At 43.4% G+C, this 57,874-nt stretch overlaps 1 protein-coding gene and 1 non-coding gene across 2 annotated transcripts; one reads left to right on the top strand and one right to left on the bottom strand.

The window, feature by feature from the left end:
• Positions 1 to 6,416: 6,416 nt before the first annotated feature.
• On the bottom strand, positions 6,417 to 34,966 carry LOC123731445 (ADP-ribose glycohydrolase MACROD2-like). Its single transcript, XM_045710187.1, has 3 exons — positions 34,785 to 34,966; positions 25,675 to 25,773; positions 6,417 to 6,448 (listed from the first exon to the last, which is right to left on the bottom strand). The coding sequence occupies exons 1-3, from the start codon at positions 34,915 to 34,917 to the stop codon at positions 6,417 to 6,419; spliced, it is 264 nt and encodes an 87-aa protein (XP_045566143.1). The 5' UTR covers positions 34,918 to 34,966.
• On the top strand, positions 25,257 to 25,332 carry trnat-ugu (transfer RNA threonine (anticodon UGU)). The gene has a single exon. It is a non-coding gene; the product is annotated as a tRNA-Thr (tRNA).
• Positions 34,967 to 57,874: the final 22,908 nt, after the last annotated feature.

The raw sequence follows: 57,874 nt of genomic DNA on the forward strand, positions 1-57,874 counted from the left end.
ACTAGAGCTCAATCACCTTCTAGGTCACTACCAGGCTAGAGCTCAATCACCTTCTAGGTCACTACCAGGCTAGAGCTCAATCACCTTCTAGGTCACTACCAGGCTAGAGCTCAATCACCTTCTAGGTCACTACCAGGCTAGAGCTCAATCACCTTCTAGGTCACTACCAGGCTAAAGCTCAATCACCTTCTAGGTCACTACCAGGCTAGAGCTCAATCACCTTCTAGGTCACTACCAGGCTAGAGCTCAATCACCTTCTAGGTCACTACCAGGCTAGAGCTCAATCACCTTCTAGTCACTACCAGGCTAGAGCTCAATCACCTTCCAGTCTCTACCAGGCTAGAGCTCAATCACCTTCTAGTCACTACCAGGCTAGAGCTCAATCACCTTCCAGGTCACTACCAGGCTAGAGCTCAATCACCTTCTAGGTCACTACCAGGCTAGAGCTCAATCACCTTCTAGGTCACTACCAGGCTAGAGCTCAATCACCTTCTAGGTCACTACCAGGCTAGAGCTCAATCACCTTCTAGGTCACTACCAGGCTAGAGCTCAATCACCTTCTAGGTCACTACCAGGCTAGAGCTCAATCACCTTCTAGGTCACTACCAGGCTAGAGCTCAATCACCTTCTAGGTCACTACCAGGCTAGAGCTCAATCACCTTCTAGGTCACTACCAGGCTAGAGCTCAATCACCTTCTAGGTCACTACCAGGCTAGAGCTCAATCACCTTCTAGGTCACTACCAGGCTAGAGCTCAATCACCTTCTAGGTCACTACCAGGCTAGAGCTCAATCACCTTCTAGGTCACTACCAGGCTAGAGCTCAATCACCTTCTAGGTCACTACCAGGCTAGAGCTCAATCACCTTCTAGGTCACTACCAGGCTAGAGCTCAATCACATTCTAGGTCACTACCAGGTTAGAGCTCAATCACCTTCTAGGTCACTACCAGGCTAGAGCTCAATCACCTTCTAGGTCACTACCAGGCTAGAGCTCAATCACCTTCTAGGTCACTACCAGGCTAGAGCTCAATCACCTTCTAGGTCACTACCAGGCTAGAGCTCAATCACATTCTAGGTCACTACCAGGCTAGAGCTCAATCACCTTCTAGGTCACTACCAGGCTAGAGCTCAATCACCTTCTAGGTCACTACCAGGCTAGAGCTCAATCACCTTCTAGGTCACTACCAGGCTAGAGCTCAATCACATTCTAGGTCACTACCAGGCTAGAGCTCAATCACCTTCCAGTCACTACCAGGCTAGAGCTCAATACCTTCTAGGTCACTACCAGGCTAGAGCTCCATCACCTTCTAGTCACTACCAGGCTAGAGCTCAATCACCTTCTAGGTCACTACCAGGCTAGAGCTCAATCACCTTCTAGGTCACTACCAGGCTAGAGCTCAATCACCTTCTAGGTCACTACCAGGCTAGAGCTCAATCACCTTCTAGTCACTACCAGGCTAGAGCTCAATCACCTTCTAGGTCACTACCAGGCTAGAGCTCAATCACCTTCTAGTCACTACCAGGCTAGAGCTCAATCACCTTCTAGGTCACTACCAGGCTAGAGCTCAATCACCTTCTAGGTCACTACCAGGCTAGAGCTCAATCACCTTCTAGTCACTACCAGGCTAGAGCTCAATCACCTTCTAGGTCACTACCAGGCTAGAGCTCAATCACCTTCTAGGTCACTACCAGGCTAGAGCTCAATCACCTTCCAGTCTCTACCAGGCTAGAGCTCAATCACCTTCTAGTCACTACCAGGCTAGAGCTCAATCACCTTCTAGGTCACTACCAGGCTAGAGCTCAATCACCTTCTAGGTCACTACCAGGCTAGAGCTCAATCACCTTCTAGGTCACTACCAGGCTAGAGCTCAATCACCTTCTAGGTCACTACCAGGCTAGAGCTCAATCACCTTCTAGGTCACTACCAGGCTAGAGCTCAATCACCTTCTAGTCACTACCAGGCTAGAGCTCAATCACCTTCTAGGTCACTACCAGGCTAGAGCTCAATCACCTTCTAGTCACTACCAGGCTAGAGCTCAATCACCTTCTAGGTCACTACCAGGCTAGAGCTCAATCACCTTCTAGGTCACTACCAGGCTAGAGCTCAATCACCTTCTAGGTCACTACCAGGCTAGAGCTCAATCACCTTCTAGTCACTACCAGGCTAGAGCTCAATCACCTTCTAGGTCACTACCAGGCTAGAGCTCAATCACCTTCTAGGTCACTACCAGGCTAGAGCTCAATCACCTTCCAGTCTCTACCAGGCTAGAGCTCAATCACCTTCTAGTCACTACCAGGCTAGAGCTCAATCACCTTCTAGTCACTACCAGGCTAGAGCTCAATCACCTTCTAGGTCACTACCAGGCTAGAGCTCAATCACCTTCCAGTCTCTACCAGGCTAGAGCTCAATCACCTTCTAGTCACTACCAGGCTAGAGCTCAATCACCTTCTAGGTCACTACCAGGCTAGAGCTCAATCACCTCATGCCAATATAGAAAAGAGTCTGAGTCATACAGCACTGTATTCTAGGCATTAGAGTTTGTTGACACAGCAATGACATAGTGAACGCTACTCCTTATCCACATTAGGCAACATGTCACACTTTCAAAACGTTATTACGTAATGATGTGTGGAAGCAAAGCGTCATTCAAAAAAAGCCTCCAGCTGGTCAAAAACTGGTTCAATCAACGTCGTTTCCACGTCATTTCAACCCCCCCCCCCCCCCCCCCCAAAAAAAAAGAATTGATTTGCAAAAAGCCAATAACATGAGGGAATTTAGTATTTTTTCAACCCAACTTTTAACCTAAGTCTAATGATAGAGTGAATTGTTCTGAGATTTCACATTGAAATCACATTAGTTGATAACTCAACCAAATGTAAATCAAAAGGTAGACGTTGAACTGATGTCTGTGCCCAGCGGGTCTGGTCTTTTTACAGACGAGCACTCAGAAAGACGAGGATATAAACTGTCCTGTTTTCACTCTGCATCTCTTCTCTGCCAAGTACAGAACTCAGAGCGGACATCTGACATCTTCAGAACTCAGAGCGGACATCTGACATCTACAGAACTCAGAGCGGACATCTGACATCTACAGAACTCAGAGCGGACATCTGACATCTACAGAACTCAGAGCGGACATCTGACATCTACAGAACTCAGAGCGGACATCTGACATCTACAGAACTCAGAGCGGACATCTGACATCTACAGAACTCAGAACGGACATCTGACATCTACAGAACTCAGAGCGGACATCTGACATCTACAGAACTCAGAGCGGACATCTGACATCTACAGAACTCAGAGCGGACATCTGACATCTACAGAACTCAGAGCGGACATCTGACATCTACAGAACTCAGAACGGACATCTGACATCTACAGAACGGACATCTGACATCTACAGAACGGACATCTGACATCTACAGAACTCAGAGCGGACATCTGACATCTACAGAACTCAGAGCGGACATCTGACATCTACAGAACTCAGAACAGACATCTGACATCTACAGAACGGACATCTGACATCTACAGAACGGACATCTGACATCTACAGAACGGACATCTGACATCTACAGAACTCAGAGCGGACATCTGACATCTACAGAACTCAGAGCGGACATCTGACATCTACAGAACTCAGAGCGGACATCTGACATCTACAGAACTCAGAGCGGACATCTGACATCTACAGAACTCAGAGCGGACATTCTTCATGAATTTAGAAGTGCTCTGGTAACGTCCCAAATGGCACTCTATTCCATATTTAGTGCACTATTTTACATATAGTCTCTGGTCTAAAGTAGTGCACTACTTCACATATAGTCTCTGGTCTAAAGTAGTGCACTAAATAGGGTATATGGTTTAATTTGGGATATAGCCTCTATTTCCTCCATTAAGACATGGTGACTCAGGAAAACATGTAATGTGCTTTGAATATTAAACACCATTAGCTAACGCTACACAGTACACACACACACGCGTGAGCACGCAAGCACGTACATACACACACACACACACACACACACACACACACACACACAAACAGAGTGCCCTGTCAGAAAGTAGACTTGCATTACCAAAACATAAAGCTATCAAACAATTAACGCATACTTAGAGCTTCCCCAGCTAGCACATAACGTTCTGAAAACCATATGCTTCTTAGAGCTTCCCCAGCTAGCACATAACGTTCTGAAAACCATATGCTTCTTAGAGCTTCCCCAGCTAGCACATAACGTTCTGAAAACCATATGCTTCTTAGAGCTTCCCCAGCTAGCACATAACGTTCTGAAAACCATATGCTTCTTAGAGCTTCCCCAGCTAGCACATAACGTTCTGAAAACCATATGCTTCTTAGAGCTTCCCCAGCTAGCACATAACGTTCTGAAAACCATATGCTTCTTAGAGCTTCCCCAGCTAGCACATAACGTTCTGAAAACCATATGCTTCTTAGAGCTTCCCCAGCTAGCACATAACGTTCTGAAAACCATATGCTTCTTAGAGCTTCCCCAGCTAGCACATAACGTTCTGAAAACCATATGCTTCTTAGAGCTTCCCCAGCTAGCACATAACGTTCTGAAAACCATATGCTTCTTAGAGCTTCCCCAGCTAGCACATAACGTTCTGAAAACCATATGCTTCTTAGAGCTTCCCCAGCTAGCACATAACGTTCTGAAAACCATATGCTTCTTAGAGCTTCCCCAGCTAGCACATAACGTTCTGTAAACCATATGCTTCTTAGAGCTTCCCCAGCTAGCACATAACGTTCTGAAAACCATATGCTTCTTAGAGCTTCCCCAGCTAGCACATAATGTTCTGTTTGAATCTCACTGATGCTGTGTAAAAAATAATAAAAAATAAATGTGTTTGCATGATTAATGCCTAAAGAAATGTATTTCCATGTGTCCCATCTGTGCTTGCCGTTCAAAAAAGTTAACCCAAAATAAACTAGCAGTGTTATTAAAAGTATATTGAAACATTCAGTGAAAGTTTTAAGGAAGTTATAAAAAATAAAAAATAAATAAAAATAACCTAGAATTTCCCTTCTCATCACGTTAATAAAATGTTCTCATAACCTCCTTGAAACCTAAAAATGTACGTTTCCAAGAACAGGCAAAATTTCCACTTTCGTTCTCTAAACGTTTAAAAAAAAAAAAAAAACAGTCAGTTTTACTGGTCAGGAAACGTATGGCTTCGTTCCCAGAACCAATGGCAAACCAAAAACGTACACTCCCACAACTTCTGACGAACCAAATATACTAGCTGGGATGTAGTGTATAAATCCATCCAGAAGAACATTTTGTTTTCTAGTGGAACCCTTAGTGTAAGAATAAATATTAATTACAGCAGCAGCAGAGAGAAATTTACATTTCAATACCTATTACCACTGTTGGTATATTACCACTGTTGTCAGTTACTACGACAATTAATAAAGGTGACAAGACATTTTATTTCAATGAAACAATAACTGGTCATCCAGAAAGTGATTTGTAATCAAATTTTGCATGCTAACACACACACACACACACACACACACACACACACACACACACACACACACACACACACACACGGGCTACAGAATAAATTGCTATGTAGGAATTTAATTTCATGCTGTCTGATACGACTCACAAAACACCATCACAGGATTTCACAAACAGAAACAGCCTCACTAATAAAAATAATCGTTTTAATAATAAAAAAAGAATAATAACAAAGAATAAAAAGTTCCTTTGAACAATATTGTTCAATGAAAAATATTGTTTTACAGCTGCCTATTCCTATTCAATACAGGTTACCCTACAGGTTTCTTCGAAACATGGTCTTTTCAATCAATCAATCAAACTCTTTGTTGTCCCAATTGGAAATATGTAGAGTAGTCAGGGCAAAAACGACAACGATCACACAACAAAGTGTAGGGTACTGTTCTGCAGACAGACAGACAGACAGACAGACAGACAGACAGACAGACAGACAGACAGACAGACAGACAGACAGACAGACAGACAGACAGACAGACAGACAGACAGACAGACAGACAGACAGACAGACAGACAGATTCAGACTGTGGAGGGTTGGTTGTGTTATGCCTCACTAACACTCTTCAAGTCTCTGATGCCTGCTATGGGGATGTGAGTGGCTGCTGCAGTATACCACTGCATACCAATTACCATAACCTCTCTGGCTCTCCTGGTCTCAGCTGAGACCCTCTAGAATGGTTTATTACCCATAAGCCCTACACTCTAGCAAACAATACAACTATCTAATAGAGAAGCATGAAAGGACAAGAACATGGCATGATGAGAGGATGGAGGGATGAGAGGACTAGAGGATGGCATGATGACAGGATGAGAGGACTAGAGGATGGAGTGATGAGAGGGATGAGAGGACTAGAGGATGGAGGGATGAGAGGACTAGAGGATGGAGTGATGAGAGGATGATAGGACTAGAGGATGGAGTGATGAGAGGATGAGAGGATGAGAGGACTAGAGGATGGAGGGATGAGAGGATGAGAGGACTAGAGGATGGAGTGATGAGAGGATGGAGGGATGAGAGGATGGAGTGATGAGAGGACTAGAGGATGGAGGGATGAGAGGATGAGAGGACTAGAGGATGGAGGGATGAGAGGACTAGAGGATGGAGGGATGAGAGGATGGAGGGATGAGAGGACTAGAGGATGGAGGGATGAGAGGATGAGAGGATGGAGGGATGAGAGGTCATCATTATTACCCTCCACACAAAGACACACGCCAACCTATCCGAATGGCCTCAATCTGTTGAGAATTTTTAGTGGAGTAGCAATGACATTTATATATTCAGATTGTATTATCCTTGTGAAAGACAGACAGTGAGAGGAGCGAAATTATTTAGTATTCAATTGTGTTTTTGATCTAAAGGCATAAAGAAAATAACATGGATTAGCTGTAAATCCTGACTGAGCCTCATTCCATCTTTCAGTCCCAAATGGCACCCTATTCCCTATATAAAGTGCACTATTTTTGCCCAGGGCCCATAGGAAATAGGGTACCAGTCAGGACTCACACTCTATGCAGCTCCTTCTAAATGCATCGGATTAGCAATCAGTGAAATTACCCAAAAGATTTATCAATCTCGGCGGCAGGTAGCCTAGTGGTTAGAGCGTTGGGCCAGTAACCGAAAGGTTGCTGGATCAAATCCCTGAACTGACAAGGTAAAAATCTGTCGTTCTGCCCCTGAACAAGGCAGTTAACCCACTGTTCCTAGGTAGGCTGTCATTAAAAATAAGAAATTGTTCTTAACTGACTAGAAGCCTGTGTCTCAGACATAAGGAAGTGGATGGCTGCAAACTTTCTACTCTTGAACTCGGACAAAACAGAGATGCTTGTTCTAGGTCCCAAGAAACAAAGAGATCTTCTGTTGAATCTGACAATTAATCTGGATGGTTGTACAGTCGTCTCAAATAAAACTGTGAAGGACCTCGGCATTACTCTGGACCCTGATCTCTCTTTTGAAGAACATATCAAGACTGTTTCAAGGACAGCTTTTTTCCATCTACGTAACATTGCAAAAATCTGAAACTTTCTGTCCAAAAATGACGCAGAAAAATGAATCCATGCCTTTGTTACTTCTAGGTTGGACTACTGCAATGCTCTACTTTCCGGCTACCCGGATAAAGCACTAAATAAACTTCAGTTAGTGCTAAATACGGCTGCTAGAATCCTGACTAGAACCCACAAATTTGATCATATTACTCCAGTGCTAGCCTCCCTACACTGGCTTCCTGTTAAGGCAAGGGCTGATTTCAAGGTTTTACTGCTAACCTACAAAGCATTACATGGGCTTGCTCCTACCTATCTTTCCGATTTGGTCGTGCCGTACATACCTACACGTACGCTACGGTCACAAGATGCGGGCCTCCTAATTGTTCCTAGAATTTCTAAGCAAACAGCTGGAGGCAGGGCTTTCTCCTATAGAGCTCCATTTTTATGGAATAGTCTGCCTACCCATGTGAGAGACGTAGACTCAGTCTCAACCTTTAAGTCTTTACTGAAGACATATCTCTTCAGTAGGTCCTATGATTAAGTGTAGTCTGGCCCAGGGGTGTGAAGGTGAACGGAAAGGCTGGAGCAACGAACCGCCCTTGCTGTCTCTGCCTGGCCGGTTCCCCTCTCTCCACTGGGATTCTCTGCCTCTAACCCTATTACGGGGGCTGAGTCACTGGCTTACTGGTGCTCTTCCATGCCGTCCCTAGGAGGGGTGCGTCACTTGAGTGGGTTGAGTCACTGACGCGGTCTTTCAGTCTGGGCTGGCGCCCCCCCTTGGGCTGTGCCGTGGCGGAGATCTTTGTGGGCTATACTCGGCCTTGTCCCGGGATGGTATGTTGGTGGTTGGAGATATCCCTCCAGTGGTGTGGAGGCTGTGCTTTGGCAAAGTGGGTGGGGTTATATCCTACCTGTTTGGCCCTGTCCGGGGGTTTCATCGGATGGGGCCACAGTGTCTCCTGACCCCTCCTGTCTCAGCCCCAGTATTTATGCTGCAGTAGTTTATGTGTCGGGGGGCTAGGGTCAGTCTGTCACATCTGGAGTATTTCTCTTGTCTTTTCCGGTGTCCTGTGTGAATTTAAATATGCTCTCTCTAATTCTCTCTTTTTCTTTCTTTCTTTCTCTCTCTCGGAGGACCTGAGCCCTAGGACCATGCCTCAGGACTACCTGGCTTGATGACTCCTTGCTGTCCCCAGTTCACCTGGCCGTGCTGCTGCTCCAGTTCCAACTGTTCTGCCTGCAGCTATGGAACCCTGACCTGTTCACCGGACGTGCTACCTGTCCCAGACATGTTGTCCCAGACCTGCTGGAACCCTGACCTATTCACCGGACGTGCTACCTGTCCCAGACCTGCTGCTTTCAACTCTCTAGAGACAGCAGGAGCGATAGAGATACTCTCAAAGATCGGCTATGAAAAAGCCAACTGACACTTACTCTTGTGTTACTGACTTGTTGCACCCTCGACAACTACTATGATTCTTATTATTTGACAATGCTGGTCATTTATGAACATTTGAACATTCAGCCCATGTGCTGTTATAATCTCCACCCGGCACAGCCAGAAGAGGACTGGCCACGCCTCATAGCCTGGTTCCTCTCTAGGTTTCTTCCTAGGTTTTGGCCTTTCTAGGGAGTTTTTCCTAGCCACCGTGCTTTTACACCTGCATTGCTTGCTGTTTGGGGTTTTAGGCTGGGTTTCTGTACAGCACTTTGTGATATCAGCTGATGTAAGAAGGGCTATATAAATACATTTGATTTGATTTGCCTAGTTAAATAAAGGTTACATTTTTTTTTAAATCTCAGCTAGATTAAGACGAACAATGACCACATGTTACTTAAAGAGATTCACCGCTACTGAAGTATACTTTTCAGCCAGTAGTTCTGAAAGTGGCCGACAGACAGAGTCTTCTCTCTCTCTCTCTCTCTCTCTCTCTCTCTCTCTCTCTCTCTCTCTCTCTCTCTCTCTCTCTCTCTCTCTCTCTCTCTCTCTCTCTCTCTCTCTCTCTCTCTCTCTCTCTCTCTCCATGCTGGGAGTTTTTTGGAGTTTGAGTGTTTGGTGCGGAGGACTCTGTCCTAACTAACTTTTCTTGATCTTTTTCTTACATTTTATTTTCTATGGTGTACGGTTAATGCAATATTTGTTTTAGCGGTATCCACCGTTTTTTTTTCAAAGTTAGGGTGGAAGAGGACAGAGTAAGTTTCCTGGGGTTTGCAAGGTGTAGTGTGCGCGATGGCTTCTCAGCCTAGCGCGGAGGAGACGCTGTCGATACGGCATGGATTCAGGTGTGTTCCTGAGAATGGAGTTAAGGTGGAGGAGGTTCTGCTCGTGGTCGGTGAACAGGTAGGAGCTGAATTTATACATTCTGCTTCTAGAATGAACAAAGCGGTGGTGGTGTTCATGAAAAGAGAACATTTGGTTGGTAGGCTAATTGCTAGCGGAATATTTGTAAGGGATGTGTTGGTGCCAGTTTTACCTCTTTCTACCCCTTCGACAAGAGTAGTTGTTACAAATTTACCTCAGTTTGTTACGGACGATCAAATCAGGAAAGAGCTGAGTCGTTTTGGTAAGTTTGCTAGCGGGTTTCGTGTACTGTCGGCAGGTTTTCAGGCAGCTGCTGTTAAGCACGTTGTTTCGTTCCGGAGGCAAGTGTTTATGTTTCTGAACAACAATGAGCAACAGCTAAATGTGCATTTTAAAGTGAGGCATGGGGAGGGGCTCTATGCAGGGTTTGCCAGCACAGACAGTCTACGGTGTTTTGAGTGTGGGGATTTGGGGCATAAGAGCTTTGCGTGCCCACATAAAGGCCGTAGACAAAGTGAGGGTACAAGCGCCGGTGGGGGAAATCGAGGTCAAAGTGCAGGGGGAAATGAGATGCAGACAGCAGAGGCTGGGCCTAGTCATACCAGGGATGGTGGGGTAGCTGAGGCTGGGTCTAGTAAGGCAAGAGATGGTGGGGTAGAGGAGGCTGGGTCTAGTCAAACTAGGGATGGTGGGGTAGAGGAGGCTGGGTCTAGTCAGACTAGAGATGGTGGTGTAGTGGAGGCTGGGTCTAGTAAGGCTAGAGATGGTGGGGTACTGGAGGCTAAGCCTAGTCAGGCTAGAGATGGTGGGGTAGCTGAGGCTGGGCTTAGCTATGATATGGAGGATGGTGTAAATGATGCTGGGCCTAGTCATGCTATGGAGGGTGGTGAAGAGGATGCTAGGTCTAGTCAGGTTATGCTAGTGGATGAGGAGAGTATAGTGGGGAAGTGTAAGAGACTAGGGGGGGAGAAGGAGGGTGCCAAGCGGAAAAGGAAAAAGGGTGTGGTTAAAGGCACAATGGAAATTTGGCCTGTTGCTGTGGGAGATGCCATGACCAGAGAGGAAGAGCAAGTGTTCAGGGTGGGAGATAGAGATGAGGAGGAAAGTGAGTCTGAGGAAGAGGATGAGGAGATATTTTTTTCAGACTCCTCTTCAATAGGCCCGGAGCTGACAGCAAGTCAAGCAGAGGGGTCTAAGTACACGTTGAGAGAACTGACAAGGTTCCTGAATGAGACCAAGGGGAAAAAATTCAAGAAAGTTTGTACGATCAGTACAACATGCTGTGAAAAATGAGGGGCATGGTGTCCTCTCACCCAGGAAACGGTTTAGGTTGAGGAAGTGGGTCACAACAGTGCGTAAGGGTTTACCTTCAGACACTGTTTAGATGTATACCTTCTTTCTGACACTGCGGCTTTTTGAGCTTTGCTATTGGTCTTTTTTCTCTGCTGGCTTTTCTCCCACTTCTTATGGAGACTCTACGGGTAGGCTCGCTCAATATAAATGGCGCCAGAGATGCGGGAAAGAGGAGTGTGTTGGGTGAATACGTAAAACTAAAAAAAGTACAGGTGTTGTTTCTGCAGGAGACACATAGTGATGTGTTGAATGAAGTCGATTGGGGGCTCTGGTGGAAAGGGGCAAGTGTGTTGAGCCATGGGACAAATCTTAGTGCAGGGGTGGCAGTCCTTTTTGCACCGGGTCTGTCTGTAAAAATTTGCTCCTCAAAGGAGGTGTGTAGGGGTAGGCTCCTTGTTGTTAAAGCAGAAATTAACAACATGGTTTTTGTCTTTATAAATGTGTATGCGCCTAACACAGGGAGAGAAAGAGGGGTTCTATTTGGGAGTCTTAGAAAGGAACTCTCACAGGTAGCGCCTGAGGAGACGCTGGTGGTCGGAGGGGACTGGAACTGCACAATGGATTTTACAAAAGACAGAAATGGGGAAGAGCCTCATTCAGTGTCAGTGGGAGTGTTAAGGGATATTATTAATCAGTTCAACCTAGTGGATGTTTGGAGAACTAAACATCCGAACACAAGACAGTACACATGGGTGAAGGTTTTTGGGGCTAGGGTGAGTGCAGCCCGACTTGATCGGTTTTATATGTCCAGGAGTCAGAGCAATAGGCTGTTGGGCGCTACCATTCTCCCGGTGGGGTTTTCCGATCATCACATAACCATGGCTCGGCTGTCTATTTCACCAGGGCCTCGGCAGGCATCCTATTGGAAATTCAATGTAAAACTCTTACAAGATGCCACTTTTTGCGCAGGTTTCCTGACCTTCTGGGAAAGGTGGAGGCAGCGAATAGAGGAGTATGAGTCTCTGAGCCAATGGTGGGATGTGGGGAAAGTCCAAATTCGGCTCTTCTGTCAACAGTACACAGCTCTCTCATCCTCAGAGGCTAGGAGAGTATTGGGGGAACTCGAGCGTAGTATTAGTGAGATGGAGGTAGAGATGGTGGGGCAAGGCAATGTAGGCCTCCAGGCTAATTTAGCTGAATTACGTAGGGACCTGAGCAGTTTTTTCCAGGTTAAAGCAAAGGGAGCACTTGTAAGAGCTACGTTCTCCATGCTCAAGGAGATGGATGCTCCCAGCTCCTTCTTCTTTGGTTTGGAAAGACAGAGCAGTGAAACCAAAGGTATGCATTGTCTACGGCTGTCTGATGGGCGGGTGACCGCTGTGGTGGGGGAGATGCGGCACTGGACTGTGGAGTTTTATACTGAGTTGTGTAGAACGGAACTGTGTGATCCTATGTGTGCTCAGGTTTTGTTCACAGGACTCCCTAAACTCTCTCTGGCACAGAGGGATGATTTGGACGTTCCTCTGTTGTCCCATGAACTGGCAGATGCCGTAACCCAGATGTCCCCCGGTCGTGCACCGGGGGTCGATGGACTCCCAGTGGAGTTTTATAAAAAATTCTGGGGAATAATTGGACAGGACTTCTTTTGCGTGTTGCGTGAATGCGTCGGGGTAGGAGAGTTGCCGATGAGCTGCCGTCGGGCGGCTCTGACTCTCCTGCCCAAAAAAGGTGACTTGTGTGAACTTAAGAACTGGAGGCCTGTGGCATTGCTCTGTGCGGACTACAAGATATTTGCCAAGGTCCTCTCTAACAGACTGAAGTCCCATCTGGACTCTATAGTACACAAGGACCAAACATATTGTGTACCGGGACGCTCAATCACGGACAACCTGTTCTTAATTAGGGACATGTTGGACTTGTCGAGAGGTTCTAATGTGAACTTTGGACTGGTCTCTTTAGATCAAGAGAAGGCTTTTGACAGAGTGGACCATGAATATCTGTTTAATGTGATGTCTGTGTTTGGGTTTGGGAGGAGTTTTTTGACCTGTGTGAAGCTGTTGTATGCTGGGGCGTCATGCAAGGTCAAGGTGGGAGGGGGGCTCAGTAGGCTAGTCTGGGTGAGACGGGGCATTAAACAAGGATGCCCTCTATCTGGGCAGTTATACACACTAGCCATTTAGCCTTTTTTAGGACTGCTACACAGGAGACTGCAGGGAGTGTGCTGGACAGGCATGGAAATGGTGACAGGCATAGCAGTGTCAGCATATGCAGATGATGTCTCTGTGATGGTCAGGGATGGTAAGGATATGCAGGGACTAGAGACCAGTCTGAAGGTGTACGAGGGAGCTTCATCAGCTAAGGTAAACTGGGGCAAGAGCAAAGCTCTGTTATGCGGGGCATGGTGGGATAGCGCTCCTCCTCTGCGTCCAGGGGGTTTGCAGTGGGGTTGTGAAGGGCTTAAAGTGTTGGGGGTGTACCTGGGCTCGGAGAGGTGGGTCAGGAAGAACTGGGAGGGGCTGTCACAGGCAGTGGTGTCAAGACTGGCCAGGTGGAGGTGGCTCCTGTCCCAAGTGTCATATAGAGGGAGGGTGCTGATAATTAACAACCTGGTGGCATCTTCCCTGTGGCATAAACTGGCTGTCCTCAACCCCCCCGCCGGTCTGCTCGCAGACCTGCAACGCAAGCTGGTGGACTTCTTCTGGTCGGGCCATCACTGGCTGAGGGCGGCAGTGTTGTAAATGCCCGTGCATGAAGGAGGACGGGGCCTGGTGGAACTGGAGAGCAGGATGGCTGCTTTCTGGCTAAAGGCGGTGCAGAGACTGCTGTACCATACTGATGTCGGCTGGAGGGAACCAGCATGCGCGCTGCTGAGGAGAGCTGGAGATTTAGGGTTGGACCGGCAGCTGTTCCTCATGAAGCTGGAGAGGCTGAGTACAGCAGGTCTCTCAGACTTTTACTCTGCGGCGCTGAGGGCCTGGCAGCTGCTAAGGCCCACACGAGAAGGGGGTGTGGAGCCTGGGCTGTGGGTGTGGGAGGAGCCTATCTTCCACAACCCAGCCATCCCTTTGAGATCGGTCCAGTCAGCCACCCTGCAGAGGCAACGGATGGCAGGGGGTGTAAAAAGGCTGGGTGACCTGAGACTGCTGGGAGAGGAGGGGTGGAAAAGCCCGGAAGTCTTGGCACAGCAAACAGGAATAACGTCTCTTAGGCTGCTGGAGAGATTCCTGGAGGAGGTCCAGGAGGCACTGTCTGAGCCGGTAAGGGGGATGTTTGAGCAGCCAAAGGGAGAAGGGCCACCAATGTTTCCGCCACTGCAGGTGACGGCAGAAACTGGAGACTGGCAAGGGGATCTGGAGGATTTGTTAGATTTTAACACTCCGAGCCTGGGGGAGTTTGAAGGGGTGGGAGGTAAAGCCCTCTACAACCTCTGCATTAAGGTGAGGAACATTAGGAGCCTAACAGGAGTGAAGGCACATCAGTGGCAGGGGGTATGTGGGGTAGAGAGTATGGTGGGTTTTAGATGGAGGGGACTCTACAAACCCCCAGTACCAAAGAGGTCAGGGGACCTCCAGTGGAGGGTTCTTCATGGAGCCCTGGCCACTAACAGCTGGTTGGTACGGTTGAACCAGGAGTCGGGCAGGAGTGTCCTTTCTGTAAAATGAAAGAAACTGTGATTCATGTGTTTTCTCTGTGCACCAGACTAATGCCATTAATGTCTCTGTTGGAATGTCTGTGTGAGAGGTTGGGGGTGGTCTTTACTGTTGGGGTGTTCATAATGGGATACAGGTATTCAAGTAAGGAGAAGGAAAAATGTTGAATTTTCTGTTTGCTCAGGCAAAGTTAGCTATTTGGCTAACAAGGAGGAACAGGGTCAAAGGTGGAGGGATAACAGACCCTTTACTAGTGTTTATTGGGATGGTCTCTGCGCGCCTTAGGGTTGAGTTTGAGTTCTATAAAATGATAAAAAGTTTGGAGATGTTTCAGGAGATATGGTGTGTTGGGGGGGCTGTCTGTATAGCTGGGGAAGATGTTTTGGATATACGGTTGTAGGAGTGGGTATTGTTTTGAGTATTGTGATGTTGGTTTGTACCATGTGGTTGCTGGAAAGGTGAGTATGGTACATGTATTTTTGGTTTTATGAAATGAAATGAGAATGTTTCAGTAAAGAAAGACAAAAAGTCAAAAGTCTCTCTCTCTCTCCTCTCTCCTCTCTCCTCTCTCCTCTCTTCTCTCTTCTCTCTTCTCTCTTTTCTCTCTCTCGTCTCAGACTGCTATAATAGACTACCACCAGTCCCTGTATGGAGTCCCTGACTGCTATAATAGACTACCACCAGTCCCTGTATGGAGTCCCTGACTGCTATAATAGACTACCACCAGTCCCTGTATGGAGTCCCTGACTGCTATAATAGACTACCACCAGTCCCTGTATGGAGTCCCTGTATGGAGTCCCTGACTGCTATAATAGACTACCACCAGTCCCTGTATGGAGTCTCTGACTGCTATAATAGACTACCACCAGTCCCTGTATGGAGTCCCTGACTGCTATAATAGACTACCACCAGTCCCTGTATGGAGTCCCTGTATGGAGTCCCTGACTGCTATAATAGACTACCCCCTGTCCCTGTATGGAGTCTCTGACTGCTATAATAGACTACCACCAGTCCCTGTATGGAGTCCCTGTATGGAGTCCCTGACTGCTATAATAGACTACCACCAGTCCCTGCATGGAGTCCCTGACTGCTATAATAGACTACCACCAGTCCCTGTATGGAGTCCCTGTATGGAGTCCCTGTATGGAGTCTCTGACTGCTATAATAGACTACCACCAGTCCCTGTATGGAGTCCCTGTATGGAGTCCCTGACTGCTATAATAGACTACCCCCTGTCCCTGTATGGAGTCTCTGACTGCTATAATAGACTACCACCAGTCTCTGTATGGAGTCCCTGTATGGAGTCTCAGACTGCTATAATAGACTACCACCAGTCTCTGTATTGAGTCCCTGACTGCTATAATAGACTACCACCAGTCCCTGTATGGAGTCCCTGACTGCTATAATAGACTACCACCAGTCCCTGTATGGAGTCTCTGAATGCTATAATAGACTACCACCAGTCCCTGTATGGAGTCCCTGTATGGAGTCCCTGTATGGAGTCCCTGACTGCTATAATAGACTACCACCAGTCCCTGTATGGAGTCCCTGACTGCTATAATAGACTACCACCAGTCCCTGTATGGAGTCCCTGACTGCTATAATAGACTACCACCAGTCCCTGTATGGAGTCCCTGTATGGAGTCCCTGACTGCTATAATAGACTACCAACAGTCCCTGTATGGAGTCTCTGACTGCTATAATAGACTACCACCAGTCCCTGTATGGAGTCTCTGACTGCTATAATAGACTACCACCAGTCCCTGTATGGAGTCCCTGTATGGAGTCCCTGTATGGAGTCTCTGACTGCTATAATAGACTACCACCAGTCCCTGTATGGAGTCCCTGACTGCTATAATAGACTACCACCAGTCCCTGTATGGAGTCCCTGTATGGAGTCCCTGACTGCTATAATAGACTACCCCCTGTCCCTGTATGGAGTCTCAGACTGCTATAATAGACTACCACCAGTCCCTGCATGGAGTCCCTGACTGCTATAATAGACTACCACCAGTCCCTGTATGGAGTCCCTGTATGGAGTCCCTGTATGGAGTCTCTGACTGCTATAATAGACTACCACCAGTCCCTGTATGGAGTCCCTGACTGCTATAATAGACTACCACCAGTCCCTGTATGGAGTCCCTGTATGGAGTCCCTGTATGGAGTCTCTGACTGCTATAATAGACTACCACCAGTCCCTGTATGGAGTCCCTGACTGCTATAATAGACTACCACCAGTCCCTGTATGGAGTCTCTGACTGCTATAATACACTACCACCAGTCCCTGTATGGAGTCCCTGTATGGAGTCCCTGACTGCTATAATAGACTACCACCAGTCTCTGTATGGAGTCCCTGTATGGAGTCCCTGTATGGAGTCTCTGACTGCTATAATAGACTACCACCAGTCCCTGTATGGAGTCCCTGTATGGAGTCCCTGACTGCTATAATAGACTACCAACAGTCCCTGTATGGAGTCCCTGACTGCTATAATAGACTACCACCAGTCCCTGTATGGAGTCTCTGACTGCTATAATAGACTACCACCAGTCCCTGTATGGAGTCTCTGACTGCTATAATAGACTACCAACAGTCCCTGTATGGAGTCTCTGACTGCTATAATAGACTACCACCAGTCTCTGTATGGAGTCCCTGTATGGAGTCTCAGACTGCTATAATAGACTACCACCAGTCTCTGTATGGAGTCCCTGACTGCTATAATAGACTACCACCAGTCCCTGTATGGAGTCCCTGACTGCTATAATAGACTACCACCAGTCCCTGTATGGAGTCCCTGTATGGAGTCCCTGTATGGAGTCTCTGACTGCTATAATAGACTACCACCAGTCTCTGTATGGAGTCTCTGACTGCTATAATAGACTACCACCAGTCCCTGTATGGAGTCCCTGACTGCTATAATAGACTACCACCAGTCCCTGTATGGAGTCCCTGTATGGAGTCCCTGACTGCTATAATAGACTACCACCAGTCCCTGTATGGAGTCTCTGACTGCTATAATAGACTACCACCAGTCCCTGTATGGAGTCCCTGACTGCTATAATAGACTACCACCAGTCCCTGTATGGAGTCCCTGTATGGAGTCTCTGACTGCTATAATAGACTACCACCAGTCCCTGTATGGAGTCCCTGTATGGAGTCTCTGACTGCTATAATAGACTACCACCAGTCCCTGTATGGAGTCTCTGACTGCTATAATAGACTACCACCAGTCCCTGTATGGAGTCCCTGTATGGAGTCTCTGACTGCTATAATAGACTACCACCAGTCCCTGTATGGAGTCCCTGACTGCTATAATAGACTACCACCAGTCCCTGTATGGAGTCCCTGTATGGAGTCCCTGTATGGAGTCCCTGACTGCTATAATAGACTACCACCAGTCCCTGTAAGGAGTCCCTGACTGCTATAATAGACTACCACCAGTCCCTGTATGGAGTCCCTGACTGCTATAATAGACTACCACCAGTCCCTGTATGGAGTCCCTGACTGCTATAATAGACTACCACCAGTCCCTGTATGGAGTCCCTGTATGGAGTCCCTGACTGCTATAATAGACTACCACCAGTCCATGTATGGAGTCTCAGACTGCTATAATAGACTACCACCAGTCCCTGTATGGAGTCCCTGACTGCTATAATAGACTACCACCAGTCCCTGTATGGAGTCCCTGTATGGAGTCCCTGTATGGAGTCTCTGACTGCTATAATAGACTACCACCAGTCCCTGTATGGAGTCCCTGACTGCTATAATAGACTACCACCAGTCCCTGTATGGAGTCCCTGACTGCTATAATAGACTACCATCAGTCCCTGTATGGAGTCCCTGACTGCTATAATAGACTACCACCAGTCCCTGTATGATCTTTTTTGGCTCAGCGTGCTGCTACAGATAACAGGCTGTTCATTAACCGGAAAACTAACAAACGTATAACTCTAGCATCTAACGTAAAATCATACACATCACATGTCATCACATCATACACATATCATCATCCACATCATATCGTACACCTATCATCACATCATATCATCACATCATATCATCACATCATATCATCACACATCATCATATCATCATCCACATATCATCACATATCTTCACATCATACACATATCATCACATATCATCACATCATACACATATCATCACATATCATCATCCACATCACATCATACAGATATCACCTATCATCACATATCATCACACATCATCATATCATCATCCACATATCATCACATATCTTCACATCATACACATATCATCACATATCATCACATCATACACATATCATCACATATCATCATCCACATCACATCATACAGATATCACCTATCATCACATATCATCACACATCATCATATCATCATCCACATATCATCACATATCTTCACATCATACACATATCATCACATATCATCACATATCATCACACATCATCATCCACATCACATCATACACATATCACATATCATCACATATCATCACACATCATATCATCACATATCATCACATACTATCACATATCACATCATATCATCACATATCATATCATGACATATCACATCATACACATATCATCACATATCATCACATATCATCACATATCATCACATATCATCATCCACATCACATCATACACATATCATCACATCACATCATACACATATCATCACATATCATCACATATCATATCATCACATCACATCATACACATATCATCACATATCATATCATCACATATCATATCATCACATCTCATCACATATAATCACATCATATCATCACATATCATCATCCACATCACATCATACACATATCATCACAAATCATCACATATCATATCATCACATATCATCATCCACATCACATCATACACATATCATCACATATCATCACATCATACACATATCATCACATATCATCACATATCATATCATCACATGTCATCACATATCATCACAAATCATATCATCACATATCATCATCCACATCACATCATACACATATCATCACATCATATCATCACATATCATCACATCATACACACATCATCACATATCACATATCCCACACGGACCCCCAAAAAACTATAGCCCTCAAGGCAAGTTCTAGCAGCCAAGTCCGGAAGTAGGTAGTTATGCTTAATCTCATATCACAAAAAAAAACATTATTCTTGATAGTGAAGAACTGATCAAAGACAATGATTAAACATTTATTGTGTGTTTCTTACTTTCACATGAGAGGACTATGACCATCAACCCACCAGTCAATCCAGCGAGAGTCAGCACTTTACAAGCCAACAGCACTAGATGGCAGCAAACACAGCAACATCACAGAGCTTGCATGTGAGGTAAGATGTGCATTGCAACAACTTTTCTTTTTTTTCTTATTGTTTTCACAGCCCCGGAACAGGTGAAAGTTCATTAAAAACAATTACACCTTACCAGTGATAACACACACCTTACCAGTGATAACACACCTTACCAGTAATAACACACCTTACCAGTGATAACACACCTTACCAGTGATAACACACACCTTACCAGCAATAACACACCTTACCAGTGATAACACACCTTACCAGCGATAACACACCTTACCAGCGATAACACACCTTACCAGTAATAACACACCTTACCAGCGATAACACACCTTACCAGTAATAACACACCTTACCAGTGATAACACACCTTACCAGTGATAACACACCTTACCAGCGATAACACACCTTACCAGTAATAACACACCTTACCAGCGATAACACACCTTACCAGTAATAACACACCTTACCAGTGATAACACACCTTACCAGTGATAACACACCTTACCAGCGATAACACACCTTACCAGCGATAACACACCTTACCAGTGATAACACACCTTACCAGCGATAACACACCTTACCAGCAATAACACACACCTTACCAGTGATAACACACCTTACCAGCGATAACACACCTTACCAGTGATAACACACCTTACCAGCGATAACACACCTTACCAGTGATAACACACCTTACCAGTGATAACACACCTTACCAGCGATAACACACCTTACCAGTAATAACACACACCTTACCAGCAATAACACACACCTTACCAGCAATAACACACCTTACCAGTAATAACACACCTTACCAGTAATAACACACCTTACCAGTGATAACACACACCTTACCAGTAATAACACACCTTACCAGTAATAACACACCTTACCAGTAATAACACACACCTTACCAGTGATAACACACACCTTACCAGTAATAACACGCACCTTACCAGTAATAACACACCTTACCAGTGATAACACACCTTACCAGTAATAACACACCTTACCAGTAATAACACACACCTTACCAGTAATAACACACACCTTACCAGTAATAACACACCTTACCAGTAATAACACACACCTTAACAGTAATAACACACACCTTACCAGTAATAACACACACCTTACCAGTAATAACACACACCTTACCAGTAATAACACACACCTTACCAGTGATAACACACCTTACCAGTAATAACACACACCTTACCAGTAATAACACACACCTTACCAGCAATAACACACCTTACCAGCAATAACACACCTTACCAGCAATAACACACCTTACCAGCAATAACACACACCTTACCAGTAATAACACACACCTTACCAGTAATAACACACACCTTACCAGTGATAACACACACCTTACCAGTGATAACACACCTTACCAGTAATAACACACACCTTACCAGTAATAACACACACCTTACCAGTAATAACACACACCTTACCAGTAATAACACACACCTTACCAGTAATAACACACACCTTACCAGTAATAACACACACCTTACCAGTAAGAACACACACCTTACCAGTAATAACACACCTTACCAGTGATAACACACCTTACCAGTAATAACACACCTTACCAGTAATAACACACACCTTACCAGTAATAACACACACCTTACCAGTGATAACACACACCTTACCAGCGATAACACACCTTACCAGTAATAACACACCTTACCAGTGATAACACACACCTTACCAGTAATAACACACCTTACCAGTAATAACACACCTTACCAGTAATAACACACACCTTACCAGTGATAACACACACCTTACCAGTAATAACACACACCTTACCAGTAATAACACACACCTTACCAGTAATAACACACACCTTACCAGTAATAACACACACCTTACCAGTAATAACACACACCTTACCAGTAATAACACACACCTTACCAGTGATAACACACACCTTACCAGTGATAACACACACCTTACCAGTAATAACACACACCTTACCAGTAATAACACACACCTTACCAGTAATAACACACACCTTACCAGCAATAACACACCTTACCAGTAATAACACACACCTTACCAGTGATAACACACCTTACCAGTAATAACACACACCTTACCAGTAATAACACACACCTTACCAGTAATAACACACACCTTACCAGCAATAACACACCTTACCAGCAATAACACACCTTACCAGCAATAACACACACCTTACCAGTAATAACACACACCTTACCAGTAATAACACACACCTTACCAGTAATAACACACACCTTACCAGTGATAACACACACCTTACCAGTGATAACACACCTTACCAGTAATAACACACACCTTACCAGTAATAACACACACCTTACCAGTAATAACACACACCTTACCAGTAATAACACACACCTTACCAGTAATAACACACACCTTACCAGTAATAACACACACCTTACCAGTAATAACACACACCTTACCAGTAAGAACACACACCTTACCAGTAATAACACACCTTACCAGTGATAACACACCTTACCAGTAATAACACACCTTACCAGTAATAACACACACCTTACCAGTAATAACACACACCTTACCAGTGATAACACACACCTTACCAGCGATAACACACCTTACCAGTGATAACACACCTTACCAGTGATAACACACACCTTACCAGTAATAACACACCTTACCAGTAATAACACACCTTACCAGTAATAACACACACCTTACCAGTGATAACACACACCTTACCAGTAATAACACACACCTTACCAGTAATAACACACACCTTACCAGTAATAACACACACCTTACCAGTAATAACACACACCTTACCAGTAATAACACACACCTTACCAGTAATAACACACACCTTACCAGTAATAACACACACCTTACCAGTAATAACACACACCTTACCAGTGATAACACACACCTTACCAGTGATAACACACACCTTACCAGTAATAACACACACCTTACCAGTAATAACACACACCTTACCAGTAATAACACACACCTTACCAGCAATAACACACCTTACCAGTAATAACACACACCTTACCAGTAATAACACACACCTTACCAGTAATAACACACACCTTACCAGTGATAACACACACCTTACCAGTGATAACACACCTTACCAGTAATAACACACCTTACCAGTAATAACACACACCTTACCAGTAATAACACACACCTTACCAGTAATAACACACACCTTACCAGTAATAACACACACCTTACCAGTGATAACACTCCTTACCAGTAATAACACACCTTACCAGTAATAACACACCTTACCAGTAATAACACACACCTTACCAGTAATAACACACACCTTACCAGTAATAACACACACCTTACCAGTGATAACACACACCTTACCAGCGATAACACACACCTTACCAGCGATAACACACCTTACCAGCAATAACACACCTTACCAGTAATAACACACCTTACCAGTGATAACACACACCTTACCAGTGATAACACACACCTTACCAGTGATAACACACCTTACCAGTAATAACACACCTTACCAGTGATAACACACACCTTACCAGCGATAACACACCTTACCAGCGATAACACACCTTACCAGCGATAACACACCTTACCAGCGATAACACACCTTACCAGTAATAACACACCTTACCAGCGATAACACACCTTACCAGTAATAACACACCTTACCAGTGATAACACACCTTACCAGTGATAACACACCTTACCAGCGATAACACACCTTACCAGTAATAACACACCTTACCAGCGATAACACACCTTACCAGTAATAACACACCTTACCAGTGATAACACACCTTACCAGCGATAACACACCTTACCAGCGATAACACACCTTACCAGCGATAACACACCTTACCAGTAATAACACACACCTTACCAGCAATAACACACACCTTACCAGCAATAACACACCTTACCAGTAATAACACACCTTACCAGTAATAACACACCTTACCAGTGATAACACACACCTTACCAGTAATAACACACCTTACCAGTAATAACACACCTTACCAGTAATAACACACACCTTACCAGTAATAACACACACCTTACCAGTAATAACACACACCTTACCAGTAATAACACACACCTTACCAGTAATAACACACACCTTACCAGTGATAACACTCCTTACCAGTAATAACACACCTTACCAGTAATAACACACCTTACCAGTAATAACACACACCTTACCAGTAATAACACACACCTTACCAGTAATAACACACACCTTACCAGTAATAACACACACCTTACCAGCGATAACACACACCTTACCAGCGATAACACACACCTTACCAGCGATAACACACACCTTACCAGCGATAACACACCTTACCAGCAATAACACACCTTACCAGTAATAACACACCTTACCAGTGATAACACACACCTTACCAGTGATAACACACACCTTACCAGTGATAACACACACCTTACCAGCAATAACACACCTTACCAGCAATAACACACCTTACCAGTGATAACACACCTTACCAGTAATAACACACACCTTACCAGTAATAACACACACCTTACCAGTAATAACACACACCTTACCAGTAATAACACACCTTACCAGCGATAACACACACCTTACCAGCGATAACACACACCTTACCAGCGATAACACACACCTTACCAGCGATAACACACACCTTACCAGCGATAACACACACCTTACCAGCGATAACACACACCTTACCAGCGATAACACACACCTTACCAGCGATAACACACCTTACCAGCAATAACACACCTTACCAGCGATAACACACACCTTACCAGCAATAACACACACCTTACCAGCAATAACACACCTTACCAGCAATAACACACCTTACCAGCAATAACACACCTTACCAGTAATAACACACCTTACCAGTAATAACACACACCTTACCAGGAATAACACACACCTTACCAGGAATAACACACACCTTACCAGGAATAACACACACCTTACGAGTAATAACACACACCTTACGAGTAATAACACACACCTTACCAGGAATAACACACACCTTACCAGTGATAACACACCTTACCAGTAATAACACACACCTTACCAGTAATAACACACACCTTACCAGTAATAACACTGGTAACACACACCTTCCCTGTAGCTCAGTTGGTAGAGCATGGTGTTTGTAACACCAGGGTTGTGGGTTCGATTCCCACGGGGGGCCAGCACAGAAAAAAAAAATGTATGAAATTGTATGAAATGTATGCATTCACTACTGTAAGTCGCTCTGGATAAGAGCGTCTGCTAAATGACTAAAATGTAAAAAAATGTAAATGTAACACACACTACCAGTAATAACACACACACACAGAAAAGTGCTTGCATGGTTATGTTTGTTTCACTCACAGCTTCCTTACATTTAAAAAGCACTGTACCAACATTAACAAACACAGCAGAACTGTTTGCATGTCGTTGTAGCGTGAGACAACGTTTAACTAAGACCACAGGCACGGCTTGGCTTGTTTGACAAACTCCTGCATCAAGGTAATAAAAAAAAGCACATTACCTGCATTAACTATGGCGTCGACCTCGAGGATGGTGATGTCACCCTTGTAGAGAGATACTCTGTCAATCAGTAGGTCCTTGCTCTCCTCTTCCACTGTCACTAGAAACAACAATAACAGCGATGTATTCATTAGTGCGCACCGTACAAGTACATAATGAACAGGTACACTAAAAGACAGGAGCAGATGACTCTGTTTTTTTTTAGCTTAGTTCTTCTTGTCACTGTCCTTGTGGAATAAATCTTGAATGAGCCATATAGTTGTAGAATAAATCTGGAATGAGCCATATAGTTGTAGAATAAATCTGGAATGAGCCATATAGTTGTAGAATAAATCTGGAATGAGCCATATCGTTGTGGAATAAATCTGGAAGGAGCCATATAGTTGTAGAATAAATCTGGAATGAGCCATATAGTTGTAGAATAAATCTGGAAGGAGCCATATAGTTGTAGAATAAATCTGGAATGAGCCATATAGTTGTAGAATAAATCTGGAATGAGCCATATCGTTGTAGAATAAATCTGGAATGAGCCATATCGTTGTGGAATAAAGACAAACTGGGGTAATCACCTTGTAGTCTATGTACTGGAATGTGAGACAAAGTTATCAACTACGAATACATTAATGTACTGTAGTGGCAAATTCCCAAAGGTATTCTAGGAAATATGGCCACCAACATCCTCCCGAGAGGTGCAGCGGTCTAATTTGACCTCCCTCCTGTCAAAATGGCCTCCCCTGGACTTGACACACCCACTGCCTATAGCCACTCAAACCAGGAAGTGATGGAAGGATGTGTCTAGGGAATGACCATGGCAGAACCTACAGCCTAACACATCAAGAAATTGTGGAACCTTGTGGGCTATATATACACATCACTGTTGCCAGGCTGGCTAAGGAAAGCTACAGAGTAGTTGACGGGCCCTAGCCTCTTAATAACAACCTTGGCTGGGCCTTTCCACTTAAGGGCAGGTTTGGCCATGAAGCCAGCATCAGCTTTGGACAGTGGGGTGGGCTCTGATCCATACCAGATCATCACACTGAAAAGCCACTTGTTGGAATTTGAGATTGTAGTAATGCCTCTGTTTTTCTCAAGCTTTGATTACACTGTGCCTAACCTGCTCAAGTATGTGCTGTTGCCTCTCGAGCAGTGAGTAGCCATTCTGGTCAGGATCAGGTGACTTGTTGAGGAGCCTTTCAAGCGAACCCGTCAGCTTCCGTCTGAGGGTTGATTTCTGTAGGCGTGAAACCTGTTAACTCCTGTCAGCCAGAGTTAATGGAGAAGCGTAACTCATGCTGTCACAAGTGTCGTGCGTGTCCTGTTAACAGAAGATGCGAACATGATCTTCCATGTGCGATTGATGTGTTCTGTCAATTCAACTAATTTCCTACAACCGTCAACGACCACTAAGAGATCTTGATGTTTCCTTCTGCTTTTGGTAAAAGGCACCATAATATCCACTCCCAGCATGTGTCCTGGCTCCTTAATTGCAGTAGACAGTAGATGACCCGAGAGGTTAGTCAGTTGAGGCAACAACAAAAAAAATCGAACCCCCCTTGACTTGACACTCCCACTTCCTATAGCCACTCAAACCAGGAAGTGATGGAAGGATGTGTCTAGGGAGCGACCAGGACGGCGTCTATAACCTAACACACCCTGTGGGCTCCATTAGTGTCCTATAATCAGTTGGAATACCAGGTTCTCATCTTACATCACGCTTCCCTTTGTTGCCTTCAAGTTTTCTATTGTTCTAAAACTGAATCTATGGCGTTATTTAGGATGCTTAAGACAGAAGCTTCTACTATACTAAATAAAACTAATGACTTGATCAACAGTGCAGAAAGGGTGGTTTCACAAAAAAACTATAGTTTCACATCAAAATAGTGTGCCTTCAACAAGATTTCACCTCAGCTACCAGTCAGGTGAAATGTTTTGGTCCAAAACCTAACAACAGTATATTTGTAAGTACAGTGGCTAGTAGAGGTCGGTGTTTTAAAGCAGTTTGGAATCTAAGAAAATACCGGACGACGGCAAAATCAGTGGGATCACTCGGATTTTGCAACATACGGTTTGAAAAAGCACGTGATCAAACAGAGCTTCGGACGTCATTGATGGCTCACTTCTGATAATGTGATACACGCATCGGCACACTGCTTTGAAGTTAGCTGCTTAGCGATTCGACGCATTCCTCGGAGCTCCGGTATCAAACGTAACATCACTAGTTATCGCAGCCAGTTTTAAAGCCTTCGTTTAGGCCTCTAGAAGCGCAAGTGATATAAAACACCAAATATTCATTAATATGCTGTAATATACAAATACCTAGCAGCCAACCTGCTTGCACTAATCCCATGTAATTACAGTAAGATACTGTAAAATATCAACATAACTACAGTTGCATTTACTTTCTTACAGTATTGTACTGTAATTTCTCTGCATTTTACAGTAACTTACAAGAAGCTGGTGGCAAGTTGCTGTGAATTTTACAATAATGTACTATGCACTAGCCAGAGATGGACAAAGATACATCCAAAAGGTATCTAGTTACAAATACAGGATAATTTGAAAGCCAACGTTTCATTAACTACAACAACATTCCCAGTAACGGTTACAGAAACATTTTACTTGCTATGACTGTGATATGTGTTTTTTAATCAACCTTAGTTGAATGCCCTGACTGTAAGTTGCTCTAGACAAGAGTGTCTGCCAAATGACCAAAATGTAAAAAATGTGCATTTGCAAAGCACACACAGCTATCATTCTAACGAGCTCCGCCCTCAAACTACTTTGCCTTGTTTGGGGGCGGAGCTCATTAGAATAATACCCAGCAGTGTGCTATGCAGGTGTTCTTTTTCACATTTACATTTTGGTAATTTTGCAGACACTATTATCCAGAAAGACTTACAGTCAATGTAACTAAGTTAAACTATAATATAACACAGTCATAGCAAGTAAAAAGATTATGTTACCGAGAATGTTGAAGTTAAGCAGGTTACTTGCAAGAATATATTTTTATTAGAAAATACAAAATACATGTATTATAATTAAACTGTTACAAAATAGTTAAGGCGAGTGAAATACAAATTACTAAACCGGTATTGAAAGTATTGAAATACCTATAATAAATATATGTCACAGAAATACTGCCTATCGTTGGCACTACCTGCACTGCAAATCTGCAACAATTTACCAACCACTGTGCTTCCAGTAATGCACTGTACATTCTAGAAATACAGCATCTTACTGTAGTCAGGTGTTCCAGTAACACTCTAAATGTTTGTTACAGTAAATGTCCTATGAATTTACAGTAATTTACTGGCTTCTGTGCTGCCATTATTTACCGTACAGTAATTTACTGTATAAACGACAGGATTTTTTTAAACAGTATAGATACAGTGTAACACCTCTCATCACCCCGAGAACACCATCCTCACAGTGTAGCATGGTGGTGGCAGCATCATGCCGTGGGAATGTTTTTCCATCGACAGGGATCTATGATCATCTTCCCGATCCTAAACTTAGCCCTTAGTGGGGGAAATGCCAAACTGACCCAAGATCAGCATCTGGGGGAACTTCACCCTTGGAGGGTTGGAGCGCTGGTCCAGTAACCGAAAGTAACGACTGGTAGTACCCCACACCTAGTACCCCACACCTAGAACACCGAACTAATGACTGGTAGTACACTCCACCTAGAACACTAAACTAATGACTGGTAGTACCCCCCACCTAGAACACTAAATAATGACTTGTAGTACCCCCCACCTAGAACACTAAATAATGACTGGTAGTACCCCCCACCTAGAACACTGAACTAATGACTGGTAGTACCCCCCCCCCCCCTAGAACACTAAACTAATGACTGGTAGTACCCCCCACCTAGAACACTAAATAATGACTGGTAGTACCCAACCCTAGAACACTGAACTAATGACTGGTAGTACCCCACACCTAGAACACCAAACTAATGACTGGTAGTACCCTCCACCTAGAACACTAAACTAGTGACTGGTAGTACCCCCCACCTAGAACACTAAACTAATGACTGGTAGTACCCTCCACCTAGAACACTAAACTAATGACTGGTAGTACCCCCCCACCTAGAACACTAAACTAATGACTGGTAGTACCCCCCCACCTAGAACACTAACTAATGACTGGTAGTACCCCCCCCCACCTAGAACACTAAACTAATGACTGGTAGTACCCCCCCACCTAGAACACTGAACTAATGACTGGTAGTACCAACCCTAGAACACTGAACTAATGACTGGTAGTACCCCCCCCACCTAGAACACTAAACTAATGACTGGTAGTACCCCCCAGAACACTAAACTAATGACTGCTAGTACCCCCCCCACCTAGAACACTAAACTAATGACTGGTAGTACCCCCACCTAGAACACTAAACTAATGACTGGTAGTACCCCCTCCACCTAGAACACTAAACTAATGACTGGTAATACCCCCCCACCTAGAACACTAACTAATGACTGGTAGTACCCCCCCTAGAACACTAAACTAATGACTGGTAGTACCCCCCCTAGAACACTAAACTAATGACTGGTAATACCCCCCCACCTAGAACACTAAATAATGACTGGTAGTACCCCCCACCTAGAACACTAAACTAATGACTGGTAGTACCCCCCCACCTAGAACACTGAACTAATGACTGGTAGTACCAACCCCTAGAACACTGAACTAATGACTGGTAGTACCCCCCCCCACCTAGAACACTAAACTAATGACTGGTAGTACCCCCCCCAGAACACTAAACTAATGACTGGTAGTACCCCCACCTAGAACACTAAACTAATGACTGGTAGTACCCCCCACCTAGAACACTAAGCTAATGACTGGTAGTACCCCCCCACCTAGAACACTAAACTAATGACTGGTAGTACCCCCCACCTAGAACACTAAACTAATGACTGGTAGTACCCCCACCTAGAACACTAAACTAATGACTGGTAGTACCCCCCCACCTAGAACACTAAACTAATGACTGGTAGTACCCCCCCCAGAACACTAAACTAATGACTGGTAGTACCCCCCCCCCAGAACACTAAACTAATGACTGGTAGTACCCCCCACCTAGAACACTAAACTAATGACTGGTAGTACCCCCCCACCTAGAACACTAAACTAATGACTGGTAGTACCCCCCCACCTAGAACACTAAACTAATGACTGGTAGTACCCCCCACCTAGAACACTAAACTAATGACTGGTAGTACCCCCCCACCTAGAACACTAAACTAATGACTGGTAGTACCCCCCACCTAGAACACTAAACTAATGACTGGTAGTACCCCCACCCTAGAACACTAAACTAACGACTGGTAGTACCCCCCACCTAGAACACTAAACTAATGACTGGTAGTACCCCCCCCACCTAGAACACTAAACTAATGACTGGTAGTACCCCCACCCCTAGAACACTAAACTAATGACCAGTAGTACCCCCCCCTAGAACACTAAACTAATGACTGGTAGTAACACCCCCCCCCCTAGAACACTAAACTAATGACTGGTAGTACCCCCCACCTAGAACACTAAACTAATGACTCGTAGTACCCCCCCACCTAGAACACTAACTAATGACTGGTAGTACCCCCCCCACCTAGAACACTAAACTAATGACTGGCAGTACCCCCCCACCTAGAACACTGAACTAATGACTGGTAGTACCCCCCCCCCTAGAACACTAAACTAATGACTGGTAGTACCCCCCCACCTAGAACACTAAACTAATGACTGGTAGTACCCCCCAGAACACTGAATGACTGGTAGTACCCCCACCTAGAACACTAAACTAATGACTGGTAGTACCCCCCACCTAGAACACTAAACTAATGACTGGTAGTACCCCCCACCTAGAACACTAAACTAATGACAGGCAGAACCTCACCCCTAGAACACTAAACTAATGACCAGTAGTACCCCCCCTAGAACACTAAACTAATGACTGGTAGTACCCCCCCCACCTAGAACACTAAACTAATGACTGGTAGTTTAGGTGGGTGGGTGTTTGTTTTTAAAGTGTAGTCTAGTCGAGAGTTAAATTGTAGTCTAGTCGAAAGTTAATGTCTAGTCTAGTTGAGAGTTAAAGTGTGGTCTAGTCAAGAGTTAAAGTGTGGTCTAGTCGAAAGTTAAAGTCTGTTCTATTTGAGAGTTAAAGTCCAGTCTAGTCGACAGTTAAAGTCTATTCCAGTTGAGAGTTAAAGTCTATTCCAGTTGAGAGTTAAAGTCTATTCCAGTTGAGAGTTAAAGTCTAGTCTAGTCGAGAGTTAAAGTCTAGTCTAGTCGAGAGTTAAAGTCTAGTCTAGTCGAGAGTAAAATTGTGGTCAAGTCAAGAGTTAAAGTCTAGAGTTAAAGTGTAGTCTTGTCGAGACTTAAAGTCTATTCTAGTCGAAAGTTAAAGTCTAGTCGACAGTTAAAGTCTATTCTAGTCGAGAGTTAAAGTCTGGTCTAGTCGAGAGTTAAAGTCTAGTCTAGAATAGAGTTAAAGTCTATTCTAGTTGGGAGTTAAAGTCTATTCTAGTTGGGAGTTAAAGTCTATTCTAGTTGAGAGTTAAAGTCTAGTCTAGTTGAGAGCTAAAGTCTATTCTAGTCGAGAGTTAAAGTCTAGTCTAGTCGAGAGTTAAAGTCTAGTCTAGTCGAGAGTTAAAGTCTAGTCTAGTCGAGAGTTAAAGTCTAGTCGAGAGTTAAAGTCTATTCTAGTCGAGAGTTAAATTGTGGTCAAGTCAAGAGTTAAAGTGTAGTCTTGTCGAGACTTAAAGTCTATTCTAGTCGAAAGTTAAAGTCTAGTCGACAGTTAAAGTCTATTCTAGTTGAGAGTTAAAGTCTGGTCTAGTCGAGAGTTAAAGTCTAGTCTAGAATAGAGTTAAAGTCTATTCTAGTTGGGAGTTAAAGTCTATTCTAGTTGGGAGTTAAAGTCTAGTCTAGTTGAGAGCTAAAGTCTATTCTAGTCGAGAGCTAAAGTCTATTCTAGTCGAGAGTTAAAGTCTAGTCTAGTCGAGAGCTAAAGTCTATTCTAGTCGAGAGTTAAAGTCTAGTCTAGTCGAGAGTTAAAGTGTAGTCCAGTCAAGGGTTAAAGTCTAGTCTAGTCGAGAGTTGAAGGTTTGAGTTAAAGTCTATTCTAGTTGGGAGTTAAAGTCTATTCTAGTTGAGAGTTAAAGTCTAGTCTAGTCGAGAGTTAAAGTCTGGTCTAGTCAAGAGTTAAAGTGTGGTCTAGTTGAGAGCTAAAGTCTAGTCTAGTCGAGAGTTAAAGTCTATTCTAGTCGAGAGTTAAATTGTGGTCAAGTCAAGAGTTAAAGTGTAGTCTAGTCAAAAGTTAAAATCTATTCAATTTGAGAGTTAAAGTCTAGTCTAGTCAAGAGTTAAAGTCTAGTCTAGTCGAGAGTTAAAGTCTAGTCTAGAATAGAGTTAAAGTCTAGAGTTAAATTGTCGTCCAGTTGAGAGTTAAAGTATAGTCTAGTCGAAAGTTAAAGTCTAGTCAAGAGTTGAAGTCTATTCTAGTCCAGAGTCAAAGTCTATTCTAGTCGAGAGTCAAAGTCTAGTCTAGTCGAGAGTCAAAGTCTAGAGTTAAATTGTCGTCTAGTTGAGAGTTAAAGTGTAGTCTTGTCGAGTGTTAAAGTCTAGTCGAGAGTTAAAGTCTGGTCTAGTCAAGAGTTAAAGTCTAGTCTAGTCGAGAGTTAAAGTCTGGTCTAGTCAAGAGTTAAAGTCTAGTCTAGTCAAGAGTTAAAGTCTAGTCTAGTCGAGAGTTAAAGTCTAGTCTAGTCAAGAGTTAAAGTCTAGTCAAGAGTTAAATTTTACAGTCTGATATAAAAAGCTTAATCATCACAGGCATTGACAACATAATTGACAACATAATTGACAACATAATTGACAACATAATTGACAACATAATTGACAACATAATTGACAACATAATTGACAACATAATTGACAACATAATTGATAACATAATTCACTGCGAGTTGGGCTGTAAACTGAAAAGATTACTGGTTGGATTGATTCCTCTGTTGTTGTCTCTTCCCTTGAAGGGCATCTGTCTGACTGAAAGCTCATACAACTTGGTGGCACAGAGGCTAAGAGACATTAACACGTCAGTCCATTAGCAGACGCTCTCATCCAAAGTGATTTACTGTCAGTGGGAGCGCATTACCACAGAGCGGCAAAGTTGCTTTGTTAGTTGTCATAAGCATAACATTTAAAATGTTTGGTTTTAGTCATTTAGCAGATGCTCTTATCCAGAGCGACTTTCCGGTAGTGAGCGCAGACATTTTAATAATTTATTTTTATTTTATACTGGTCCCCCGTGGGAATCGAACCCACAACCCTGGTGCTGCTAGCGCCATGCTCCACCAACTGAGCTACACAGGACTAAGATGGTTGTCATGAAGGTTTATATCAATCGTATGACATTGTTATGTAGGTGTTATGTCACGCAAGACTTTGAAGGGTACAGTTGATGATTGAAATTGGAAAGTTGTTCGCTTTGAATGTGTTTTGGGTTAAAGTGGAACTTCAGTGTAACTCTTACTGGAGAACGATGACCGTAGGACGTACACAGCTCTCATTATGCGTGGCAGATAGGGGGTCATGTCTGATGAAGAAAGAGGTGGTGTGGGTCAAAACATAGCTTGGTTTTTCAAAATGATTTAGGAACAATCAGACAATGGTCTCACAGAACCTGTTCCAATATTTTAGAAATGCATCTTTTTTTCCTTGTTTCCTTGAGGTAAGCACAGCCTTTTTAGTGACCTTATCACTTTCACCAATACCCAACCAATTCAGATCTGTGATTACTTCTAGGTAGGTAGGTAGGTAGGAAGGAAGGAAGGAAGGAAGGAAGGAAGGAAGGAAGGAAGGAAGGAAGGAAGGAAGGAAGGAAGGAAGGAAGGAAGGAAGGAAGGAAGGAATCAAGGAATCAAGGAACGAATAAACAAACAAAAGAAGGGAGGGAGGGAAGGAAGGAGGGAAGGAAGGAGGGAAGGAAGGAGGGAAGGAAGGAAGGAAGGAAGGAAGGAAGGAAGGAAGGAAGGAAGGAAGGAAGGAAGGAAGGATGCATTTCTGAAGAATTCGAACAAGGCCTCTGTGAAGTTCTCTCACCTTCTTTACTCTGAGTCTGTCTCCAGGTGAAGATCTTGTCCAGAGGTATGCATTCAGATCGACGGTACTCCTTACGCCTCTCCTCCAACGACATATTCAACACTCTGTCTTTAGGGGAGAATAAATATACCATTTTAGAACAAACTAGACCATTTTAGAACAAGTGGGTCCACTTTAGAACAAGAGAGTACATTTTTTAACGAGATAGTCAATTTAACTAACAATATAACAAAAATGTTTTCATCATACAACGAGTGAGTTTGGAACAGACACAATATTCAATTTTAGAACAAAATAACACATTTTTCTTCACACAGACAAATGTAGTGAATGAATAGGCCTAAAACATCCAAGTCAAATTCCTAGCAAAGATCTCAGGTAATATGAAGTATTCCGAAGACATGAATAGAAGTTTTGAAGTTGATACAAATATTAAACAAGACTTGAAATAAGTGACATGTTGTTCAGGTGAAGCTGAGCTAAGAGTATCATTGTATGACAGAGCAAGTCTGGATAGCCAGGTTCAGAATATTGATGCAACACCAGAGAAAAGTTTGGAGAGTGACATGAGATGAGGTGACCTGGGACCCCAGATTGCTCCTGGGCAAACGGTATTTTGTATGGTGATAGCAGCATTATTACGTGTTGTCAACACTTCTTCTATTTTCCTGTATTTAATGCAGTGTATTTAATACCTGCCAGTGATGTATGGAAATAAAGGTTTATTCATTCATTCAATCAATCATACATTGATTCGTACATTGATTTGGAAGTTGTGTTTGGGGGTATAGTGTTCCCATACCATCTCTCTCTCTCTCTCTCTCTCCCTGTTATCCCTCTCTTTCTCTTTCTCTCTCTCTTATCTCTCTCTGTCTCTCTCTCTCTGTCCCTCTTTATCGCTCTCTCTCTCCCCCTGTTATCTCTCTCTCTCTGTGTCTCTCTCTCTCCCCCCCAGTTATCTCACTCTCTATCTGTGAATCTCTCTCTGTCTGTCACTTTATCTCTCTCTGTGTCTCTTTATCTCTCTGTCTCTCTCTCTCTTTAATTCTTTCTCTCCCCCTGTTATACTCTCTCTGTCTGTATCTCTGTCTCTGTCTCTCTCTTTCTCTCCCTGTATGGTTAAAACTGTTCAGCCTTTCTCTACCATTCCCCCAAGGCTGCATGTAGTTTTAATCTACATGAATGACTAAAGGAAAGGGAAAGTTTTAGCAGGTCCTTAAACACAATAGTTCTCTTTGATCTACACCCTTACAACAGTCTATCACTCCTACAAACTGACGCTTTTACCAGACCCCATATAACTTATACATACAATGTGATGAGGACTGAGGAGAGAGGGGGTAGACCAGCGAAACATCTGGTCTGCATTACTATTCACTAGTAACATAAAAGTGTGCTATTTCCAGATCTTTCATTACTTCAAGACATTGTTCTAACTTTCATCTCTCTATATATATATACTGTGGGTGAAACAAAGGTGAGCAGTCAGTTAAAAGAGTGCATATGGCATACTTTGTATTTATTATGGATCCCCGTTGTTCCTGCCAAGTCAGCAGCTACTCTTCCTGGGGTTTATTATGGATCCCCATTAGTTCCTACCAAGGCAGCAGCTACTCTTCCTGGGGTTTATTATGGATCCCCATTAGTTCCTGCCAAGGCAGCAGCTACTCTTCCTGGGGTTTATTATGGATCCCCTATTAGTTCCTGCCAAGGCAGCAGCTACTCTTCCTGGGGTTTATTATGGATCCCTGTTAGTTCCTGCCAAGGCAGCAGCTACTCTTCCTGGGGTTTATTATGGATCACCATTAGTTCCTGCCAAGGCAGCAGCTACTCTTCCTGAGGTTTATTATGGATCCCCCATTAGTTCCTGCCAAGGCAGCAGCTACTCTTCCTGGGGTTTATTATGGATCCCCATTAGTTCCTGCCAAGGCAGCAGCTACTCTTCCTGGGGTTTATTATGGATCCCCATTAGTTCCTACCAAGGCAGCAGCTACTCTTCCTGGGGTTTATTATGGATCCCCGTTAGTTCCTGCCAAGGCAGCAGCTACTCTTCCTGGGGTTTATTATGGATCCCCATTAGTTCCTGCCAAGGCAGCAGCTACTCTTCCTGGGGTTTATTATGGATCCCCATTAGTTCCTACCAAGGCAGCAGCTACTCTTCCTGGGGTTTATTATGGATCCCCGTTAGTTCCTGCCAAGGCAGCAGCTACTCTTCCTGGGGTCCAGCAAGAGCATAAGAGCAGGAAAGATATTAGTCTACAGCAGTATTACCCAGACTCGGTCCTGGGGACACGCTTAGTTTTTTTTCCCTAGCACTACACAGCTGATTCAAATAATTCAAGCTTAATGATGACTTGACAGCTTTGTCAAGGGCAAAAAACAAAACCTGCACCCCTTGCTTGTCCCAAGGACTGAGTTTTGGAAGCTGAGGTCTGCAGTTAGTGGGTGCCCTGGCCTATAGCCGCATGTATAATATTGTAGGCTACAATGACGGTATCTGTGGTTCTCTGTAGCCCAGTTGGCAGAGCTCGCTGTTTGCAACTCCATGATTGTGGGTTCAATTCCCAGGACCACCCATATGTAAAACATGTATATACAGTTGACTTTAGTCACTTTGAATAAAAGTGTCTGCTGAATGGCTTATAAACTAACACAATTCTTAGAAGTGATGTACAGTGGCATATGTGAACCCTTTGGAATTACCTCGATTTCTGCATAAATTGGTCATCAAATTTGACCTGATCTTCACCTAAGTCACAACAATAGACAAACATAGTGTGCTTAAACCACAAATTATTGTATTTTTCTTGTAGATTGTATATTGAATACATCAATTAAACATTCACAGTGTAGGTTGGAAAAAGTATGTGAACCCCTAAGCTAATGACTTCTCCAAAAGCTAATTGGAGTAAGGAGTCCAGCTAACCTGGAGTCCAATCAATGAGACAAGATTGGAGATGTTGGTTAGAGCTGCCCTGCCCTATAAAAAACACTTACAAAATGTGAGTTTGCTATTCACAAGAAGCATTGCCTGATGTGAACCATGCCTCCAACAAAAGAGATCTCAGAAGACCTAAGATTAAGAATTGTTGACTTGCAGAAAGCTGGAAAGGGTTCCAAAAGCATCTCTAAAAGCCTTGATGTTCATCAGTCCACGGTAAGACAAATTGTCTATAAATGGAGAAAGTTCAGCACTGTTGCTACTCTCCCTAGGAGTGGCCGTCCTGCAAAGATGACTGCAAGAGCACAGCGCAGAATGCTCAATGAGGTTAAGAAGAATCCTAGAGTGTCAGCTAAAGACTTACAGAAATCTCTGGAACATGCTAACATCTCAGTTGACGAGTCTACGATACGTAAAATACTAAACAAGAATGGTGTTCATGGGAGGACACTACAGAAGAAGCCACTGCTGTCCAAAAAAACATTGCTGCACATCTGAAGTTTGCAAAAGTGCACCTGGATGTTCCACAGCGCTACTGGCAAAATATTCTGTGGACAGATGACACTAAAGTTGAGTTGTTTGGAAGGAACACACAACACTATCATCAATGGAAAAATGAATTCCCAACTTTATCAAGACATTTTGCAGGAGAACGTTGAATTGAAGTTCAACAGAAGTTGGGTGACGCAACAGGAAAAACGACCCAAAACACAGAAGTAAATCAACAACAGAATGGCTTCAACAGAAGAAAATACGCCTTCTGGGGTGGCCCAGTCAGAGTCCTGACCTCGACCCGATTTGAGATGCTGTGGCATGACCTCAAGAGAGCAGTTCACACCAGACATCCCAAGAATATTGCTGAACTGAAACAGTTTTGTAAAGAGGAATGGTCCAAAATTCCTCCTGACCGTTGTGCAGGTCTGATCCCCAACTACAGAAAACATTTGGTTGAGGTTATTGCTGCAAAAAGGAGGGTCAACCAGTTATTAAATCCAAGGGTTCACATACTTTTTCCACCCTGCACTGTAAATGTTTAAATGGTGTGTTCAATAAAGACATGAAAACGTATAATTGTTTGTGTGTTATTAGTTTAAGCAGAATGTGTTTGTATATTGTTGTAACCTAGATGAAGATCAGATCAAATTTTATGACAAATTTATGCAGAAATCCAGGTATTTCCAAAGGGTTCACATACTTTTTCTTGCCACTGTATATATGTTAATGGACTATGTCTTGCCAGGTTCACATTAGGATAAGACATACTTTGTTAAGAAGCGCGGCTTGGCGGGTCATGTTTCGGAGGACGCATGACTCGACCTTCGCCTCGCCCGAGCCCGTTGGAGAGTTACAGCGATGAGACAAGATCGTAAAAAAAGGAAATATAATACTCTATAACACACTGCTATATTGAATGCCAAGCGACCTGAGGAAAGTGTTCCAGAAGAAAAGAGAGAAATAAAAACCACAATGATAAATCCTGACAACATTGTAGCTATAGGTAGGTTTCCATACAATTGGGGACACATTTTCATGGATTTGGGGACACATTTTCATGCGACACATGGGACACATGGGACACATTTTCATACAATTGGGGACACATTTTCATGGATTTGGGGACACATTTTCATGCGACACATGGGACACATGGGACACATTTTCATACAATTGGGGACACATTTTCATGGATTTGGGGACACATTTTCATGCGACACATGGGACACATGGGACACATTTTCATACAATTGGGGACACATTTTCATGGATTTGGGGACACATTTTCATGCGACACATGGGACACATGGGACACATTTCCATACAATTGGGGACACATTTTCATGCGAAAATATGTGCATTTTCCCACTGGTGGTGCGTTTCCACTAAACCTGACTTGTTGCAAATAAAAAACCAGTGCGTGATGACACAGTGCACAAAATGTACTTTTTTTTTGGTTAAGTTTTTATGTACCAAATAAAAATCTAATGTTTTACTACTCTATGCAGGGTTCTTCGAAGAACCTCCGGTATATGGTTCTACCTAGAACCATTTTATCATCTAAATGTTCTTCCTAGAACCGTCTATGAAGGGTTCTACCGAGAGCCTCCGGTATATGGTTCTTCCTAGAACCCTCTATGAATGATTCCAGCAGCCTTCTTAGCCTTTATAATGGTATTATTTATGACAATATATTACATACACTGAGTGTAGAAAACATTAAGAACACCTGCTCTTTCCATGTTATAGACTGACCAGGTGAATCCAGGTGAAAGCTATGATCTCTTATTGATGTTACTTGTTAAATCCACTTCAACTCAATATTAGGAAGGTGTTTCTAGTGTTTGGTATACTCAGTGAATATCATAAGGCCTTTCTACCTCCCTCCCTCCCTCCCTATCTATCTGTCCACCTAATTTTCCATCTATCTATCTGTCTGTCTATCTATCCATCAACCTACCGATTTTTCATCTACCTACCTACCTACCTACCTACCTACCAACCTACCGATTTTTCATCTACCTACCTACCTACCTACCTACCTACCTACCTACCTACCGATTTTTCATCTACCTACCTACCTACCTACTTTTCCATCTATGTACCTACCTACCTACTTTTCCATCTATGTACCTACCTACCTATTTTTCCATCTTCCTTCCTACACACACACACACACACACACACACACACACATATATATATATATTTCCATCCATCTATATTTATCTACCTACCTACCAACATCCCTGTCTGTCTACCTACCTACCTACTTTTCCATCTCTACAATCTATCTGTCTACCTACCTACATGCATATCTGTCTACCTACATCCCTATGTGTCTACCTTCCTACAGTGCCTTCAAAAAGTATTCACACCCCTTGACTTTTTCAACATTTTGTTGTGTTCCAAAATGCGGTTAAAATGGATTTAATTGTTCTTTTTGTCAATGAAGTACACAAAATATTTGGTCATGTCAAAGTGGAAGAAATGACTGGGTGTATTGATGCACCATCCAAAGTATAATTAATTACTTCACCATGCTTAAAGGGATATTCAATGTCTCTTATTTTATTTTTTACCCATCTACCAATAGGTGCCATTCTTTGAGGCCCAGAAAAACTCCATGTCATTCATTCTAACAGGTGAACTTGCAGAAATACACAGCCTAGTGGACAAGGCTAGAGTAGCTGCTTTGTTAAAGTCCACAAGCGCACCGTGTGTGTGTGTGTGTGTGTGTGTGTGTGTGTGTGTGTGTGTGTGTGTGTGTGTGTGTGTGTTAAAAGTGGGCTACTGTTATGACAGCAGCGGTGTGATGATGGTGCGTTTGTCTAGCATGGTTCGGTACCAGGTGCATACTGCTAAGCGCAACATCTGTAGCGGCTCTCATACAGTATGTCGGGATGCTGACTGTAGCCCTATAATAAGTGCCTTATAATAAACCTCCAGTGCTCACAGATATCCTGGCCAGTCAGATATCGCAGACAGTGAAGCTGTGAATGCACAGATAGAGATTATGATACATATTATTAATTCCAGCACCAAAATAACACTTCTTACCTTTCTCTGTCTTCCAGTCCTTTTTAGTTTTACTCATGGTGCCGTGGTGATTGGCCTTGGAGTTCCTGTTTTTCTGAATGTGTCAACCCCAGACTCACAGCGTATGGCAGGACCGGGGGAACTGAAAGAGAAACCAGCCCGGAGCTAGAAGCTGAACCCACGACTCCCCTCTCATCTGTGAAGAAGCTGTCACATTTCCATGGACCTCAGTATGACAGACTCCATGCAACCTAGCTTGATGAGCCCAGTAAATGATGTGTTTGGGAATCACCGCTAAGCTATTGGCTGTGGAAGATAAGGAAGTAGGTGTGCGATAGGACCGCCTGATGTGGCAGTCAGATAATAAATAAAGGCTACACGCGCGGTGAAGTAGGGTCGGTTTATCCCGGAGCGGATCGTTCTACTCCGCGGCTCGGCGTGAGCGGTGGTCGGGTAGCAATGCCGACTGTACCGCTGTCAATCTGGACCGCAGGATAGATGATGAGGATTGGGAGAACATTCCAGAACATTCCAGGAGAGTACTTTGAGGAGAGCTGAGAGCAGCCCATTCTGTAAACTAGTGAAGGATGATTTTTTTTTTTTTATTTTACACAAATGTAACTTTTTTTGTAGCAGCAGGAATGGTTTTGCTACATTGTTGCAAATCACAGCAATGTTCGCACATTGTTTGTCATATTTGTTAATGAAATAACCCTTATTAATAAAAATAAAAAAATGATTTACATATTATTATTTCTTGTTTTTAGGATCCCCATTATTTGACGTCAATGGCGACAGCTGGTCTTACTGGCGTCCAACACACACCACAAAATACTTTACAATTTACATTCATTTATAATTTGTAACAATGCAGAGGGCTCCATAAAGCTCCGCCATGACATGCTGGGTTGATGGTAGGTGGAGGACAGGAGGTCCTGTATAAACACAAACTAACTTCCTTCACAACTTCCTTCACAACAGCTCTGCACTGCTCCGCAAAGCATAGCACAAGAAGCATGAATTCCCTGATCTGCAGAGGTCATATCACCATCACTACCATAAATGATGCATGGCCAAAGCACAAGTCGGATTGACCATGCAGAGCCTTTCGGTACGGAGGGTGCGATGCAATTGCGGAGCCTCCAGATGCAGAAGCCAAATCTGTAGCGCATCGCATGCGCCTCCTAAATTGTTTAATAACGCGGAGGGCTCCGTATAGCTCCGCATTGACATGATTGGTTGACGGTAGGTGGAGGGCAGGGGGACCTGTATAAACACAAACTCACTTCCTTGACAACTTCCTTCACGACAGTTCTGCGCTGCTCCGCAAAACTCAAGAAATATAAATTCCCTGACTTCTGCAGAGGCTGTATCACTGTAAATGCTGCAGTCAGTGCAGACGCCAGATTGACCAAGAGGCGCCTTTTAGTGGTACAGTATGTACGGGATACTGATTACTGACTACACACACACACACACCATTGTTTATTTGTATATAGGTTACCTCAGGTAATAAATATATTTTAGTTATTCCTTATCTCCACTTTGTCTCCCTTTTTGTTACGGGCTTCGAGCCGGTTCGTGACACATGTCTGGTTGGGTAAGTGTTAATAAGTTAATAATGCAAACAATTTGGAATTTCCAACACATTAATGTTTCTTATAAAAACAAGAAGCAATGCAGTCAGTCTTTCCTATATTCTTAGCCAAGAGAGACATGCACGCATGTATAGATATTAGTTAGCCCTCTGATTAGAGCATTTTGTGCCGCTTTGTTCTGGGCCCGCTGCAGTTTAACATTTGTTTTTAGTAGGCTTAACTGTCAGCTAATGTGAAGTAGTCTTCATATCAGCAAAAAAATGTCTCCATGATATTGGATTTAGGTTAAAAGTTGGGTGAAAAAAAAGACAACATTCCTTTATATTGATGACTTCAAAAAATAAATAATCTATTCATTTTCCACATTGATTCAACATCACACAGATTTTTTGAGGGGGTTGAGATGACGTGGAAACAACAGTTGATTCAAGCAGTTTTTTTGCGCAGTGGGATGGCCTCTTGCCAAGTTGGTAGAAGTCGAGGATCGGTAGGATGGTCAGTTTTACGAGGGTATGTTTGGCAGCATGAGTGAAGGATGCTTTGTTGCGAAATAGGAAGCCAATTCTAGATTTAATTTTGGATTGGAGATGCTTAATGTGAGTCTGGAAGGAGACTTTACAGTCTAACCAGACACCTAGGTATTTGTAGTTGTCCACATATTCTAAGTCAGAATCGTCCAGAGTAGTGATGCTGGATGATGCTGCATTTAGTTTTACTTGTATTTAAGAGCAGTTGTAGGCCATGGAAGCAGAGTTGTATGGCATTGAAGCTCGTCTGGAGGGTTGTTAACACAGTGTCCAAAGAAGGGCCAGAAGTATACAGAATGGTGTCGTCTGCGTAGAGGTGGATCAGAGAATCACCAGCAGCAAGAGCGACATTATTGATGTATACAGAGAAAAGAGTTGGCCTAAGAATTGAACCCTGTGGTACCCCCATAGAGACTGTTAGAGGCCCGGACAACAGGCCCTCCGATTTGACACATTGAACTCTATCTATCGCTATCTCCTGTTAGAGCCTGTGATATCTGTTCCTGTTAGAGCCTGTGATATCTGTTCCTGTTAGAGCCTGCGATATCTGTTCCTGTTAGAGCCTGCGATATCTGTTCCTGTTAGAGCCTGCGATATCTGTTCCTGTTAGAGCCTGCGATATCTGTTCCTGTTAGAGCCTGCGATATCTGTTCCTGTTAGAGCCTGCGATATCTGTTCCTGTTAGAGCCTGTGATATCTGTTCCTGTTAGAGCCTGTGATATCTGTTCCTGTTAGAGCCTGTGATATCTGTTCCTGTTGGTCGATAGAGAAAACGTTCTTAATAAGCCCATGAAAAGGAGAGAGCCAAGATCCAGCGATGAAAAACAGTGTGGCTTGGGATTAAACGCCCTCCTGTAATTCTCACAGAAACTACTTTGTCACCACAACACCTTCCCTGGATGCCACTATTTTTGCTCAGCTAAAAAAAAGTAACATGTCTCATCTCAACTTTTAAAGTCACTCCTACAAAACGATTTTGAGGTACATTAATCTAATATGTTGTCATTTAGAAATATATATATATATATATATATATATATATATATATATATATATATATATATATATATATATATATATATATATACATACACACTGAGTGTACAAACATTAAGGACAACTGCTCTTTCCATGACATAGACTGACTAGGTGAATCCAGGTGAAATCTATGACCCCTTATTGATGTCACTTGTTAAATCCTCTTCAATCAGTGTAGATGAAGGAGAGGAGACAGGTTAAAGGATTGTTAAGCCTTGAGACAGTTGAGACATGGATTGTGTACGTGTTCCGTTCAGAGGGTGAATGGGCAAGACAACATATTTAAGTGCCCTTGAACAGGGTATGGTAGTATGTGCCAGGCACACCGGTTTGTGTCAAGAACTGAAACGCTGCTGGGTTTTTTCACGCTTAACAGTTTCCCCGAGTGTATCAAGAATGGTCCACAAACCCAAAGGACATCCAGCCAACTTGATTAGTGTAGTGCTAGCTAGCTACATAGCTGTCTTTGCTGTCTTTGTATCTAAGATAATTGTGTAGTTTAGAGTAATTATCGAGGTTAGCTAGCCAGCCGCGCCGCGACGACGTTGTCCAGACTCCAGACTTAGTCAACACACCTAGTCATCATCAAACCCACTGCTAGCTAGCCAACCTTTACTGACTAGCAGCACTGTAAAAACTAATACATTACAACGGAACGATTTGACTAGTGCAGTGTTAGTTGTCTTTGTCATAGTTTGATAATTGTGTAGTTTAGAGTAATTATCGAGGTTAGCTAGCCAGCTATTTTCGTCCCCCGCGACGCCATTTTTCCAAACCTAGCCAACTATTACCGACGAGCAGAATTGTAGAAACCAAATACATTACAAAGGAACGTCTTGATTAGTGCTATGTTAGCAAGCTACATAGTTGCTTTTGTATCATGATAAGGTGTAGTACTGAAACTATCGAGGTTACCTAGCCAGCTACACGTTCAAACAAAGTCAACAACGCAGCCACTGCTAGCTAGCCTACTTCACCAGCCAGCAGTACTGTATCATCTTCGTCATTTTAGTCAATACCATTTTTGCAACGTAAGCTTAACTTTCTGAACATTCGAGAAGTGTAGTCCACTTGTCATTCCAATCTCCTTTGCATTAGCGTAGCCTCTTCTGTAGCCTGTCAACTATGTGTCTGTCTATCCCTGTTCTCTCCCCTCTGCACAGGCCACACAAACGCTTCACACCGCGTGGCCGCTGCCACTAACCTGGTGGTCCCAGCGCGCACGACCCACGTGGAGTTCCAGGTCTCCGGCAGCCTCTGGAACTGCCGGTCTGCGGCCAACAAGGCAGAGTTCATCTCAGCCTATGCTACCCTCCAGCACCTCGACTTCTTGGCACTGACGGAAACATGGATTACCACAGATAACACTGCTACTCCTACTGCTCTCTCCTCGTCTGACTACGTGTTCTCGCATACCCCGAGAGCATCTGGCCAGCGGGGTGGTGGCACTGGAATCCTCATCTCTCTCAAGTGGACATTCTCTCTTTCTCCCCTGACCCATCTGTCTATCTCCTCATTTGAATTCCATGCTGTCACAGTTACCAGCCCTTTCAAGCTTAACATCCTTATCATTTATCGCCCTCCAGGTTCCCTTGGAGAGTTCATCAATGAGCTTGACTACTTGATAAGTTCCTTTCCTGAGGATGGCTCACCTCTCACAGTTCTGGGTGACTTTAACCTCCCCACGTCTACCTTTGACTCATTCCTCTCTGCCTCCTTCTTTCCACTCCTCTCCTCTTTTGACCTCACCCTCTCACCTTCCCCCCCTACTCACAAGGCAGGCAATACGCTTGACCTCATCTTTACTAGATGCTGTTCGTCCACTAATCTCATTGCAACTCCCCTCCAAGTCTCCGACCACTACCTTGTATCCTTTTCCCTCTCGTTCTCATCCAACACTTCTCACTCTGCCCCTACTCGGATGGTATTGCGCCGTCCCAACCTTCGCTCTCTCTCTCCCGCTACTCTCTCCTCTTCCATCCTATCATCTCTTCCCTCTGCTCAAACCTTCTCCAACCTATCCCCTGATTCTGCCTCCTCAACCCTCCTCTCCTCCCTTTCTGCATCCTTTGATTCTCTATGTCCCCTATCCTCCAGGCCGGCTCGGTCCTCCCCTCCTGCTCCGTGGCTCGACGACTCATTGCGAGCTCACAGAACAGGGCTCCGGGCAGCCGAGCGGAAATGGAGGAAAACTTTCCTCCCTGCAGACCTGGCGTCCTTTCACTCCCTCCTCTCTACATTTTCCTCTTCTGTCTCTGCTGCTAAAGCCACTTTCTACCACTCTAAATTCCAAGCATCTGCCTCTAACCCTAGGAAGCTCTTTGCCACCTTCTCCTCCCTCCTGAATCCTCCTCCCCCTCCCCCCCCCTCCTCCCTCTCTGCGGATGACTTCGTCAACCATTTTGAAAAGAAGGTTGACGACATCCGATCCTCGTTTGCTAAGTCAAACGACACCGCTGGTACTGCTCACACTGCCCTACCCTGTGCTTTGACCTCTTTCTCCCCTCTCTCTCCAGATGAAATCTCGCGTCTTGTGACGGCCGGCCGCCCAACAACCTGCCCGCTTGACCCTATCCCCTCCTCTCTTCTCCAGACCATTTCCGGAGACCTTCTCCCTTACCTCACCTCGCTCATCAACTCATCCTTGACCGCTAGCTACGTCCCTTCCGTCTTCAAGAGAGCGAGAGTTGCACCCCTTCTGAAAAAACCTACACTCGATCCCTCCGAAGTCAACAACTACAGACCAGTATCCCTTCTTTCTTTTCTCTCCAAAACTCTTGAACGTGCCGTCCTTGGCCAGCTCTCCTGCTATCTCTCTCAGAATGACCTTCTTGATCCAAATCAGTCAGGTTTCAAGACTGGTCATTCAACTGAGACTGCTCTTCTCTGTGTCACGGAGGCTCTCCGCACTGCTAAAGCTAACTCTCTCTCCTCTGCTCTCATCCTTCTAGACCTATCTGCTGCCTTTGATACGGTGAACCATCAGATCCTCCTCTCCACCCTCTCCGAGTTGGGCATCTCCGGCGCGGCCCACGCTTGGATTGCATCCTACCTGACAGGTCGCTCCTACCAGGTGGCGTGGCGAGAATCTGTCTCCGCACCATGTGCTCTCACCACTGGTGTCCCCCAGGGCTCTGTTCTAGGCCCTCTCCTATTCTCGCTATACACCAAGTCACTTGGCTCTGTCATATCCTCACATGGTCTCTCCTATCATTGCTATGCAGACGACACACAATTAATCTTCTCCTTTCCCCCTTCTGATAACCAGGTGGCGAATCGCATCTCTGCATGTCTGGCAGACATATCAGTGTGGATGACGGATCACCACCTCAAGCTGAACCTCGGCAAGACGGAGCTGCTCTTCCTCCCGGGGAAGGACTGCCCGTTCCATGATCTCGCCATCACGGTTGACAACTCCCTTGTGTCCTCCTCCCAGAGTGCTAAGAAACTTGGCGTGACCCTGGACAACACCCTGTCATTCTCTACTAACATCAAGGCGGTGACCCGATCCTGTAGGTTCATGTTCTACAACATTCGCAGAGTACGACCCTGCCTCACACAGGAAGCGGCGCAGGTCCTAATCCAGGCACTTGTCATCTCCCGTCTGGATTACTGCAACTCGCTGTTGGCTGGGCTCCCTACCTGTGCCATTAAACCCCTACAACTCATCCAGAACGCCGCAGCCCGTCTGGTGTTCAACCTTCCCAAGTTCTCTCACGTCACCCCGCTCCTCCGCTCTCTCCACTGGCTTCCTGTTGAAGCTCGCATCCGCTACAAGACCATGGTGCTTGCCTACGGAGCTGTGAGGGGAACGGCACCTCCGTACCTTCAGGCTCTGATCAGACCCTACACCCAAACAAGGGCACTGCGTTCATCCACCTCTGGCCTGCTCGCCTCCCTACCTCTGAGGAAGTACAGTTCCCGCTCAGCCCAGTCAAAACTGTTCGCTGCTCTGGCACCCCAATGGTGGAACAAGCTCCCTCACGACGCCAGGACAGCGGAGTCAATCACCACCTTCCGGAGACACCTGAAACCCCACCTCTTTAAGGAATACCTAGGATAGGATAAAGTAATCCTTCTAACCCCCCCCCCCCTTAAAAGATTTAGATGCACTTATTGTAAAGTGGATGTTCAACTGGATATCATAAGGTGAATCCACCAATTTGTAAGTCGCTCTGGATAAGAGCGTCTGCTAAATGACTTAAATGTAAATGTTAACACAACTTTTGGAAGCAATGGAGTCAACATAGGTAATTATCCCTGTGGAATGATTTCAACACCATGTAGAGTCCATGCCCTGTACACTCAGTGTATATTCCAATGAAGTTAGTATTTTTATTGAATAACCCAACAAATATTATTTCTGCCCCTTTATTAAAATGTGTTTGCATAAGGATAGTCAGTATGCGTATATCTAAATCTTACCAAACGTAGCTTTCTTTCTGTAAGCGTTTCCATCGAGGTGGAGTTTTCCCCCAAGTTATAGGCTACTACTAACTGCAAACATCTGGAGGCTGCAACCAGTGGGTTGTGTCACTATGACAATAAGAATGAATCTGTCCTTGACCGGCAAATGAATTGTGACAGACTTTCAATGTCCTTATTTTTCCTTAAATACCTTTCCTAAATCCCTTTCCTAAAGTGTACATAGCCTAATCAAACTCAAAAAGCTTCCCTTGATTTACCATAAATGAAAAGAATTCTAAAATCCTATAAAACAAATGTAAAAAGTAGCTTAAAATGTCCACATGTTAAACACTGTTCACCCTCTGGATACAATAAAATCGTCTGTGATATTTGCACAAAATAAATTTAAAAAAAGGATTATTTTAATATGTATTTATTTATGTATTGATACTTTATTACATGTAACTGTTTAAACCCTAATCGGGATACTCTTTCTATTGGAGTTCTGTTGTTTGGGGTGGATATTTAGCTTAGCTAACTCTTTGGCACAAAACATGATTATTTGTTTCTCTAAAATATGGCAAGATTAACAAGATAATAGATCCATAAATCATGTCTGTCTTTTAAATAGCCCATGTCATGGCAAGATGAACAAAATAATAGCACTATCTTCAAATTACATGATGCGTTTTTTTTTTATTTTTTAAATCATGTCCATTTGACCAACATTTCAGAAAATGGTTATATGGCATTTTTTTATAATGAAATTCATAATTTAGATTTATAGATCTTCCAGACTGAACAATGGTCAGGTGATTTCTAGTAGACACTAAAACCCACACAGAGCGAGATAGAGAGGGTGAGGAACAGAATTATCCCCTACACCGTGAGCAATATGGCCACAGTAAATCCTGATCCCAAGTTAGAGGGGAGCGATTCAATCAAATGGTTCTAGAGGGGGGGGGTGGTGTTATGTTTTTGTATTTAGACGAGGGTGGGGTGGGGGGACCTGGCATATCCCAAACTGTCCAGAGAGAGGGATGAGAGGGGATCATGCCTTCTGTTAGGGTGAAGGCCTGTTGGGTTGGCATCTGTGTCCATACCAGTCTTCAGGACTGTCCAACACAAAATCTTGATTTCTTAAGGTTACCATTACAGTATACCAATTATTAATGTAGGTGTCCTTAAAATCAAAGTTTATTTGTCACATGCACAGGATACAGCATGTGTTAAAGGTCCAACTCAGTCATTTTTTATATCAATATGAAATCATTTCTGGGTAACAATTGTAGTATCTTACTGTGATTGATGTCAATCAAAATTATTATTATTATTTTTTTTAAATAGCTTCTTAGTGAATAACCATTTTTCAAGAAATAATTTTTGCAAGGACTTTCTGGGAGTGGTTTGAGTGGGGAGGGGAAAACTGAAAACTAGATGTTATTGGCAGAAAGGTCTAGAACTCTTTCTTATTGGTCAATTAACTTATTTACTGCATAGTGTGTAAATCAGTGGAGGCTCCTCAGAGGAGGAAGGGGAAGACCATCCTCATCAGTGAATTTCAAATGTACAGATAGCGAGTAGCTGTTCTAATCTCATCTGTGAGTTAAAACAGGCCCTGAGGTTACAGTTACGGTAATTACAGTAATCAGAGAAATCACTTACTTTTAACTAAAAACGGAATCTCAAACCGAACACAACAACTAGGAAGAGTCTTGGTGGTTCCAAACTTCTTCCATTGAATTAAGAATGATGGAGGCCACTGTGTTCTTGGGTACCTTCAATGCTGCAGACATTTTTTGATACCCTTCCTCAGATCTGTACCTCAACACAATCCTGTTTCAGAGCTCGACAGACAATTCCTTCGACCTCATGGCTTGGTTTTTGCTCTGACATGCACTGTCAACTGTGGGACCTTATATAGACAGGTGTGTGCCTTTCCAAATCATGTCCAATCAATTGAATTTACCACAGGTGGACTCCAATCAAGTTGATCAATGGAAACAGGATGCACCTGAGCTCAATTTCGAATCTTCAAAGCAAATGTAAATAAGGTATTTCTGTTTTTTAGATTTTTTTACATTTGCAAAAAAATCTAAAAACCTGTTTTCAATGTGTCATTATGGGGCGTTGTGTGTAGATTGATGAACATTTTTATTTATTTAATCCATTTTAGAATAAGGCTGTAACGTAAAAACATTTTGGGGGAAAAAGTCAACAAAAGTGAATACTTTCCGAATGCAGTGCCCTATAAGGTCTTTCATGGGAAGAGGTAGCTTACACAATACTGAAAATTATTTCCTTTATTGGCTCCAAAACCACAAAATGAGACAGAGATTATTCTCCCACACAGTAAAGGTCGGTTAGTCCTCTACATCGCCCTCAGTGAAATTAAAGGTCACAATCTCACTCAGCACAATGCTGCTACTTGGAAAATATGCCAGCAAGCACTGAGCTACTATACAGTAGCTCACACTTTATACTCTTCAGCAATCAATGCCATCATGTTTAGGTTATATACTGTGGTTTCAATGTTTTTATACAACAAACTGTTTAATGAATTAAGGGTCGTTGTCAAACAGACATTCTCCATGCAAGTATAAGATCCTACCACTAGATGTCGATATTGCATCGGTAATATACCCCGACTAAAAGTCCAGTCCCTCAATTGATATCCTTATTCCACTTGATGAGAATTCGCATAAAATGCTTCTTTCTTCATCTTGGAACAAACCCCCCCCCCAGTCTTTATATGCATCAGGCCGAGCCAACACAATAAACAATAACACAATAAACAACAACACAATAAACAACAACACAATCAACAACAACACAATAACACAATAAACAATAACACAATAAACAATAACACAATAAACAACAACACAATAACACAATAACACAATAAACAACAACACAATAAACAACAACACAATAAACAACAACACAATAAACAATAACACAATAAACAACAACACAATAAACAACAACACAATAAACAACAACACAATAAACAACAACACAATAAACAACAACACAATAAACAACAACACAATAAACAACAACACAACAACACAATAAACAACAACACAATAAACAACAACACAATAAACAACAACACAATAAACAACAACACAATAACACAATAAACAACAACACAATAAACAACAACACAATAAACAACAACACAATAAACAATAACACAATAAACAACAACACAATAACACAACAACACAATAACACAATAACACAATAAACAACAACACAATAAACAACAACACAATAAACAACAACACAATAAACAACAACACAATAACACAATAAACAACAACACAATAAACAACAACACAATAAACAACAACACAATAAACAACAACACAATAAACAACAACACAATCAACAACAACACAATCAACAACAACACAATCAACAACAACACAATAACACAATAACACAATAAACAATAACACAATAAACAATAACACAATAAACAACAACACAATAACACAATAACACAATAAACAACAACACAATAAACAACAACACAATAAACAACAACACAATAAACAACAACACAATAAACAACAACACAATAAACAACAACACAATAAACAACAACACAATAAACAACAACACAATAAACAATAACACAATAAACAACAACACAATAACACAATAAACAACAACACAATAAACAACAACACAATAAACAACAACACAATAAACAATAACACAATAAACAATAACACAATAACACAACAACACAATAACACAATAAAACAATAACACAATAACACAATAAACAACAACACAATAAACAACAACACAATAAACAACAACACAATAAACAACAACACAATAACACAATAAACAACAACACAATAAACAACAACACAATAAACAATAACACAATAAACAACAACACAATAACACAATAAACAATAACACAATAAACAATAACACAATAAACAACAACACAATAAACAACAACACAATAAACAATAACACAATAACACAATAAACAACAACACAATAAACAACAACACAATAAACAACAACACAATAAACAACAACACAATAAACAATAACACAATAAACAACAACACAATAAACAATAACACAATAAACAACAACACAATAAACAACAACACAATAACACAATAAACAATAACACAATAAACAACAACACAATAAACAATAACACAATAAACAATAACACAATAAACAATAACACAATAAACAACAACACAATAAACAACAACACAATAAACAACAACACAATAACACAATAAACAACAACACAATAAACAACAACACAATAAACAACAACACAATAAACAATAACACAATAAACAACAACACAATAAACAACAACACAATAAACAATAACACAATAAACAACAACACAATAAACAATAACACAATAACACAATAAACAATAACACAATAAACAATAACACAATAAACAACAACACAATAAACAATAACACAATAAACAACAACACAATAAACAATGACATAAAGAGGTTCCAGTGGGTGGTGGTTCCCTAAAAGGGTTGATGTTTTTTTCTGTCAAATGTGACATTCTTAATTTCCCTTCAGCATAGATTCCACTGGTTTATTTACCCCCATCTACAAAGGGCACCGAGTCGGGCACAGCGACTTGACAACTAGCCTCAGATACATGGTCTACACATACTGAGACAGAGAGGTGCTGTTTCACTGTCCAGACAGCATCAGATACATGGTCTACACATACTGAGACAGAGAGGTGCAGTTTCACTGTCCAGACAGCATCAGATACATGGTCTACACATACTGAGACAGAGAGGAGCTGTTTCACTGTCCAGACAGCATCAGATACATGGTCTACACATACTGAGACAGAGAGGTGCTGTTTCACTGTCCAGACAGCATCAGATACATGGTCTACACATACTGAGACAGAGAGGAGCTGTTTCACTGTCCTGACAGCATCAGTTACAGGGTCTACACATACTGAGACAGAGAGGTGCTGTTTCACTGTCCAGACAGCATCAGATACATGGTCTACACCTACTGAGACAGAGAGGTGCTGTTTCACTGTCCAGACAGCATCAGATACATGGTCTACACCTACTGAGACAGAGAGGTGCTGTTTCACTGTCCAGACAGCATCAGATACATGGTCTACACATACTGAGACAGAGAGGTGCTGTTTCACTGTCCAGACAGCATCAGATACATTGTCTACACATACTGAGACAGAGAGGTGCTGTTTCACTGTCCAGACAGCATCAGATACATGGTCTACACATACTGAGACAGAGAGGTGCTGTTTCACTGTCCAGACAGCATCAGATACATTGTCTACACATACTGAGACAGAGAGGTGCTGTTTCACTGTCCAGACAGCATCAGATACATGGTCTACACATACTGAGACAGAGAGGAGCTGTTTCACTGTCCAGACAGCATCAGATACATGGTCTACACATACTGAGACAGAGAGGTGCTGTTTCACTGTCCAGACAGCATCAGATACATGGTCTACACATACTGAGACAGAGAGGAGCTGTTTCACTGTCCAGACAGCATCAGATACATGGTCTCTACGTACTGAGACAGAGAGGTGCTGTTTCACTGTCCAGACAGCATCAGATACATGGTCTACACATACTGAGACAGAGAGGAGCTGTTTCACTGTCCAGACAGCATCAGATACATGGTCTACACATACTGAGACAGAGAGGAGCTGTTTCACTGTCCAGACAGCATCAGTTACAGGGTCTACACATACTGAGACAGAGAGGTGCTGTTTCACTGTCCAGACAGCATCAGATACATTGTCTACACATACTGAGACAGAGAGGTGCTGTTTCACTGTCCAGACAGCATCAGATACATGGTCTACACATACTGAGACAGAGAGGAGCTGTTTCACTGTCCAGACAGCATCAGATACATGGTCTACACATACTGAGACAGATAGGTGCTGTTTCACTGTCCAGACAGCATCAGATACATGGTCTACACATACTGAGACAGAGAGGAGCTGTTTCACTGTCCAGACAGCATCAGATACATGGTCTACACATACTGAGACTGAGAGGAGCTGTTTCACTGTCCAGACAGCATCAGATACATGGTCTACACATACTGAGACAGAGAGGTGCTGTTTCACTGTCCAGACAGCATCAGATACATGGTCTACACATATTGAGACAGAGAGGAGCTGTTTCACTGTCCAGACAGCATCAGATACATGGTCTACACATACTGAGACAGAGAGGTGCTGTTTCACTGTCCAGACAGCATCAGATACATGGTCTACACATATTGAGACAGAGAGGAGCTGTTTCACTGTCCAGACAGCATCAGATACATGGTCTACACATACTGAGACAGAGAGGTGCTGTTTCACTGTCCAGACAGCATCAGATACATGGTCTACACATACTGAGACAGAGAGGTGCTGTTTCACTGTCCAGACAGCATCAGAAACATGGTCTACACATACTGAGACAGAGAGGTGCTGTTTCACTGTCCAGACAGCATCAGATACATGGTCTACACATACTGAGACAGAGAGGTGCTGTTTCACTGTCCAGACAGCATCAGATACATGGTCTACACATACTGAGACAGAGAGGTGCTGTTTCACTGTCCTGACAGCATCAGTTACATGGTCTACACATACTGAGACAGAGAGGTGCTGTTTCACTGTCCAGACAGCATCAGATACATGGTCTACACATACTGAGACAGAGAGGTGCTGTTTCACTGTCCAGACAGCATCAGATACATGGTCTACACATACTGAGACAGAGAGGTGCTGTTTCACTGTCCAGACAGCATCAGAAACATGGTCTACACATACTGAGACAGAGAGGTGCTGTTTCACTGTCCAGACAGCATCAGATACATGGTCTACACATACTGAGACAGAGAGGTGCTGTTTCACTGTCCAGACAGCATCAGATACATGGTCTACACATACTGAGACAGAGAGGTGCTGTTTCACTGTCCTGACAGCATCAGTTACAGGGTCTACACATACTGAGACAGAGAGGTGCTGTTTCACTGTCCAGACAGCATCAGATACATGGTCTACACATACTGAGACAGAGAGGTGCTGTTTCACTGTCCAGACAGCATCAGATACATGGTCTACACATACTGAGACAGAGAGGTGCTGTTTCACTGTCCAGACAGCATCAGATACATGGTCTACACATACTGAGACAGAGAGGTGCTGTTTCACTGTCCTGACAGCATCAGTTACAGGGTCTACACATACTGAGACAGAGAGGTGCTGTTTCACTGTCCAGACAGCATCAGATACATGGTCTACACATACTGAGACAGAGAGGTGCTGTTTCACTGTCCTGACAGCATCAGTTACAGTGTCTACACATACTGAGACAGAGAGGTGCTGTTTCACTGTCCTGACAGCATCAGTTACAGGGTCTACACATACTGAGACAGAGAGGTGCTGTTTCACTGTCCAGACAGCATCAGATACATGGTCTACACATACTGAGACAGAGAGGTGCTGTTTCACTGTCCAGACAGCATCAGATACATGGTCTACACATACTGAGACAGAGAGGTGCTGTTTCACTGTCCTGACAGCATCAGATACATGTTCTACACATATTGAGACAGAGAGGTGCTGTTTCACTGCCCTGACAGCATCAGATACATGGTCTACACATACTGAGACAGAGAGGTGCTGTTTCACTGTCCAGACAGCATCAGATACATGGTCTACACATACTGAGACAGAGAGGTGCTGTTTCACTGTCCTGACAGCATCAGATACATGTTCTACACATATTGAGACAGAGAGGTGCTGTTTCACTGCCCTGACAGCATCAGATACATGGTCTACACATACTGAGACAGAGAGGAGCTGTTTCACTGTCCAGACAGCATCAGATACATGTTCTACACATATTGAGACAGAGAGGTGCCGTTTCACTGCCCTGACAGCATCAGATACATGGTCTACACATACTGAGACAGAGAGGTGCTGTTTCACTGTCCAGACAGCATCAGATACATGGTCTACACATACTGAGACAGAGAGGTGCTGTTTCACTGTCCAGACAGCATCAGATACACGGTCTACACATACTGAGACAGAGAGGTGCTGTTTCACTGTCCAGACAGCATCAGATACACGGTCTACACATACTGAGACAGAGAGGTGCTGTTTCACTGTCCAGACAGCATCAGATACACGGTCTACACATACTGAGACAGAGAGGTGCTGTTTCACTGTCCAGACAGCATCAGATACACGGTCTACACATACTGAGACAGAGAGGTGCTGTTTCACTGTCCAGACAGCATCAGATACATGGTCTACACATACTGAGACAGAGAGGAGCTGTTTCACTGTCCAGACAGCATCAGATACATGGTCTACACATACTGAGACAGAGAGGTGCTGTTTCACTGTCCAGACAGCATCAGATACACGGTCTACACATACTGAGACAGAGAGGTGCTGTTTCACTGTCCAGACAGCATCAGATACATGATCTACACATACTGAGACAGAGAGGCAATGTTCCGCTCGCTCGGATGCTTTATCTGAGATGAATGTCTCTTTCTGTCACCGCACGACTTGGTTAAATAAATGATCAATATTTTATTTGGATGGGCAAGGAGGTATGGTAGAGTGGGCCAGGCCCTGTAAGGTTATTAAAATATATATTACGTAAAAGCACAACTCGACAAAAAAAAAGAAAAGTACGTTACTCACTAACGTTCAGTCCCTGGACAATAAAGTAGATGAGCTCAGGACCAAGGTTTCCTTCAGAGAGACATAAGGGACTGTAACATACTCTCTTTTACTGAATCATGGCTCTCTCTGAATATATTATCCCCATCCATACAGCCAGCGGGGTTCTCCGTTCATCGCGCAGTCAAGGAAGAAGGAACTCTCCAGGAAACACAGGGGTGGAGTGGTATGTCTCATGATTAACAACTTATGGTGTGATTGTGGTAAAGTACAGGAACTCAAGTAATTTTGTTTTCCAGATCTGGAATACCTCA

The sequence above is a fragment of the Salmo salar genome, chromosome ssa28, assembly GCF_905237065.1.
Source record: "Salmo salar chromosome ssa28, Ssal_v3.1, whole genome shotgun sequence".
NCBI lineage: Eukaryota > Metazoa > Chordata > Actinopteri > Salmoniformes > Salmonidae > Salmo > Salmo salar.

Coding starts and splice junctions, on each gene's coding strand:
- LOC123731445 (XM_045710187.1), bottom strand. CDS start 34,917: ATGGTATATTTATTCTCCCCTAAAGACAGAGTGTTGAATATGTCGTTG. Junction 25,774..34,784: donor ACAGACTCAGAGTAAAGAAG/GTGAGAGAACTT, acceptor TGTTGTTTCTAG/TGACAGTGGAAGAGGAGAGC. Junction 6,449..25,674: donor CGACGCCATAGTTAATGCAG/GTAATGTGCTTT, acceptor TCCATCCTCTAG/TCCTATCATCCTCTCATCAC.